The sequence below is a fragment of the Solanum stenotomum genome, chromosome 7, assembly GCF_019186545.1.
Source record: "Solanum stenotomum isolate F172 chromosome 7, ASM1918654v1, whole genome shotgun sequence".
Taxonomy (NCBI): domain Eukaryota; kingdom Viridiplantae; phylum Streptophyta; class Magnoliopsida; order Solanales; family Solanaceae; genus Solanum; species Solanum stenotomum.
In genome coordinates this window covers 40,855,130-40,927,218 of record NC_064288.1, presented here as the reverse complement: position 1 = coordinate 40,927,218, position 72,089 = coordinate 40,855,130, and the positions used below count along the sequence as shown (strand labels likewise).

Genomic DNA, 72,089 nt, shown 5'->3' with positions numbered 1-72,089 from the left:
CCAATACAACATAAATTCATCCATAATTATTCATATAACATCAATCAAAGTCAGTTTATGACACCAATTTCACTTTAGAAAGAAGACCCATGTTTTTGGATTGAAACCTAGAAATTGGAGATTTTGAAATTCATCTTGAAGGGGCCTCTTGGGGAAAGGAATCCCAAGATTCATAAGCAACCATACCTTATGGATGAATTAACCACGAAAATCCAAGTTGAAACCTTGGAGAGTTAGTCTTCTTCTTGAAGTTCCAATCCTCTTCAATGGAGTACTTGAGAAGAGAGAGAGTAGAGAGAAGGAGAAACTTTAGGTTTCAATCTTCTGGGTTTTGTGTTTAAGTGATAAAAGTGAGGTAAATTGACTCAATAATCATTATATGTACGTCCACTAGTATGCTTTTGAGGTTACTTGGGAATGGTGCTATTATGGTAAAGATGACTAAGAGTCTATTATGCTTATATGAGTATGACTATGTCTTATGGTGACTTATGTTTATATGATACTCATGTTGGAGACTATGTTATGACTAAGATGATTATGCTATGACTATGATGATTAGGCTATGACTATGTTAATTTTGTTATGACTATGTTATTATCTCGTATGCTTATGTCTTATGTTGACTAACCATTTTGAGATGCTCTTATGATTTTGTGCTAGCTTTTATACTTGGTACATTTTGTACTAACGCATATTGCCTACATTCTACTCAAATGTAGTGTTTCAGAGATTGAGTTGCTTTGAAGGCTAGGTTTCCAAGGATCTAGAAGAGTTGAAGAATTGGTGAGTCCTCATAGCTTCAAGGACAAACCCTTATTTCCTTTATGTCATTGCTTTATGTTTTAGACTTTGTATGGGCTTGATGAGTCCACAAATTGTACTCATTTTGGGCTTTATTTTGATAGAAATAGTGTCCTCAAATGTTTATTTTGTCTCAATATTTGATAAAAACTCTTAAGTTTCAGGTATTTGAAGTTTTAGTAGAAGCATGGACACTTAGGCGCAAAAAGGAACAAAAACACTGAAAAGAACGAAGAAGTTGAAGCCTGAGCATCGCCAAGCACACTTGGCGAATCACCTAAGGGACGCATTCCGCTCTTTGTTCCAGTACGCGAAACCCTAAAGGAGTAGGATCAAAAAGGCGATGAAAGGAGCAGTCGACACTTCACCGAATAGTTCCGCGAAGCAGTACTATGTCGCCCAATGACACAAAACACAACGATGTTGAAGGCTAGTGCAAGACGGCGACGAACTACACCAAAGGGCGAATCGCCGAGTAAATCGGCGATTCCGACTAACCTCACCGAATGATCCGCCAGCACTATTTTCTAAAGTCTATAAATACTAAACTTATTATTAATTTTTAAAGGAGTCGAACATTTATTTTAATTTCCATAATAAAATAGTACTTTTTGGTATTTTTCTCTCAAGTTTGGAGAGGGTTTTGGGAACTTGAAGAAAGGAGTTCATCTTCCCCAAGTTGGAAGTGGGTCTTCCTTATTCTTCTTCCTTTACTTAAATCAAGGTTTAATTTCTTATACCCATTTGATTTTACTATCATTCTAGGTGTATTTTGTTATTTCTTGATGTGTGGCTAAAAATGCCCATTCTTGGGGTGTGATTTAGCAAATATGTGTTGATATTGTTGTTGAGTCTTGCTTGCTGATCGGTTAGATGTATTATAATGGTGATTTCACCTAGTGGTTGTGGTTTAATTTAATGGGTTTGTAGTTGCAAATACAAAGCCACCCATGTGTTTTCGGCTTGCCCGAGAGGGAGGTCGTGAAACCAAGACCACTAGACTGATGGCCTAAGGAGTGGGTCGACATGAGGTTCAGCCCGAGAGGGTGAGCCCTAGTCTCATATCCTAACACTCAGCTCGAGAGAGTGAGTAGGGTAAGGCGTAGGCTGGCCTTCATGCGGTAAATGGGTGTCCGAGAGGAACGCATTTGAAATGAGGTAAGTTGCGCAAGAGGGAACTTATTTCCATCTAAAGCTTAGCCTAGTTACTATTATCTTGCAAATTTCCTATCGAAAGCATGTACCCAACTATTTATCTCAACTTGTACTGCGGTCACACCCTAAGAATTCTTCCCATACTTGATTTTCTTGTTATTTTTGTTGTTTTCACTACTTGTGACAAAACCCCCAAATTGATAGTTGACACTTTTGTGTCACCCTCTTTGATTTACAATGTTTTTAATTGTTAATGTCTTTAGCTACGACTAATTAGAACTAAATTTTATTTTTCTATAAATTCTCGAAACAACTCCATTGGGATACGACCCCAACCTTTAGTTGGGTTACTATATTATCGATGATTATAGACACTCATACAGTAGGTTAGTGTCGTTGGTCACGATAAGCATCAGGGTTGCGTCCCAAAGACTTTTATTCAAGATTTTATTAGATGGTTTGAGATAAAGAGTATAGAAAGACTTCCACTTGTTTTTATGAAATATGACTTAGATTGTAAAAGTTTTAAATTGTTCTGTATTTCTATTTCTATTACCTATATTATGATGATAAGGGCTTGTATGAGACCCCTTCGGGGTCAAGTACGCCGTGTTACATCTAGGGGGTACCCCTAGGTCGTGACAAACTTGGTATCAGAGCCCAAGGTTTAGAATGGTTCTAGAATTGTCTCAAACCACGTCTAGTAGAGTCTTGTTCATAAATGTGAAGCGCACCACATTTATGAACAGGAGGCTATTGCATGCTTAGGAAAAGTCTCACTTTTTCATTCTCTTAGTCGTGCCATAGAGTTTGGCTTTAGTGGGCCCTTCTTCTAATCTGTGCCTTTGGTTTTTTAGGGTATGGCTAATACAAGGGCGAATGCTAGGAGAGAAAATGAAGACAATGTGGAACAAGAGGTTCCCCTCCAAGTCCTTCCACAAGCTCCTCTTCAAGTTCTAAATGACCCTCCAATTAGGAATGCCACCCTTGCGAAGTTTAGGGCTTCTATGCAATTATAGGGTCAAGCCTTGATGGCGCAAGACAATAGAGAGGTGGTGACTCCGACAAACCCAATAAGGGGGATGGCTTCTTCTAGGGTGAGAGAGTTTTTGAGGGTGAACCCTCCGGAGTTCTATGGCTCCAAAGTGGAAGAAGATCCTCAAGGTTTTGTAGATGAGGTGTATAAGATGCTTGCCATCATGGGCTTGACTTCGGTAAAGAAAGCGGATCTAGCCGCTTACCAATTGAGAGATGTAGCACAAATTTTGCATGAGCAATGGAAAGATAGTAGACCAATAGGAGAGGGCCCAATAGAGTGGGAAGAGTTCAAAAGGGAATTCCTTGATAGGTTCTTTCCCCTAGAGTTGAGGGAATTAAAGATGCAAGAATTCATAAATCTTAAGCAAGGGGGTATGAGTGTGATGGAGTATTCCCTTAAGTTCACCCAACTATCCAAATATGCTTCAACCATAGTAGGGGACTCAAGGGCCAAGATGAATAAGTTTGTGATGGGAGTGTCTGAATTAATGGTCAATGAATGTCGTTCGACAATGCTTATCCCTAGTATGAATATTTCTCGTCTCATGGTGCATGCTAAACAAATTGAGGAGCAAAAACTTAAGAAAATGAATAGGGAGTGGAAAAGAGCTAGAACCGATGATGGGAACTTTTCTAATGCTAAGTCCGATGGACAAGGTAGGCCTAGGACTAAACCATGGTATTCCGATCAAGATTCTTCCAACACCCTAAGGTTTGACCAAGAGAAGGGTAGTGGGTCTCCATTTCCCAAGACTACTTGCTTCAAGTGTGGGAGGAGTCTATGGTAAGTGCTTAGCCGGCATGGATGGTTGCTATGGGTGTGGTAAGGAAGGGCAAAAGATGAGAGATTTCCCGGTTCTTAAGGCTAAGGGAAGAGAGGATAAGAAAGTTGCCTCTAGTAATTGGGATATGGAGCCTCAAAAGAAGAATAGGTTTTATGCTCTCCAATCTAGAGAAGATCAAGAGTGATCTCCTCATGTCCTTTCCGGTATGTGCTTTATGCTTTAGTAAATTTCTGAATTTCTTGTCTTTTGTGACTTGTTAGTTTGGACTTTAAAGTTGTTTTTAGTATGCATGATGGTTAGAAAAGTTTGTGGGGGATAATGTGTCTATCTAGTAGGGTTATTGTGTGCTTTATGTGTTGCCATGATTTCCTTATATGCATGTTCATGAAAATTCTTAAGTCTTGTTAGAAATGACGTATTTGCATTGTCTTTCTCATGTTTTAGTGCTTTGAGTAGATTGGCATATAGGCTTCATGAGTTGATTATGAACATGCCCTAGTTTGTGGAGTTGAAAGGTTCCTCCTTGAATAAATGCTTTGTGAGATGAACTTTGCATTTAGGCTCAATGTGTATGTGTTAAGCATGTTTTAGCTAGGAGATGTTAGTTCCTCCTTGTGAATGAGTAGATATAGAGTTTCATGCATTTTGGGCTGGTAGAAGTAGTTCCTACTCCCTTGTGTTGCATTGAATGAGTTTAGTTTTGAATTGCTTTATTGTGTGCATTTAGATGTAGTGCATGCATAATGGGCTGCTAAGTTAGATTTTGACTTTCAGAATTGTTAAAAGTGTCATTCGAGGACGAATGTTCCCAAGTGAGGGATAATGTAACACCCCGAAATTTAGTGAGTTGAACTAGTGGGTGCTAGAGCCTTTCGGAAGAGTTTTGGAGTGTCGTATGAGGATTAAAATCAAAATAAACTATTCCCGTACATAGAATAGTGGTTTTAGGGCTTAAACGTCTAGGTACGACCCGCCAAGGACCACCCAAGGGGTCCTTGAAGGGGACCCCAAAAACAGTCCCCAAATCTGCAAAATATAGTGACCTATGGTTGCAATCTACTGGGCGTAGGTTGACCCACGCCCCGTAGGTGGGGGTTCATGGGTCAAGGCCTGCACAGGCCTGCAACCTAGAGCCTCAGACCACACCCACGAAAGGTGCAGTACGGTCCGTCAACCCACCTATGGTCCGTAGGTGGGGAAGTCGTAGGTGCTGCCAGTTTTTAGAGTTTTAGTTTTAAGTGGGGCTTTGGGGATTAAGTTAGTAATTAAATAGGGGCTTAGAGAGGTCGGTTAGTTATTTAATTAGCCACCTATAAATACCTAATAGACCCCTAATACTAAGTCATGAACTCATTCATCTAAGACCCCAAATCACTCTCCAAATATTCTTTCTCTAGAAGTGAAGAATAAAGAGGAAAAGAGAAGGGAAGAAGGCAACAACTAGGTCAAAATTCTCCATTGAAGCAAGCTTTATTTAGGGATTTGAATCAAGGTATGTGAAGTTTAATCATCTATGGGTTCTTCCACCCATAGAGCCCCATAGTTTCCCCACTTGTGAAATCAAAAACCCAATTCTAGCTAGAGTTGTGCTTGCATTGTGGGTAGGGTTTGGGCATGATTCCAATCTAGTGGATATCACCCAATTATGATTGATTTAGCTTTTTTTAGTGATATTATGATAATTTCATGTGATTTCTATGGTAAACCCTAATCTAAATTGATGAATGTGATCTTTGTGGATTTATGCCATTAGAGGAAAAGTTGAAGGTTCATAGTTGATCTTCCTAACTCAATGTTATGTGTAGTAATTGATCAAAGTTAGGATCATATAATCATGAATTGAACTAGACTTTATTGTATATGATTAATCTTGACTTGTAAAGTTAGAATTGAACCTTTATGATCAACGAAGACTAGAATCACCTAGTAATGAAAGATGTGATCAAATTACCTTGAAATCTAGGTATAAAGAAGAGATTAAGAAAGAAACCTTGAGAGCAGGGTTTGTGATCATGATAGATAGGGATTTAGGGTGAAGCTAATGTGATTAACTATTGATGTAAAGGCTTTGAGAGTAAAGTCTAAAAGAGAATAGAAGTCTAATAGGTTGAATTGTGGTGAAAGGCCTATACTCCCCTAACCTACCTTATGAATGCTTGATAGATGAAAGTGATAGAATCACTTGACCATGGACGGATTGTCAAGGACACACCTCCATGAGTTATGAGTGTTAATCAAGGCTTAACAAGTAAATCTTGGGGTGTAGGCTTGGTTCCAAGTGGATATTGACAATAAGTTACATTGTCACACAAGAGAGGGTCCGGGCTCCAAGTAGAGAGGACAACTACACCTAGTTGATGTGAGGACTATCCAAGTTAAAGGGGGAACTCTTACGTAGTATAGTGTGGATTTTCCCAAAGTTAGGTCTCATAAGATGGGAGCCTTCACATAGTTGAGTTAACGTTCCTAGTAGCAATCTCCATACCATATGAACTAAGACATGATTGAGAAGCATCTCATAGTGTTCTAAAGCATAATTGAACTAAGACTTACTTAATGAAGTACCTCATAGTGTTCAAGAGTATAAGTGGACTTAGACATGTTTAAGGTAGTATCCCATAGGGTCCATATGAAGAAGGAACTTAGATATACAAGAGAGTATCTCATAGTGTTCAAAGTAGAAAGGGGTTTAAACATGCTTAATGAAGTATCTCATAGTATCCATGCTAATAGTGAACTTAGACATACTAAAGGAAATATCTCATAGGGTTCAACCTAATAATGCACTAAGATATGCTAAGAGAGTACCTCATAGTGTTCTAAAGTTATAAGATGAACTAGGTTCCAAACCAAGAATAGTTAATATGAGGACCTAAAAGGTAGTACTTAGCATGTATAGTATTATGGGGTGCTATGCATGCATTGCACAAGTATGACTTAGGGTCATTAAAGAAAAGTCTTGAGATGGGATTGTGTTATAGTTACCCTTCCTAGTTTTAGTTGACTAAAGGTGAGAGATTCCCTTAGTTATGAGAGTTAAACTAATAATGAGACCAAAGTAGGGGGAGTATGACTAAGATGACTTCAAGGCTATGCTTAGGGTAAAGGGTAGTATGGGATGTCATTCATGCATTGAACAAGTGTGTCTTGAGGTTACCTAGGAGTATGGTTCCCTCATTGTAAGAAGAGCTTATGAGTTGACCATGTATATAGGCTTTGATTAAGATGACCAAAAAGGAATATTTGGCTTGGGTAGTATTATGGGATGCTATTCTTGCTTTGCACTTGTATGCTTTTGAGGTTACTTGAGAATGGTGTTATTATGGTAAAGAGGACTAAGAGTCTATTATGCTTATATGAGTATAACTATGTCTTATGTTGACTTATGTTTATATGATGCTCATGTTGGAGACTATGTTATGACTAAGATGATTATGCTATGACTATGATGATTAGGCTATGACTATGATGATTATGTTAAGACTATGTTATTATCTCTTATGCTTATGTCTTATGTTGACTAACCATTTTGAGATGCTCTTATAGCTTCGAGGACAAACCCTTATTTCCTTTATGTCATTTCTTTATGTTTTAGACTTTGTATGGGTTGTGTCCCAAAGTCTTTTATTCAAGAGTTTATTAGATGGTTTGAGACAAAAAGTATAGAAACATTTCCTCTTGTTTTTATGAAATGTGACTTAGATTGTAAATGTTTTAAATTGTTCTGTATTTCTATTTCTATTACCTATGTTATGATGCTAAGGGCTTGTATGAGACCCTTTCGGGGTCAAGTACGTCATGTTACGTCTAGGGGGTACCCCTGTGATTCTTATCGTGACCAACGACACAAACCTACGGTACGAGTGTCTACGATCGTCGATAATATAGTAACCCAACTAAAGGTTGGGGCCGTGTCCCAAGGGAGTGGTTTTGAGAATTAATAGAAAAATAAAATTTAGTTTTAACTAGTCGGAGCTAAAGACATTAACGAGTAAAACCATAGTAAATTAAAGGGGGTGACACGGAAGTGTCAAATATCGATTTGGGGGTTTTGTCACAATTAGTAAAAATAACAAAAATAACAAGAAAATCAAGTATGGGTAAGAATTCTTGGGGTGTGACCGCAATACAAGTTGAGATAAGTAGTTGGGTACATGCTTTTGAAAGGAAATTTGTAAGATAATAGTGACTAGGCTAAGCTTTAAATGGATATAAGTTCCCTCTCGGGCAACTTACCCCATTTCAAATGCGTTCCTCTCGGACACCCATTTGCCGCATGAAGACCAGCCTACGTCTTACGACACTCACTCTTTCGAGCTGAGTGTTAGGATATGAGACTAGGCTTACCCTCTCGGGCTGAACCTCATGTTGACCCACTCCTTAGGCCATCAGTCTAGTGGTCTTGGTTTCGCGACCTCCCTCTCAGGCAAGCCGAAAACACATGGGTGGATTTGTATTTGCAACTACAAACCCTTTAGGTCAAACCACAATCACTAGGTGAAATCACCATTAAACTACATCTAACATATCAACAAGCAAGACCCAACAATAATATCAACACATATTTGCTAAATCATACCCCAAGAATAGGGGTTTTTAGCCACACATCAAGAAATAACAAAATACACCTAAAATGATAGTGAAATCAAATGGGTATAAAAAATTAAACCTTGATTTAAGCAAAGGAAGAAGAATGGAGAAGACCCATTTCCAACTTGGGGAAGATGAAATCCTTCTTTCTTCAAGTCTCCCAAAAATCCTCTCCAAACTTGAGAGAAAATATCCAAAAAGTACTATTCTATTCTGGAAATTAAAATAAATGTTCGACTCTCTTAAAAATTAATAACAAGTTTAGTGTTTATAGACTTCAGAAAATAGCGTTGGCGGATCTTTCGGCGAAGTTAGTCGATGTCACTGAATGACTCGGCGACTTGCCCGTCTTCTATTTCATCGCCGTTTCATGCTTGCCTTCAGCATCTTCAAGTTCTGGACCATTGGGTGGTATAGTACTGCTTCGTGGAAATATTCGGCGAAGCGCCGACTGCTCCTTTTATTGCATTTTTTATCTTTCTCCTTCAGGGCTTCGCGTACTGGAACAAATTCACTACAACAAATTTGATTAACAGGGACAAATAATTTTGTCATTTATAAATCATATTTCGTCACTAAAAAACTTGTGAGACGAAAAATGATTCGTCAATCAGTCGTCACTAAATGTGTGTCGCTAAAAGTATACAAAGACGATTTAGTGATTCGTCGCTAAAAGTATTATATTAACTACAAAAAGAAAAATTGTCCCCAAATGCTTAAACATTTGTGACAAATTTATTTGTCGTAAAAAGTATATTTTTTGGTAGTTAATAGCATGCTTTGTCACTAAAAAGGTTCTTACTACCGACAAAATTATATTGTCGCTAATTATTTTACTTCAATCAGTGACGACATCAATTGTCTCTAAAGTTATATGTATTTCGTAGTTGAACAAAATCTAATTTTGTCACTAATGACTATATTTTATATGCAAAAAAAATATTTTGTTCTTAAATATATTAATTAGGGACAAATTTATTATTATAAGAAAGGTTAATTTTCTATTATATCCCATCTACATTTTTTAACCCCTTCCCAAGAGCTCCCACATTATGCTTTCTTGGGGACTCGAACTCACAACCTTAAGGTTGGAAGTGAGGAGTGCTAACCATCTAATCAACTCTCTCTTGTCTCTCATTTTTATTTTATTTTTAACTTCATTCACTTCTTTCAAATTTAACTTCTGTAGAAATAATATACTATATGAATATTTATACACATACACAAAGGAATGAATTTACCACCCACAATTCATTTAAATGTAGATTATATTTTAATTAAACTATTTAAATATATTTAGTACGATTCTGTCATTTTAATTATTTATTTTTATAAATTTTAAAAACTATTCAGTACAATTATAAATTTATATAAAATTAAACTTTCAATTTTATTTTTATAAAAATGAATAATTGGTTCAATTCGGTCAGTTAATCAATTGTTTTGAAAAAAAATCGATATCCATAACTATAGTCTATAGTACTTCATCATAGTATATTTGAAATCCTAGTTGATTCATTTCTTTTATTTGTGCTTTCATTTTTTAGTTTATTTCAATTTTCACACTGATGGAAAAAGTTAATACAAATTCATGAAATATTTTGCACATTTGCAAAGTCTAAGTTTGCAAGTCGATGTTATCTCTGTATAGTTGTTCTACGTACGTATGTGAAATTACTATTAAATATGTACATATTTTTAGATAGAATCAAATAGATCGACTTAGCCTATGCAGTTTACCAGTCACAATTCAATAGACACGTACGAAAATTAGCACCAAGAATTGAGAAATTATTTTTTCTATCATCTTTATCGATGAAAGTGATCAAATAAAAAATAAAAGTGTTAAACCAACAAATATTAGCGATCTAGTGGTAGAACCGTACCCCACTCACAGTACTTATAACCTGGATTGTATTTTTCAAATGATGCATTTTATAATTGCCTAATTTAAGAAAATTGATGAATTAAACTTTTTCATTGTTACAAAATCAACTGAATTCATTGGTTTTAATATTTTCTCTCGCCAATTAATGAATGGACTCCATCTATTTCTTATGAAACACTTGTACTATTCTTTTTGTATGTTGTCACTTGTAATTATGAATAATTGTTGCCAAAAAAAAATTTGTATATAGCTATGAATTTTTTTCGTAGCAAATAGTTGAATTATTCACTACAAATTCTAAGTCATCGCTATTTCACACCTTACATATTTTGTGACAATTTTTTTGTTGTCACTAAATTACAGATTGATTAGAGACAATAAAATCATTGTCACCAATTATTTATATTATTAGTGACGAAAATAAATGTCATAATTAAATCTAAATTTTAATAGCTAAAACTTATAATATTTAACTACGAACTCTAATTTGTCGATATTGTAACAACATATTTTCTTAAATGAAATTTTTTTGTGTAAAAAATTAATAAATTTTAAGACAAAAAATAATTTGTCATGAATTAGATATATTATTAGTGACGAAATAATGTGTCACCGATAACTTTAAATCATGACTAACACTACTTAACAAATGTCGCCAATTAATTTTTTGGTGGGAAACTTTAGTGGACAAAACTTTGTCACGGCTTTTTATGTTTCGTCACTATAAGTATATGTCTCATATATTAAGCACAAAAAGTAAATTTGGTCACTAAAAGCGAACAATTAGTGACGAATTTATTGTCGTAGCTAATAATTTCGTAGCTATATATCATATTTGTTGTAGTTTAAAGGGCAGAGTGAATCCCTACAACGTATCGCCAAGTGTGCTTGGCGATGATCAGGCTTCAGCTTCTTCGTTCTTTTCAGCCTTTCTGTTCCTTTTTGTGCTTAAGTGTCCATGCTTTCACTAAAACTTCAAATACCTGAAACTTAAGAGTTTTCATCAGATATTTAGACAAAATAAGCATTCGAGGACATTATTCTTATCAAAATAAAGCCTTAAATGAGTCTAATTTGTGGACTCATCACCCTGGGTCGTGACAATTTATTATTTAATACATCCATCAAATTGGCATCTGTGGCAACGTATGTTTATTTTGTTGGAACAAATGATCAATTTTGTGTTGAAACTAACACAAATAAGTCATATGTTGCAACATATGAATAACCCTACATGTGGTTTTTTTTATATTAATTCAATTAAATTGTGACCTAATACAACATGTAATACTAATATATAGTGTTATAACATGTCTAATTACAAAATATGGTCTAATGTAACAACCTTCATCAAATTTATCAATTATTCAATACATATGGTATTATACCACAAGTTCATCATCCAATGACTAAGTAAATCCATAAGATAGTGATATAACACAATAGAGAATTGTTATACATATTGTTATAATATTTTATTGTTAAATTATGGTTTAACGTTAATAAAATATTGTCCAATTTAACATTTTAATAACTAAACTACTTAATTTATCGTTTAATACATCCATCAAATTGGCATTTGTGGCAACATATGCATATTTTGTTGAAACATGAGGTCAATTTTGTGGTGAAATTACCACAGATAGGTCATATATTGCAACATATGTATAAGCTTACATGTGATTTTTTTATAGTAATTCAATTAAATTGTGACTTAATACAACATGTAACACTAATATATAGTGTTATAGCATGTCTAAATACTAAATTATGGTATAATATAATAACTTTCATCAAATTTATCAATTATTCAATACATGTAGTATTATACCACAAGTTCATCATCCTATGACTAAGTAATTCCATGTGATAGTGATACAACACAATAGAGAATCGTTATACATGGTGTTATAGCATTTTTTTATTGCTAAATTATGGTCTAATGTAATAAAATATGGTCCAATTTAACATTTAATTACTTAATTTATCGTTTAATACATTCATCAACTTGGCATCTGTGACAACTTATGTATATTCTGTTGGAACTATGGTCAATTTTGTGTTGAAATTTCCACTTATAGGTCATATGTTGCAATATATGGATAACCTTACATGTGGTTTTTCATATTAATTCAATTAAATTGTGACCTAATACAACATGTAACACTAATATATAGTGTCATAGCATGTCTAATTACAAAAAAATGTAACAATTTTCATCAAATTTATCAATTATTCAATACATATAGTATTATACCACTATTTTATTATCCAATGACTAAGTAATTAATATAACACAATAGATCATCATTATATAGTGTTATAGCATTTTTTTTATTGCTAAATTATGGTATAATGTAATAGAATATGGTCCAATTTAACATTTTTAATTACTAAATTACTTAATTTATCAATTAATATATCCATCTAATTGGCATTTATGGCAACATAATTTTAAAAAGTTCCAACAGAATATGAATCAATTTCAACAAAATTTACAAAAATTGCAACAAAATATGAATCAACTGCAACAGAATACGAATAAGTTGCACCATAATAAAAACTATTCCATTTCATGAGCAGACCCCAACCCATAACTGACCCAACAACAGTTCTTTTTTTCCCTTCTTCTTCATCAACTTCTTTATTTTCTTGTATGTGTTCCTTATCAAATATTTCTTAACAAAAATAACAACACAACACACTATAACAGAAACAAGAAACAACAATACATCACCTCTCACAAAACCCCAAATACGATTCAATACCACACATTAACCAACCAACCAACCAACCAACCACAAAACCCTTCCTAAATTCTAACCAACTAACTACAAATTGAAGCCTTTTAAAATAAGATAATATTTCAAAAAAAAGAATAACAACCAACCATTAACCACTAAAAAGCTCCTGATTTAATATCATCAAATATTTGAAAATCCTAATTTAATTTTACCTGAGAAGATATCGGCAATAAAAGGAATGAGCGACAATAACGAGGCGGTTGAAACTATTGTAGAGACAAAGAAACTACAACAGATTACACTTTATGTTGTAGAAAATATCTCAACAACAAGTGGATTTGTGGAGAAATAATGGATAAACAAGAAATAGAGAGGAGAAACAAAATAGAAGAGAGAGAGTGGAGAAAGAGAAACGAAAAGTCGATTTTTTTTAATATGAAGCGTTGTTCGTCCCCAAGCGACTTTTATATAGATGATTGTGTTTTTCTTTTTTTTTTCTTTTTTTTTTTTGGCAATATTATGTTGCAACACACACTACAACAAAAATAACTTTTAGCGGCAATAAATAAACACATTAATAAAGAGTGCTAAAGTCTTTACCGACATTAGTTAAGTGCCATTAGATCCAATGTCGCTAAACGCTTTAGGGATATATACAAAGAGTGCTAATTGCTGCTAAAAATACATATTTAGCAGCAATTGAGCTATTGCCGTTAATTAATTGTCGCTAAAGATCATTTTTTATGTAGTGACATGTTAATTCAAAGTGACATATGTTGCCACAAATAACCTTTATGTTGGGGCACATGCAAATAATTGTGTGATTTTTTACAACAGAGGTTATACATGTTGCCACATATACCACATAGTTTCCTCGTTTCCTACATAAATAACATTTGTTCCAACAAAATAAATATAATATTAACCATTAATATATCAGCTAAAAGGAACACTTCACCAATTACTTTTTATAACTTATCAACAAAAAAGTAATTCAAAATGATATACATATCCATTAAAACTAAATCTAATCAATGAGGGTGACCATACACATTTTCATCTGGAGATATGGAGTTTGATTTTTTAGGTCTAGGCCTATGTGGGTCTTCATTGTTATTAACATTGCCACTCTGAGCCTTTAAAATCCCATAATTCCATAGGAGTGAAGCATATCTCATGCGAAGGGATTGAGAAATAATTTCAGAAGATGGTACTTGTAGTCCATCACTCAAAAAATCAGCGTATGCAGGAACAGAAACTCTACAGTCTCTACATGTGAAATATTCTTGATTGTATGACCATCAATATTATATGTCATTTCCTTAATAGTATTAGTGATTTCTTTAACACGAGTAAGAACATAATCATGTTGTTGCTGACAGAAGAACATTTGATGTTAGAAGAGGAAGCAACACCGACAAAAGATTGAGTTGTTGCCACATGTAAACCTTCCTGTGACAATTTGTCTACAAGGTAAACAAAAAGAGTTGAGAATTTACAACGGATTATAAAATAACAAAGGGTATCAATTTATACTTCTGTTGACACATATGAACATTCTGTTGCAACAAATGAATCTTCTGTTGCCATAGATGAATTTTCTGTTTCAACATATCACTACTATGTTGCAACATACGACACTTCTTTCAACAAATGAAATATATGTTGGATAACTGAATATACTATATTTCTATGATCATATGAACAAAATGGTCACAAAAAGAAAAACAAAAGCAACAAAAAATGACTTTTCACTGAACGACAGCAATACATATACATTTCTTAAAAATTAGGGTTTTTTTGGGTTTGATGATTTTCTTTCATAAAAAAATAAAATAATAGGTACTATTACATAATTATTCAATTTTGACATATATAGAACAATTTCTTGTTCATTAACCCAAGAAACGAACTTAGTATCAAGAGTGTGTTGTTTGAAAATTATAAAACCTTTCAAAAATATGACTTACCCGTTTTAAGTCGAACACGACCTTCAATTCAAAAAGAGAGAGTAATGGTCGGAGATGATGAGGAAGATAATGAGGAAAATGATAGTCAGATTTTCTAAGGAAGAAGAAGAAGAGAAGAACGTTAGAGAGAAGAAGAAGGAGAAAATTCTATTTTCGTTTATTTTTTTTTAATTTTTTTTTGGGATAGAATTAAAGTAGTTAAAAAATGTAGTGTTTTTTTTTGTATTTCATAAAATATTAGAAAATTTTAAAAATATTAATTTAATCCCAGATTAACTTAATTACATTTTAAAAATCGGTTTGACCCATTTATTTAATTTCCTCACATTATTACTACTAGTAGTGTGGATAATTGTAATCCGCAAACAAGGCAGGGACAAATGGGGAGAAAGGAAAAAAGGAGAGAAATTTGGCCCAAATAAATCGGTTGGCAGCGTCCTCATGTGGTGACGGCGGCGGCGACTGCGACTTTTTTAGATTTGATCGGAGACACATAGTTGTTATCTTCATCAATCTAAGTAGTAAGATAAAAATGCAAGGTAGTATCTATTCGAGGTGTTTTAGGGGTAGGGAGTTGTTGCTCCACAAAGCACAAAAAATGATTTTGAATTACATCCCTTCTCGCCTTTTACCTTCCCAACTACTAAAATCCCCCAGTTATCGAACTCATCTTTCAACCATTAAACGATACCCATGGGATTCTTCAAGAACCACTTCTACTGGTTTCAAACAAATCAAGGCATTCATTTCTGATTTCCCTGCTAAACATCCTGTATGTATGTCTTTTCATTTTTATTACTTTTTTTTTTAATTTTATTATTGTAAACCTCTCTTTGATTGACTAGTTTTGGTTTAAAGGATGGGAAATCAAATGGGTATGCCATGTTTTCAACATCTTCAACTGATGATGCTGGCACAAAAAAGCCTCTCCTCAACAAGGAACAAACTCAGCCTGCAACGGAAGCCGATCAAATATCTAATGCCAGAATTATAAGCACTCTCGCTAAATACTTGTGGATGAAGGATAATTTTGAGTTCCGCTTTCGCGTCATTGCTGCCTTGAGTTTACTAGTTGGTGCAAAGGTATGAGAGTTGTTCTCTTCTAGTTGCTTTATTTATCTATTTACTCTAGTATGGTAGTACTTGACTGCGGATAATTCATTGCTTCTCCCATCAGCATAGGGACGGATCCTTTAACTCTGCCGCCCACGCTTAGGAAGACACTGGGACCCTGACCTCCAGTGTCACCAAGGCTTAGGCAGGTTCTGGGATTCGGACCTTGGGAACTTGCTTTAGTTCTTCAGGAGTTAGTTGTGTTATTAGTTTTTCTAAAGGCATGGGCATTATGTGGAGATTGTTGCCAAACGGGGGATGAATATTGATTTTTCTGCTGATTAATTATTGCAAAGCAGTGACCTTTTGTGCATTTCATGCAACAGGTTGTGAATGTTCAAGTACCATTCTTATTTAAGCTTGCTGTTGATTGGTTGTCAACAGCAACTGGCAATGCTAGCGCGCTTGCAGAGTTTACTACTGCAAACTCTACTGTTTTGGCTCTTTTTGTAAGTCCTGCTGCGGTCTTGATTGGGTATGGTATTGCACGATCAGGGGCATCCGCTTTCAACGGTACTTCACACCTATGATGTAATTGCTTGTGCTTGTCTTGAGATTCAGAGTTACTAGTTTTTGTTCTTTCTATCATTAAAAGATATAATTTTCATGCGTCAATGGAAGATAGATATTTATTTCCTTTTCCTCATCAGCAAGTCCTTTACTGTTCTGTTCTCTTTTAATATTTCTAAATGCCTTCATCTTTCTTTTGTGTGTAGAATTGCGAACTGCAATTTTCTCAAAGGTCGCACTCCGCACTATTCGGTCAGTTTCACGGAAGGTACAGAGGAGTTTGGTTTGTTTGCCAGCCTATTTTCTTCTGTGTCTCCTTAGATTAGTTGTCACTGACAAGAACCACAACATTTCTAGATCTTCTTGGGTAAATTTCGTAATGATGACAGAATTCTGAGGGAATGGAGCATAAATTTGTGGGGGTATTGATCCGAGATCCAAACTTATTGTAGATGATGCGCTTATTGGGAGATAGAGTCTACATTCTTATCTTTGGACAGATGTGTGATATACTAAGATGCTTACACTTCGTTGTCTGTGTCTACAATGGGCTCTTGTCAATGAAAAACTATCACAATAGTATCTCATGGATTTGTCCAAAGTTAGGCTCTTTTGTTCTCAATTCAAAGGTGAATATTGGTCTATGTCAGTCTGTTAGAGACCATCTTGGATGGTTGTGTTAAATTATGCAAGATGAATTGAGATGGGAAATTTACCCCTGAGCCTTTTCCCGTGTCTACAGCTTGAAAAATGTGGGCAATTCAAAGTGGGAAAGTGGACTTCATAAGACTTAAATCTCTTCTACTTGCGTAATAGATAAAGAAAAAAGGAGGAAGATTTTCATCTTTTTCGTGTGTAGTACTCTCCTCATCCTCCAATAGAAATTTCCTTTCTTCTCCTACTATGTTTTGAAATATTCTGGTTAAACCTAGAACTGAGCAGGTCTAAGGTCTCAGTCCCTGTATAGTGTATATCCCTTAGTGTTGTTCAATTCTCTATTTCAAGTTGGTCGTCCTGGCTCGACTTGGGAAGATAATAAGGTGAATAACTTAACATACTTCAAATCACTGACCCACCATTGACCATGTTGTCATCCATTTTCATTGTTTGAACAGTGGGTCTCAGTTTAAATGTCTCCTGTTTTAATTTCTTGTGGAAATACTGGTGACAATTGCAAAGTTTTCAAAAGATGAATTCAAATTTGGGGATCAAATGTTATCCATTGAAGTGCTCAAAGTAAGAAATTGATCTCCTTAGTTTGTTGTTGCTTCTTATGTGAGAATAGCAGTTTAGTTAGCAGAAGATTATAAGATGCAGTTGATGTGTTGAAGTGATAAATTTGCTTGTATGCACATTTGCCACTCTTTCCATTTAGGGTGTAGCTTCGATAACAAAGTTGAATAGAACTCTTCAAGTCTCCATTGGTTGCTGGACACTACTGCTTTGAAAAAATATTCTGCATGTGTCCATTAGTCCTTGTGCGAACTCCAGAGTGAGTTTAACTACTATATTAAAAAAATGGTGTCCTTTGATGAGTGATCATCTAGTATGTTAGCTAAATATTATGCCCGTGTTCCATCTGACATCAGTTAATGTTGATAGTTTTGCATTTTCAATTGCATTTATGCTTTGCACGAGTCTTGATCGTGTCATATCTTTTTGCTTTACTTAAATCTTTTGTTTTAATGTGCTGATGTACATAACAGGCTCTAATGCATGTATGCAGGTCTTTTCGCACTTGCATGAACTCGACCTGCAATATCACCTTAGGTATTTCTTGACACACTTTCTTCTTAACCTGATGACTATGCATATTCTATTCTAAAGAATTGCAGCTAATTATGTGCTTTTATTATTGCATTGCCTCAGAAATAGCATTTGCCGCATCTTTCTTCTCTCTCTCCTTTTCCTTCCCCATTCTCTCATGTGTCTCGTCTTTAAATTGGAGGAACAACTGAATTGTTGGACCTCGAAAGTGATTAAAAGCTATCATACAATATCTCTCTTGTTTCTAGGAGAAAGATCCCCTCATTTTTGTCTTCCAGTGCTGCAAAAAGGTTAACACCAGCTTGGACTGTTTATGTACACACCAATGTTGTGAAAGGCAATCGCCTCGTTACCAATGGCGAGAGGCGAGGTGACCCTTCATCGCCTATTAGCTTTGTGGCGCTGCCATCTTCAAAAGGCGACAAAGGCGTCGCCTTTTGTATTTTCGTAAAAAAAGGTGACCAATTTAGGGTTTTAAAAGTTAAATGGTGATTTTAGGGTTTTCTTTCCAAATTTACAAAGTTGTATTCCTAGACTGTGACTGAAACCAGTCGACTAAGCTAGACTTCTCCAGCGACCAGCCATACTTTTCCGGTGACTCCAAAGTCCAACCAACACGTATTTCTTCTTTTCTTCTTCTAATTTCTTCTTCTTTTCAGATTTCTTCTTCCTTTGTTTCTTTTTCCTTATTTTTTGAGAAAAGGGTAACTTTATATTCACACCAAACAATTCATCATCCAAAAATGATGAATTGGAAACTTACATCACCCAAGAGGGTGTTTTTTTTTTGAGAAGGTAATGTTGTGTATATTCATTAAGCCAGTGCATGGGTTGCACTAAACCATATTTACAGCTTGTCAAAAAGTAAGAAAACCGAATCTGAATCCTAACAGGAACCTACGATATCTATAATGGATTCAGTGTCCTCTACACCCAAGAGGGTATTTTTACAAGTTTCCTATATAAAATCAACTAAATCTTCTAGCTCCCCTACCTGAAGAACCAAAGCAAGGCTCTAAAGCTGAAATGGTTGTGGAGATATGCTCATGAACCACACTCAATGTGGAGCAAGGTGATTAAACTGAAGTACGGAGAGATGGATTCATGGGTCACCAAGGAAGCAACCAATCCCTATGGTGTTACTGTTTGGAGATCAATTAGGAACTGGTGGCCTTTCCTAAAGAATCATACTACTATAACAGTACACAATGGTGTCAGGACACAATTCTGGAAAGATAGATGGCTTGGTAATCAAAATTTGTCAGAGATCTTCCCTGACATCTTTGACTTAGCACTACATAAAGACAGAACAGTGACTGAAATGTGGTCTCCCCAAGGTTGGGATCTATCTCAGAATGAATTTAAATGACTGGGAAGTTTGTAGATTAGTTGAATTCTTTAAAAGGTTGGAATCATTTCAAGGTTTGAAGGAAGGGGAGGACTGCCTATGGTGGACAGAGCACAACAAAGGAAGATACAAAGTGAGCTCAGGTTACAAGGTCATGTACAGGGCTCCTCTAACCCTCAATTTGCCTTGGAGACAATTCTGGAAAACCAAAATTCCACTCAAGGTGGCATGCTTCACTTGGCTGCTAGTAAAGGAGGCAGTACTAACACATGAGAATCTGAGGAAACGAAACAACATTCTGGTGACACATTGTTGTTTATGTGGGGAGGCAGCTGAGACAGTTAGGCATTTGTTCTTACATTGCAAAATCACTGATCAATTGTGGAAGATTTTCATCAATCTCAGAGGCATTCAATGGACAATGCCTAGCAAGATTGTTGACACTCTCTCAAGTTGGGAGGAAGCAGGAATTGAGGCAAAGAACATAAGTTATTGGAGGACAATTCCAGCATGCATTTGCTGGATCATTTGGAGAGAAAGGAATGCTAGAAGCTTTGAGGATAGAAGCAGATCCCTACAAAATAAGTTCCAATTATTAAACTCCACAAGTGTCAAGACAAAGATAAAAGTCATAATGCTCCCAGGCACTTTTTTCGAGGCTCCCTTAGGGGCTGACTAGGAAAGTGTTTCTCCGATAACGGCAGACCTTCGCCGGAAATCTTTCTTTCCTTCCCTTCTATACCCTTCTCTCCCCTCCCTTTCTTTCTTTCTTCTCTTCCCTCTCCTTCTCTCTTTCTTCTCTCTCTGATCCTTCTTTGTTTTCCATTCCTGTTATTGTTATGGAGAATAGACTATATTTCAGGTCAGGGGGGAAGTCTTATGATCCCCACTTAGTGGGATTTCACTGGGTATGTTGTTGTTGTTGTTGGGGAAGTCTTATGATATTACGGAATCAAAAACTATTTCAGACACTTGGTTCGATTGGGTAGAGGTTTTGAAAAAGTCGACCAGAAGAATGGTGGTATGCAGAGGTGCACTAATGTGGATATGCAAGAGATTAAAGGGGGCATCTAATTTTAAAGGTAAGATTTTCAAGTCTTGGAGATGCAGGGTGGTGTCGACCCATACTTATTGCTCCCAAAAGTTCAATAAATTTGGTAGATATATTTCTATCATCACTGTAAATGGACAGGTCAGAACAGTGATCATTATCCCGGAAAACACATTTAATGAGGGTTGGACGATTTTGGCCAGTAAAGTGGAGAACTTTATAAACAGGAAATCAAAAAATCAGAGAACATTTATTACAGCTGGGGATATGATACAAAATAACCTCAATGGTAGGGGAAGTTACAAAGAAGTTCTACAAGAAAGTAAATGGTCTAGGAAGAATATTGAGAAGCCACGGCTACGGTCTTCAACTTGGGAAGACAACGAGCTGCTGCGTAGGTGTCTTGTTGGCAGATTCATTGGAGGAGAAGAGGCTCCCACACGAAATGAAGTCAGGAGTTGGATGCAACAGATCTGGAAAGGTGCCCCTAACACCTTGGTATATGATTTGAATGGCTTCGAATTTCTCTTTGAATTCCAAACCAGGAAGGCTGCGGAGCATGTTATCATGGGGGATTGGAGACGGCAAGGAGCCAATCTGAAACTAGATTGGTGGTCTCCAACAAAAGGTGCTTTCCATGAAAGTACATGATTCGATTGGTTTTGGATTAGGGCTCTTGGTCTCCCTCTTCACCTCTGGAATAAAGATGTCATGAAGGAGATTGGAGATGCCTGTGGAGGATGGTTGGAAAACGAGGAAGAAACAGAGCTCAAAAACCATCTGAGATGGGCGAGAATTCGAGTTCGAGGACCCAAGGAGAACATCCCGACGAAGGTCGAGTTGTCGGATGGCAAGCTGATTTTCTCTTTACCGATCTGGTGTGAATCTCCAGCGACCTTCAAATCGGTGATGGAGTCGGAAATAGATTATCAAGGTGACAGCAACAAGTCAAAGGAGAAAGCAGAGGCCAGCAATGTCTCTGATGATGACAGGCCTAGTAGACATGGGAAAGAAAAAGGAAAAGTACAGGACAACTATGTCTCTGATGATAGCAGAGTAGACATGGGAAAGGAAAGGAGAAAGTACAGGAGATGTATGTTAAAACCAATGGTCACAAGAATGAGGCAAAGTCTTTTCAAACTTCCCATATGGAAAGAGAAGAGGGGTCCCACTTGGAGCTGTTGGATGAAAGGCCTATTTTAAGTGGGCCTCCTGACTGGATAAATGAAAAGGAGACTCCAAATCTTTTGGGCTTTAAAAAGCCCAAACATTTTACTGAGCTTTTTGTTGATTTTCAACCTTTTTTGGGTTCTTCTTTCAATTCCCTTGACCATTCCACCATAGCTGGTGACACTGAGGTCTGCATGCGCATGGGAGGAGAATTTTTACACCTGCCAGAGGACTCGATGCAGATCGCGAACTCCGCTAGGAATGACAAGATAGGGGGTAAGGAGATACACAACATGGAGGTGGAAAGTTTTGAAGGTGATGACTCGGTGGAAATGTCGGGAGAGCAGATTGAGTTTTTTCACGAACCCAGGCCCTTAGCAATTGATGACAGTAAATCTGAGGAGGGTTTTGAGTCCCAAGCAACACTCAGATTTCACATAAATTTAGTCAAATTAAGCCAAATATTTGGGGGGTGTAAAGAGGGATACGAAAGAGAATTCTTCTCATTAATAAGTAGAATGGGGCAAAAAACCACAGGGGAGGAACAAAGCAACAGAGACAATAATAGCAACACAACCAACCAATCAGTGCCTAAAGAGTTGAGGAATCTCATTTTCATTATGAAATTCAAAGAGGGGGAGCCTAGGAGCAGAGGGAGGAGATTATCAATTGTGAACAATGATAGTAAAAATAATTTCTTGGAATGTAAGGGGGTTAAATGACGAAGGGAAGAGGGATTTAGTCAGAAACCGGATTAATCAATGGGGGGCAGATGTCTATATCCTTTTGGAGACTAAACTAAAGGACAATATTAGTAGTTTAATTCACAGCATTTGGAACAACAGATGGTTGAGTGAACTTCATGTAGAGGCACAAGGGTCTAGTGGAGGTATTTTAATTATGTGGGATAAAAGAATATGGGAGGGGGTTCTGCTGGAAGCAGGATCACAATGCATTTCTTGTAAATTTTCAAACCAAAATCAAGAATTTTCCTGGTTTCTGACAGCAGTTTATGCTAAGTGCAAGAAAATAGAGAGGAGAGAACTGTGGGGTGAGTTGGGTGCTATGAGAAGTCTGTGTGAAGGTCCTTGGGTAGTAGGGGGGGACTTCAATGTTATTAGATACCCGGTAGAAAGATCCAATTGCTCTAGGATTAATGGTGCTATGACTGAATTTTCTGAATGCATTGAGGAATTGGAATTAGTAGACCCTCCTTTATTTGGAGGGTCTTACACTTGGAGAAGAGGAGAAGGGCACCAAACAGCTTCCAGAATTGATAGATTTCTCTATAGCTCACAATGGGAGGAGCAGTTCACTTTTATCAAGCAATCCACAATGCCAAAGTTGGGATCTGACCACAACCCAATTCTACTGACATGTGGGAATCTGAATTTCAAGAAGCCCTACTTCAAATTCGAAAATTGGTGGATGAGAGTGGAAGGATTCAAGGAAGAGGTGAAATTATGGTGGCAATCTTTTGTAATAACTGGAACCCCAGGTTTTGTTTTGGCAGAAAAGCTGAAACTTTTGAAAGGAAAGCTGAAGGAATGGAGTAAGAATAATAGAAAAAATTGTAAAGCACAAAAGGAGGAGATTATGGAGGAGCTAGCCAAATGGGAAGCTGTACAGGAACAAAGAGTGCTCACAGAGGAGGAGATCCAACAAAAAACAAATTTGGCTAGCACTTATGAGCAAGTAGCTAAGAATGAAGAAATAAGATGGAGGCAAAGATCAAGAATCCAGTGGCTAAAGCAGGGGGATAAAAATACTAAGTTTTTTCACAGAGTAGCGACTTCTCAAAAGAGGTATAATTCCATTGAGTCTCTACTGGTGGATGGATGTAATACTAATGATCCCTCTGTCATTAAAGAGACCATCAAAAGCTTCTACCAAAATTTGTACACAGAACCAGAGGAGTGGAGGCCTGAGCTACAATTACAAGGGATCACAACCATTAGTGTGGAGGAGCAGATAGAACTAGAGGGTCCTTTTGAGAAGGAAGAGATCTTAGGCTGCTTAAGGCTTTGTGCTATGGAGAAAGCACCTGGACCTGATGGTTTCCCCATGTCCTTTTACTTGTCGTTCTGGGAGATCCTAAAAGAGAATATTATAAATGCTATACAAGAATTCCAGGCTAGACAAATTACTGAGAAGAGCTTTAATGCTACTTTTGTAGCACTCATCCCCAAGAAAGCCGGTGCTGCTGAACTTAAATGCTTCAGACCAATAAGTCTGATTACTGGAGTTTACAAGGTGATAGCAAAACTACTGGCAGAAAGGCTGAAAAGAGTGATTGATAAGCTTGTCAACAAAAACCAAATGGCATTCATTAAAGAAAGACAAATAATGGATGCAGCTCTCATTGCAAGTGAGTGTGTGGACTCCAGATTGAAAGGAAACACTCCAGGGGTAATGTGCAAGCTGGACATTGAAAAAGCATACGATCATGTAAATTGGGGTTTCCTACTAAACACCTTGAGACAAATGGGTTTTGGAGAAAGATGGGTGGCATGGATTAAATTTTGCATCAGCACTGTGAGATTCTCCATTCTTGTAAATGGAGAACCGGTGGGTTTTTTCTCGTCAGGAAGGGGAATCAGACAAGGTGATCCTCTTTCACCCTTTTTATTTATCCTGGTAATGGAGGGATTTGATAGCTTGATAAGGATTGCTACTCAAAACAGGTGGATCAGAGGTTTCCAGATTAGTGGAAACAATGGTGATATTAAAGAGATTTGCCATCTACTTTATGCAGATGACACCGTGATTTTCTGTGAGCCACGGGAGGAGCAGTTTAGATTCATCAAACTAATTTTGTTTTTTTTTTAAGCTTGTACAGGTCTGAAAGTTAACTGGGGAAAGAGCAGTTTATATCCTATTAAGGATGTGACAAACTTCCAAAGTCTAGCTGACATTTTGGGGTGCGGAGTGGGGAAATTGCCCACAACTTATTTGGGTATGCCTTTAGGTAATACACACAAAGACTTGAAGATATGGGACAACATAGTCGAGAAGACTGAAAAGAGACTAGCTAGATGGAAGGTTCAATACATTTCTTTTGGTGGCAGACACATTCTTATCAACTCTGTTCTAGACTCTCTCCCAACATATGTTATGTCTCTTTTTACTATACCGGCAAAAGTGGTTAAGAAATTGGACAAACTTAGGAGAGATTTCCTTTGGCATGGTTGCAAAGAGAACAAAGGATACAATTTGGTCAAGTGGGCGACAATTTTGCATAGAAAAGATAAAGGTGGCTTGGGCATCAGAGATTTGAGGAAGCATAACAACAGTCTTTTGATGAAATGGTTGTGGAGCTACACTGAGGAGAGGCAAGCTTTGTGGAAAAATTTGATTAAATGTAAATATGGGGAGGATGGATTCTGGTGTAGTAACATAAGCACGGATGCTTATGGAACGGGGGTTTGGAGACCTATTAGAAACTTATGGCCCAAGTTAGAAGCAAATTTACATATCAAGGTGGGGGATGGAAGGAGAACTAGATTTTGGTGGGATGTATGGATCAAACAAGCCCCCCTAAAAAACCTGTTTCCTGATCTATTTATTTTGTGCACCAATTCTGAGGCAATGATAGTGATTGCTGGACTTACAAGGTTGGAATCTCTATTTCAGAAGACTTCTAAATGATTGGGAAATAGAGAGAGTAGCCAAATTGTTGGAGGAAGTGGGGGATTTTGCAGGCACCAATACTGACAATGATGTTGTTAGATGGTCACACAGTAAGGATGGGATCTTCAGTAAGGATGGGATCTTCACAGCTGGCAGGGCATATAAAAAGGAGTGCAACTCGCAAAGTAGTAGATACCAGAGTTCATGGAAAAATATCTGGAGGACTGCAGCACCAACAAAAGTTAAATGCTTTACTTGGCTGGTCATTAGAAAGGCATGCTTGACACATGAAATCTTGAGGAAGAAAAGAAAGATCATACTTCCGTGGTGCTCTTTATGTGGAAAGACGGGGGAAACTAACAGTCACCTATTCTTACATTGTACTTTCACAGCAGAAATATGGTCCATGTTTCTCAACTATTTAGAAGTGAAATGGACTATGCCCGAACATACAGTTGATTTACTTAGTTGTTGGATCAGGAGAGGAGGTAGCAAGAGACAGAAGACCTGGTGGAATTTGATTCCACATTGCATTTGGTGGACAGTGTGGAAGGAGAGGAATAGTAGGAATTTTGAAGATATATCCAATTCCATTCACAAGGTTAAATGGAATTGCATTGTATCTCTATATTTTTGGTGTAAAGAGATAGGATTAGAGGATTCAGATCAACTTTTAGAACTCTTAGGATCCTTGCAAGTATTATGCTTTTTGTTCTTTTCTGAATTTTTTAAAGGTCCCCAACATATCCTTAATGCTGAAGAATACAATGTTTACCAATTCTCAAAAAAAAAGATCCCTACTAATGATCAAAACAGATTGTATTCTGTTATTATGTTTTTGGTGTACAAAGAGTTTCCCTGTAGATGCAGAAGCAATCCTAGAAGTATTAGAATCATGCTAGGCTTGCTGTTTTTGTTCCTAGATTTTCATACGTTTTTGTAAAGGAGCTTTCAGTACTAAATAAGTACTGGTTTATAATACAAATCGTTACCTTCTCAAAAATAAAATAAAATACAGAAGGCTTATACAATTCGTTCTAATCTTCTGTAAGCAACTGTTGTGACCATCAAAACACCTTGAATTTCTTTCTTTCCATAAGGTCCACCATATACTTGCTGGGATAGTTCTCCACCAGCGCTCCTTTCTTCCTCTGTTCCCAATACCTTCCCATCTGCTTAGGAGCTCCAATGTTGTCTTAAGCATCACCCAATTAACTCCTAGCAGACACAAAAACATGTTCCATTAACTCATAGCTGCCTTAGAATGCATGAATAAATGAGCATTGGCCTCTGCATCCTGCTCACACAATGCACATCTTGAGCAGATCTGCCAGCCCCTTTTCTGGAGTGCCTCATGGGTTAGGCAAGCCCTTTTGCATACCAACCAAGTAAAACAAGCTACCTTTGGAGGACATTTTGATACCAACCCACCTCTGAAGATGTACTTTAGATGAAAATATCGACAAAAGAATAAAAAGTTGAATTCTTGACTAACAACTGCTACAACAGTTGTCTAGCAGTTATTATTCCTAGTTTGTAGTTTATAGTGTCAGTCTTATCCTTTTATGTTCTCTATATATATGTAATCATGATTAGTTATTGGTATTATGTAATTAAGAATCAAAACTACTATTTTCTGGAGTCTTGTCCTCTCCATACAGGCAACTTTATCTGTATAATTGTGTTTAAGATACTTGCACAAACTATTTTCAGTAAATCTACTTGCTTTGTTCTATTTTGTCGGTTCTCTACTTCTGGTTACTATCACATTTGGTCTTCCACACTAGCTTCCAAGGCCATATGTCTAGCATTGTCTGTAGTGTGTTGAGTTCCCAGTAGCAAGATTTCTCTGTAAACACTCCTTTAATGTGTAGTTTCCATCTAGGTTTGTCAGACCTCATGGATAAAGTATGGTGTGAGTTAAGTACTTCCAGCAGACTGGCCACTTCCTCAATTTCCCAATCATTCAGTGCTCTTCTAAATACTAGGTCCCATCCTTGTTGGCTCCAAACGTGGGATACTCTGGCATTCTTCTGTGAACTTAAAGTGTAAAGGTGTGGGAAGGAGTTTCTAAGACTGTTTTCTCCAATCCACACCTCATTCCAGAAATCAGTTCTTAAGTCATTTCCGATGGTGATAGAGACATTATTGCTGAAATGGGACCATAATCTTCTTATGGTTTTCCAGTCACTACACCCAAAGGTACCCACGACGTCCTCAGTTGTCCATTGAGTGAGTAAACCATACTTCCATTCTATAAATCTTCTGCAGAGAGCCCCTTCTTCTGCGCAAAATTTCCAGAGCCATTTTTGCAGTAGTGAAGTATTCTGTTTGTTGAGGTTCTTCAGACTGAGACCCCCCTGCTGATTACTGAGGGTTAGCACATCCCACTTCACTAGATTATAACCTCTCTTTTCCTTATTTCCTTGCTATAAAAAGGATCTCCTTGCCCTGTTGAGTTTCTTTACAATCCTTTTGGGTATAGGAAAGACTCATCATGTAAGTTGGAAGACCATCAAGTACTGACTTGATAAGGGTCCGTCTGTGGCCTAGTGAAAGGTATTGACTTTTCCCCCTAAACAATTTCTTGTTGCACCTTTCTATCACCCCACTCCACACCTCTAATGCCTTATTTTTTTCCCCTTCTTCTTCAGAGTTACATCTACCACTGTTTTTTCCTCACTGTTTTGACTTTTGTTTTGTTTTTTCTCATTCAAGTTCTAGATTTTAAGGGGTCGTTTGGTTTGAATACAAGTTATGCTGGGATATATTATGTTGGGATAAGTTATGCCGGGATTAGTTATGATGGGATTAGTTTTTATTGCTTGTTTGGTTTGTCATATTCAAACTTATATTCATTGCATAATTTCTAAGAATAAGTTGTTTGTTTACGATAATACCCTCCACCTTATTTATTTATTTATTTATTACAATTACTTTGCAAGCTTTAATTAGTTATTCTTTTTAAAAAAAAATAACATTTCCATCTTATTTAGCTTATATATTTTGTGTGTGCATTTCCATGATTGTATTGTGTGTTTTTAAAATTACTTTTTCATCTTATTTAACTTAAAAATAAAACTTCCATCTTATTTAGATCAAAAATAAAATTTTCATCTTATTTAGCTTTAAAATAAAACTTTCATCGTATTTAGTTTAAAACCAAACATTCATCTTATTTAGCGTAAAACTAAAACTTTCAATTTAAATTTATTAAAGTAATAGAAATTTTATCATTAAAGTTATCTACATTATAATTGATATATAAAATATAATTTTTAAGTGACTAGTAAACTATTTAATTAAAAATATGCAATTTAGTAATGGAGTGAACATTTTAAGAGAAATCAAAATCAAAATAAACATAAGAATTAGGCAAATAAATTCAACTTGTAATATATTCATATATAAAAATTGTATTTATAAAATATAATTTTTTAATGGAAAAATATATTATCATAAGAACAACTAATAATTAAGGTTGTGAATGTTATTATAAATGTTGTGAAAAATTATGTTAATATACATGAATGTAAAGTGGTGTAAAAAAGAGAGTTTAAGGGGGGCTATTTTTGTTATTTTACCTACTTTATCCCAAGATAAGTTATCTTGGGATTACTATTCCACCCCATGTAAGGATAACTTATCCCAGGACTAATTGTTAATCCTGGGATAAGTTATCTCAACTTTTGCAACCAAACAACGGATTAAAGGCCGCTTAAAAGTTATCCAGGATTAAGTTCTTTTATCCATCACACCAAACGATCCCTAAGTATTTACGATCTATTTTCAGTTTTTGAATTGAAATATTTGCTAATAGGTTATTGCTATTGAGATTTTGATTATTTATATATGCAATTAAATATTTTATTTTTTGGTATTAATTGATGCCACACTGAAAAAAGGCGAGTGCCTCGCCGCTCGCGTGGCCTTGTGGCGAGGTAGACCCTTGTCATCTTTTATCGCCTTTCGCGTCCAAAACATTGGTATACACTTCGACTCTATCTTTTAGAAGTAGGAATAATCGTGTAGTTCTTTTTTTATGTGAGGTATGTTGCGGCTGCAGAAACCTAGTTACCTAGAATATTATACCAAAGCAAATGCATCTACACTTCATACAAGATTTTAACTTCCCATTGTAGAAACATGGTGCCAATGATTGAATAGAAGGCCTAAAACTGTGCCTGTTGCCATATCACATTCTAGCTTCAAAGAGAACAAAGTGTTCAAAAAAAGAAGCAAAGATATCATGACATAAATGTAATTTGCTGCTCTACCAGCATTGAAAACAATATATTCTGAAGGCTATGCTTTAAAAGAATCCACTCTTATAATGACTTACACTAAGTACCTACTTCCTTGAAAATTCACACTTTGTTCAATATTGAAGTCTGAGTGGATAACTAATGCAATCAGCCTCATCAGTCGAATAGTCTGTTTCCTTCAAAGACCTAGTTAAATAAGGCATACCAGTAGGGTTATTATCCTGTGAACTTGGTTCTGTTTAGTTCTATGTTAAGTTTCATATATTTGTGGCTTTGTTGTATATTGACTTAGTCTTTCCTGACGCCAAGGTCCTTGGTGAATGGGTACCATGTCACCATAATAAGATGCTTAGGACAGTTACTGTCTATATCTTATATCTTCTTAAAAATATCCGAGTGTTTAAATTTTATTCCATCTGTTTTGCTCTTGTGAAGGTGATTTGTTGAATGTGATAGATTTGTTTTTTTATTCTTCTTGCATTTTGCAGTCGAGAAACAGGTGGTCTCAATCGGGTCATTGACCGTGGTAGCCGAGCTATCAATTTTATTCTTTCGTCAATGGTTTTCAATGTTTTCCCGACGATATTGGAGGTATATAAATTCATTTATTCCATCATTCAAAAGGAAGCATTTTTGATTAAAAATTCCTAAATTTCTCATGTTACTTTAAGTATTACTCCAATTGTATTAACATGAACCTTTTCAGATATCAATGGTATCAGGTATACTTGCATACAAGTTTGGAGCTTCCTTTGCATGGATCACATCACTGTCAGTGGCTGCATATATTGCTTTCACCTTAAGTATTACCCAGGTTATCTACGAACTAAACCCATCAAGTATTTGGAAAGGTCTTCTATTTTTGGATTTCATGCCCCTTTCCATCTTTTAGTTATTCATTGGTCATACTAGTGGCAGCTAGGTGATAGCTGATATATCAGTAACTTTTAGTGAGTCTGGCTTCTAGTATCTTTTGTCCAAAACTTCCTGTTCATTTTGTATCTTACAGTGGCGAACTAAGTTTAGGAAGGAGATGAATAAAGCTGATAATGATGCAAGCACACGAGCAATAGATTCTCTTATCAACTATGAGGTAAGCTTGTGTTTCTATGTACCATGATTAGCTTATTTTATCCATTTTCTGATGTGCAATACACTTGATTGTGTTGGCAATTTTCATTTTCTTCAGACTGTGAAGTACTTCAACAATGAGGTGTATGAAACCGAGAAGTACGATCACTTTTTAAAGAGTAAGTTGTATTGCCTTATGGCTTTTCCCTATCATATATTAAGCTCTTCTGCACTCTTAAGTTATTTTATTATGTTTTGTATATGTTGGGTGAATCAGATTGCATCAACTGTGCTAACATTTATGATTTAACACAGTTTTTGGCAATTAGTTTAAGTCCAAATTTCAGGTAAAGTACAGGAGAAGTTCAACCTTATAATGATTTAAGTTACTTGATAAAGAAAAAATAAATCATTGAAATTTATTCAGTTTCACAGAATGGTGATACCATGTCTACATGGCTTCCCTTCAACAAAACATGGGTTGGCTTCACCTTATCAGAAAAATAGAAACATGGGTTTGCTTCACTGTAAGTGTACACTTTGCTATGGAATCTAGCGATGAGTCAAAACAGAAGAATATCTTCTTTCTCCCTTGTGGTTTTAAAACTATTATATACTAGTGTACTAAAGGAACTCATCATATATTTTCTGAGCAATATGAGCATTATTGGATGGTCAGTTAAGTTGAGCGATAGAGGCTACTTGTGGAGATGTTTGCTTACTTGCGCGATTTGGAATGAACTCATTATATTCCTTTAGAGCAATAGGAACATGACTAGGTGGTGGAACATGCAAAATATATAACTTATGTCACGAGTGTATCCAAGCTTATGACAATAACTACACTTGGGTCTAGGTTTCCCAAAACTACCTCCTCGCCGATTCTCCGTAGATTGATATGTTAGTTTTTCTATGATTTGAGATGTGAGAACAAAGGAGACAATGGTCGGTGATAAAACTACTTTGTGACTGGGCAGTGCCGCACGACGAAGTAGACGAGAGAATAATTCATTAATTGTAGGAACGGTAGGACTAGCTAAAATCTAAACGCACTGAATGATGGTAAGTAGGAAGTCCAACAAGTGTAAGAACTAGAAATAGTGTCTGCCAGTGCTCTTTCTGCTTTTCCACGTTCGCAGTACAACGTTTCAAATTCGCTCCTGGCTGTGTCTACCTGTCCCAAGTAAGTAGACATATTGAATTCTTGTTTCTTTAAGTTGATCATCCAAGATATCATATCATAGAAGGGAGGTCGGAAGAGTAGCAGATTTACTCCAGGCCTTGAACCTGTTCCTTGGCATCAATGCAGAGTCCAACAAACCAGTTTGGAAATTGCATAGTAGGGGAGTTTTTACAGTAAAGTCTTGTTACTGGGAAAGAAACACCAACCACTCTTTGACAACATTTTGGCCCTGGAAATTAATATGGAAGATTAAGATCCCTTTAAAAGTTGCTTGCTTCACTTGGTTGGTAATTAGAAGAGCTTGTCTAACCCACGAAGTGCTACAAAGAAGAGGTATACAGATCTGCTCAAGATGCTATATGTGTGAACAAGAGGCTGAAGAAAATGGCCATTTATTTTTGCACTGTAGGATGGCTACAGATCTGTGGAACATGTTCATTTGTATACTCGGAGTTAGTTGGACAATGCCTAGAACCACTTTTGAGGTACTAACACGCTGGCAAAGAATTGGGAAGAGAGGATCAAAGGGAGATTGGTGGAAAAATGTACTTGCTTGCATTTGGTGGACACTATGGAAAGAAAGGAATGGTAGGTGCTTTGAAGGGAGGACTAGCAGTTCCCAGACGATCAAGATGAGATGCCTTAGTCTTTTGATTTTTTGGTGTAAGCAAGATATTGTGGGGGAAGTAGATAGTTTAGTGGAGTTTATAGGACAATTGTAAATTTTTGAAAATTTGGTTTTTTGTTTTTTGATTTGAAAATGATGGCACCCCTAGGGGGTTTGTAAATCCCTCCTCATCAATTTCTTGATGAGGTCTTTTGTGTGAATACAAAGTTACCTATTTCAAAAAAAAAGATATCATATCATAGAATCGAGATATGTCATTAGTGAATAAAGCATGGGCCTTTTCCCAAACTGAATAACATGTTTGGAATGGGTGAAAAAAGGGCATCAACTTGGAATCAATAGATTGCCACAAGAGACTACATAATTAAGCATCAACCTTCTCCCATTATGCTTTGGCTTTTGCATTTTCTTCATTAGCCTTTGCCTTCATCTACTACACAAACCTGTTCTTTACTTGTTTCTTTAAGTTGGTCATCCAATATATCATATCATAAAATCGAGATATGTCATTAGTGAATAAAGCATGAGCTTTTTCCTAAACTAAGTAACATGTTTGGAATGGGCGAAAAAAGGGCATCAACTTGGAATCAATAGATTGCCATAAGAGACTACATAATTAAGCATCAACCATCTCCCATTATACTTTGGCTTTTGCATCTTCCTCATTAGTCTTTGCCGTCATCTACTACACAAACATGTTCTTTAAGTGGTCTAGGACATTTTGACCCTTGCACCACAACACTGAGGAGGGTCAAGCTAAATAGTTTGAGTTTCCCATTAATGGTTCTGGAGTGATCATAGGACTTGAACTTTCAATTCCTGTATATCAATCCCGAAAGACATCTTGTGAAATCAGAAAGCCAAAAATTTGGAAATATGTTGCCAATTTTTTACCAGAATCTTATAAAAAAGGTAGTGGTTGCCAAAAAATTAAATCTGATCGCCAAAAATTAGTTGGAATCAGAAAATAATTATATGGGCAACCTTGGAATGAAGAGGCGATCCTATTGGAATATAACACTTTCGGATGATGGCTGGAACAGAGCTCACGTGCCAGCGCGTGGTTAGATCTTGCCGGAAAAGTCACACGTTAGGTTTTTGTTGCCGGAGAGTGGGGGGCCCATGGTGGTGTTGGTTTTCTCACAGCATTGATAAAAACAGATGATGATGCAAATCAGCCCCAACAGTCGCCAGAAATTGATGCACGGTGACTTGTTTGACTGAGTTTTCTTCCCCGTGTTTCTCACCAATGCTCTGATACCATGTGAAAAATATTGGAGAAAAATATTATTGAATTGTGTATTTACATTATTATACAAAGACTCTATTTATAGACACTATTATACAATCCTTTATAAAAAAATAATACAATTATTTATCAAGTAGGATTCTATATACTATTCCTATTCTAAGTAGGATCGTATATACTATTCTTCTTCCTATCTTATTCTAACACTACCAAAACACCATCAAACATCAAATCTATCTCTGGAAAATCAGCCATGAACCCCCGTCATCTTCACAGTCCATCCAATTCTATGACAACTGGAAACAAACCTAGTTCCGTCGGAACCATTTCTCTGACCAATTCATCTTTTTCTATGATACCCTGAGATTACACTCCCTCCAGCCTATTTAAAAACCATAGCCTCCCTCGAAAATTAGTTTATCCGGTTGAAATTGTGTTTGATTCACCTGTTGAAACTCCAGTTTAAGGTGACGGTGAGGTTCCAAGCAGCACCGCAGTCAAATTTTCCAGAATTTTCTCACTGTATTCTTATTGAAAGGGCCAATTTTCTTATTCTAGCTTGTGATGGGGTATGTATCCCGCTTGCAGTCTTCGAAGCGGCGAGATTTTAGTGCGAAAGGTTTGTATAGAATTTAGGAAGACACGCCTTCTGTGATATTTATTATAGTGTATATTTAATAATTAAATTATTGTGTGAAAGTTCTCAAGAACCTGGAAAAAATAGATACCTGATCATTGAAGCATGCCGCATCACCGGGTTGAGGATCCTCAATTACATAGATATATATAATTAAATTATTGTGTGAAAGTTTCCAAGAACCTGGAAAAAATAGATAACTGATCATTGAAGCATGCCACATCACTGGGTTGAGGATCCTCAATTATATAGATATATAGATATAGATTCATTGGCTTATGATATACAAAACTTTGACTGTTACGTTGTTCCTCATTTTCTTTTATTGGAATAAGCAATCATGATATTATGTTGTTGTCTCCAGGATATGAAGATGCTGCCTTGAAGACACAACGTAGTCTTGCAATCTTAAACTTTGGGCAAAGTGCAATATTCAGTATAGCTCTCTCAGCTGCTATGGTTTTATGTTCTAATGGGATTATGAATGGTGTCATGACTGTTGGTGACTTGGTAGAACTTTTTCTCTAATTACCTTAGCCGAGTGATTATTTTTTCTGCAGTGCTAGCACTCTAATAAGAAATATTACTATTTTTGATAGGTCATGGTAAACGGGCTGCTGTTCCAGCTATCGCTTCCGCTGAATTTCCTTGGTAGCGTATATCGTGAGACTATCCAAAGTCTAGTGGACATGAAATCAATGTTTCAGTTACTAGAGGTATCAGCCAGTTCCTTGATAGCATTGTTGTTTTGTTTTATTTGCTAAATACATTTGTGCTATCTAAATAATTATAGAGGGAACAGTTAGGCACATGACATCGAATTTTGGAGCAGAAACATAATATGCAGACGTAAGATTTCTGGTATCAGATGATGCCTCTCGTATCTTGCTTCCTGAGTTCATAATAAGATATTGTACCTCCTATTGTGTCTCTAGGTGACTGTCTGCTTTATTTCTGCAGCTTAAAAGAATTGGATATACAAGCATTATTACATTTTTTACCCAGTCAGGATAGGATATAAGTGATGATAAAGTTGGCTCTTTAATGGAATAGACACCTCTTTCATTCTCGTCTGCTGTGGTACGAAGCACTATCTTCTCTTTATTTGGTCCACTCTTGCTGTTATACATTTCATTGCCCATCTCGTAGATGCTCAGACCGTGAGACTGTTTCCAAATGTTACTGGACCACCTTCTGATCTCTGCAAGAGTAAGGGGTACATTTACTCTGTTCTTGAATTTCCCCACCAAACTTCTTTCCAATACTTCATTGTGCAAGAATGAGTCATCATTAATGCATATTCTACCCCCCTCTTTCGTAAACGTACTGGCCACATCTACATCATTTATTCCACCCCTGGAATTCTTCAACATAGAATCTGTATTTATGAAACTTTTATCCCTGCTGGACCATTTACTGCTCCTAAGAGCTTCAGAATAAGGAATATTTTTGTCAGTCAACCTATGCTCCATTGTGGGTAGCTCATTCTTTTGGGATTTAATGAACCTATCCACCTTTTCTGCTACAAAGGTCCATCCTGAGTTGAGTGTTAGCTCTGGGATAATCAACACCGATCTCCTCTTGCCTTTCAAATTGATAATGCTGATGTATCTGCCATACTTGTTGAGATTTCTTGCGCAAAAGGTTTCAGAGAAATCTTCTCTCATTTTCCATCTTCTCACTGAGTTTCCTTTAAGACAAGGAGGCTTCCTTCAGTCTTTGGAGTATCCACATCATAGTTTTCTTGGTAAAATGAGTCCTGGTTCTGCTTCTCTCAGTCCAGTCATACCAATCCCCAGCAGTCCCTGAGAGTCTTGCAAGATCATAAGACTTGAAGTCCACAGCAACATGAATGGTGTTTTCCATCAGAAAATATAGGAAATGGTGTCTATAGAAAGGGGAATGAGTGGGAGGAAGAGAGAAGAAAGAGGGGTTGATTCCGGTGATCGGAAGGATCACCGGAGGGGGAAGGAAGTTTCAGATAAAGACCTAGGTCATTACCTCAATGACTGTGCCTCGGAGAAACAAGTTTTACTTTCCCTCTCTTACTTTGGCCAGGTTGTTGACTGGACCGGAATTACCGGGATGGAAACTTGGTTCCGTCCCGTCCCACTAAATTACGGGGACAGAACCAGGACTGACCAGAATGGAACGGGATGGGATAAATGGGACGGCACATATAGCTATTTCAAAAAATAATAATTTGTTTTTGAGTTATTTTGAATTACGAAAATATGAATGTTATTTTTTTATTTTTCTAAGTTTAATAGTTATAAAGTATTTAAGTTTTGAAATTTATAATGTTTGTTTGTAATTTTACTTAAGTTTATTTTAAAGATATATTTTTTTTAATTTTTACTTATAAGTTTGTAAGTTAAGTTTAATAAAGTTAATTTTTTTTTAAAGTTTTTGAGTTTATGTTATAAGTTTTCAAGATTTGAATCTTTTGAAGTTTATAAGTTATATGTTATAAGTTATAACTTATAACTTGTAATTTAAGTAACTTAAATTTGTAATTTGTTAAATTTATAAATTTTAAAGTTTTTAGGTTTATATTATTTGAAGTTGATGAATTAAGTTTGTAATTTTAAAAAATTAAATAAACAAAAAAGAAATGCTAATAAAAGTATAAAACAATGACAAAAATTAAAAAAACCAATCCAATTTATTCAAATTTGTATTACAATTTTCTTAAAAAAGATTTCACGGACCGGAATCGGGATGAACCGGTACCGGTATACCGGTATACCGGTACCAAATCATGATACCGTCCCGTTCCGAGTACCGGTTGAATGTATCCCATTCCGTCCTGAATACTACCGGACCGGAACGGTACCGGTATAACCTGTTCCGGTGCCCAGTCTTAGTCCGTACATGGCCTCCGTGGGTACAACTGAAATTTCTTAAAATATCTCTAAGTCTAAGACTCACCTACGAGACCTATCTACGACTCGTACATTGGATGACGGACCGTCGTGGTGAACCGTATAAAAGTACTGGGACTTGACACTTTCTGAAAAGTTAATCTTGCCAACCATGGTTCCACCTACGGTCCGTGGTCCAACCTATGAAGCGTCGGTGGTTCGTCCGTGCTCGCACCAGATTTGGAAACCTGAAATTTTTCCTCCTTTTCGAATTCGAGATGTTACGCTAATCTAATTTCCTTACATCTTCTGTTATCCTAAATAAAGTTATCTTCCCCAAACTGAATTAGGTTGCATACAACTGATTGAAGTGATAAAAATGAGGTCATATTCTGAGGGGATTACTATGTTGTAGATCATGTGATGTGCCACTTGCGATATATTAGAATTATTTTCAGTTCTTTTTTAGGAAGCAATGTGTGGTCACTGGTCAAAGGTAAATGGTTAACTAATGCCCTTCTTTTGTATTGTGCATTATCCTGTTCAGTATTCTTTTTAACAAATCAAGAGAAATTTCATTCATGTGCACCAATATGATGCCACAGGCTCCACATTACAAATATTAAACGTTTAGTTTCCAAACATCAAGCCGTGTAACTCTTTATCCGTTACAGCCTTTATATCACTCTGGTAGTAGACCTTCATGATACAGAAATGGTGATTTGGCTACAAACATATTTTCTCAACTTGCCATGGCATGTCCTTGCAAAATTGAACTGTCATTATTCATGTCACAAACAATAAAATGTATGATCACCAGAAATACATCTGACACTTATTGAGGAACCATTTTTTGTGATATAGAATTAATTCATGTATATGATAGTGATACATTACGTGCATGCTTTGGACCATTTGGTTGGAAAGGAATAAGAGATGTTTTGAGAATGATAGAGTAATATAGCTTTTCTATAGAGTAGATGTATTCAAATTTGTACTTCTGTTGTAAGGGAAACATATTTCAAAACTTAGATCAGATTGTGGATTTCATAGGTTTTTTGGTTCTGTAATTGTCACAGCTTTGCTGTAACCTGTGTTTCTTCGAGTACCTCCTTGGTGCTACTTTAATGAAGTCTATTTACCTTATCAAAAATAAATACATCACGTGCATGTTCTTTATGTCTTGTGCATATATATAAAATGTTTTGAGCAGATCTCTGACTAACATACACAGGAAAAAGCTCAAATCAGAGATGCTGCTGATGCAAAATCTCTTAATTTAAGTGGGGGTAGCATTCAATTTGAGAATGTTCACTTCAGGTGCATTTCTAATTCTTTGTTCTTTTTATATTTTTTGGATGAATTATGATGTATTAGAATAGTATAGTTTTCCTTAAAGTGCGTGTTTTCACTCAGTCATCAATTTGTACAAATTCTATGTAAGATAGGTAGACATGCATTAGGAAACATTCTGGTTGGTGATCTATGATGTACTCTGACAAGGTATAATCCCTGAAGAAAATTGAATGTTCAATCCCAGTCTGGGTTAGACTGGTGACTTAGTTGAACTATGAGTCGTTTCATCAATTTGGCCTACAATGATACTATCACATGTTGTTTTGAGAATTCTTGCTTGTTGATAACTGCAATTTGTAATTGAGGTTACTTGTGATTGGATTTATTCTTAATCATCATATTTACAGTAGAGAATCTACACAAAAAAACAAGTTCTCTATAAAGACAACCCATTCATATATACTAACTGGCATCTTGTGGGTTCTCCAAAAGTGTAAAAGAAACAAAAAATTACCATAATTTGTACAAAGATATTTCTCTGCTCCCTCAAAAGTTCTCATGTTCCTCTCTCGGAAGAGTCCATATGAGTGTGAGTGGCACTACATTTCATGGCCACCATCTTTTTGTCCTACTTCTGAATACCCGACCTAACATGACATCGTTAACCATACTTACATCAACCACGACTTCGAGGCTTAACTGATTCTCTACTTTGTGCACTAATATGTGATTTGTATCCTTGGCCGTCAGCTTGTACATGTAACACCAATAGAGAATTTCTAATCTTTTAACATAACGTTGATGTAAAATGGTTGTGGATATTCACCCATGAGGAAAATGTTATATTGTAAGGTAATAATTGCTAAATGTAGCACAGTCGATAATGGTTGGTTCTCAAGTGGAACAATGGGTGCGCATAGGGTAAGTGTATGAAAGGGAATTATTGAATGTAGAAATATGTTGGTGGAACATATTGGGTTTGTGGTTGTAATAGCACAAGAGTTCACTTTCTGAAGGAAATTATTGATGGTAGAAATATGTCGGTGGAACATAATGGGTTTGTGGTTGTAATAGCGCAAGAGTTCGCTTTGGAAGGAGTTATGGTGTGGGAATACTAGCCTAGAGTAAACTTACCTTGCTGATGGATTGTTTCAAAAAGGAGGATGAGGGAGTTGAATGAGATATCATGGAGTGATAGAGGGAGGACAGGCTGTAATTGGAGGGAAAGGGGATTAGGAATTTTTGCCTGTAAAATCATGCTACAGGGAGTTCATAGAGGAAGGGGAGAAGAAAGGCATTGGAAACAGTGTGGGCAGTAAAGCTCCAGATTCCAGAAAGAAGAAATCTTTTCACATGGTGTATTGTAAGGGATGGCTTCATTGACAGTGGATGAAAGGTATTTTGAAGACACTAGATGCTCCATAGAAAGATTGAAGTCAGTGTATTTTGTCTCTGTATTTTCAATGTGAAGAAAGCTTTGTAGAGGATGATGAATCCTTGGTAGATCTCACAGGTTCCCTGTGAAGATATGTTACTAATTATTGTAAGATGAACAAGATTTTTGTCTCTGTTGGTGGATGAAAGGTGTTTTGAAGACAACAGTTGTTCCATAGAAGGATTGAAGTCAGTGTATTTTAACTCTGTAGTTTTGGTGTGAAGAAAGCTTGGTAGAGGATGATGAATCCTTGGTAGATTTTACAGGTTCCCTGTAAAGATCTGTAACTAATTCTTGTAAGATGAATAGATTTTTTGTCTCTGTTTAGAACTTGTAAATAGAGTGGCCAGCATTCCCTAAATGCTGATGAATACACTGTTACCATTAAGTAAAAGAAAGTTTCTATCTCATAGTCATTGATCATGCCTTTTCTTCTCATATAAGTGCTCTATGATGTCAGGGCTTTGAGATACTTAATTTCTTTTGTCACATTTTCATCCTAAAGCAAATTACATGTTATGGGCTCGTTTACAAGTCTTTCTAGCTAGCAATGCTATTCTGACATACTTAATGCTTTCCCAGTACTTTGGAAGTAGGGAGCTTTCCAAATCACATTAGGTTCTGCAGCTTTTGTTGTTAGGTTGATGGAACAGCTGCTGCTCTTTGTTGAATATTGAAACTCATCATGATGTATAGTTGTTTAAGTAGATAGGCTTGGTTGCTTTTTCTACTGTGGCACCAAATGTACTAGTAAATATGCTTGCTGATGCTTGTTCTTTCCATTTTTCATAGTTATTTGACAGAAAGGAAGATTCTAGATGGGATCTCTTTCATTGTTCCTGCTGGAAAAAGTGTAGCTATTGTAGGAACAAGTGGCAGTGGTATGGTTCCTTATTCTGTTTCAACTTTTCAGAGTTAATTTGTCTATTAACTTTGAATTTAATCCATTTAGGCCAGGATTTGCTGCATATTAAGCAAAAACAAATCATTTAGTTATCTAATCTAACAGGCGCGAGTGAAAAATGCTTATCCGAGTAGTAAAGATCTTCAGATGGCAGCAGTTAAAGGAACCAATCTGTGGCATAGGTTACTTTTGTTTCTGAAGCTTCTAGGATGCATAAAATGAGGGATACATTTTGAAGTTCGATAGCTAGAGATGCTCGTTTTAAGATTTTTATGATAATGCCCCTCTCCTGATCGAATTGTATGTGTGTATACTTTTTGAAGTTTGACTAGTATGATAATAATGGTGTAGGACTTCTGCTGCAAACAACTGAAAAGGTTGTTCTTGTTTTTCCTTCTCTTCGTCAGTTTTCTGGAAACATCATTCTTTCAATTTTAATATAGGCCTGCCCCAGATCTGACCAATATATGAGATGCTTCTTAGCTGACTGTAGAAACCTTTTTATGTGTCACTATAAATATTCAAGTGTGGGATCTCATTGCCGATTGGATGTTTGTGTGGAACCTAGGGATTACATACAGTTATGCGTATTGGTTATGCTACATTACACTAGTCCTGAATCCTGATCCTCATATTGCTTTCTGTTACAGGCAAATCAACTATTCTTAGATTGCTCTTCAGATTCTTTGACACCCATTCTGGAAATGTAAGATTAAAAAGCTTTCCTCATTGTGGAATCATTTTTTTCTTTTTTGGATTAATATTGTGGAAGCCAAGGGTCTATCGCAAACAACCTTTCTACCTTACCTTCCAAGGGTAAGGGTAAGGGTAAGGTCTGCATACACTCTGTCATCCCTAGACTCCACTTGTGGGATTGCAGTGGTTATGTTGTTGTTGTTGATAAATACTGTGGAATCTTATCTATACTAGTCCTGGAAAGCCCGTGCTGAGCTCGGGCCCAAGATCAAGAGAATAAAGTACTTCATAATTGTTTAGTTGGATTTAAATAGTTTGTGTTACGTTGTTTAGGCACATTAAGAAATATGATCACTTCTTAATCATGTATTATTCATTATTTAAGTTTTCTCATTAGATCACTAGGTAATTTACTAAAATCATAATTTGTAAGAAAGCAAGTTTGCTAGGGAATAAGCAGATATCAAAGAGGCAAAGATAACTTGATGTTGTAACATAATTTAAAGTATACAAAATGATTTCAACCTGACTATTATCATAAATTGAAGAGGATATTTTTATATTTTATGGATTTGTGGCCATATAATTTCTAGTTAGAGTTGGAAATAGATTGTTTTGGTGTTTTTTGGTTAACTACTCATAATTTCATGTAACAATGGTTCATGCTTGAAAAGAAATGGTGATTAAAGTCTAGATTGAGATGAAACTCAGAAAAACTTGAATCCATTAAAACAAAGTTCAAAAATTAATTTAGTTTGTCATCAAATCATTGATCCTTTATTCTTAAAAGAAATTTTTCTTACCCAACCAATTAGGATTAAATGATTTCTGACAAATGAATTTTCTTGCAAGAAAAAAAAAGTTCAACAGTATGTGACCATCAACAGTATTTAATAAATGTGGGATTGAACTGAGATCAGGTTTCATATTGCTTGGGCCTGTTTTTCATGACAACGTTTGAGAGCCTTGTGGTGTCTCTTATTATATTAAACTTGGATTGTTTGCCTTCGCAATTTAAGGGCCTGTTGGTTTGCACAACTTTCACCTTATAGAATAAGAAAATTATAGCAGTTTTCTTGCTAGTCTTTTCTTGAAAATTATTTATTTTTCAATTATTTAATGATCACTTTTGAAAACTGACTAAAAAGCCTTAAATGGTATGCATGACGAGGACACTGATATTTTAGCATTTATCTCAAGAGGGAAGACCGACTGACTATTACTACAACTCGTATGTTGACAAATCATTGGCTGAATTCTATTTGCACTGCTTGTCAAACTGCTGATTAGGGACTTTTATTGCAAGAAATACTCATGGCATATAATTTAAAGTATGTTTGTGAGAAGGAATCTGACCAATGTCTTGATCAATCTTTGTTCATGTGCTTGATAAGCCCTACTTTTGTAAAGTTGCACTCAGTGTTTTGGACGGCGAGAGGCAACAAAACGCGACAAGGGCCTGCCTCGCCACGCGGCGAGGCGCTCGCCTTTTTGAATTGAGGCGCCAATTAATACAAAAAATGTAAAATATTTAATTGCATATATAAATATCCAAAATCTCAACAACAATAACATTCATTAGCAATGTCCCTCTTTTTGTTAGCATCTCACGTCATTGAATTCACTATTTATGAACAAATAAATACTATATTAATTAGTATAAAACTAAATTAAGTAGGGAAGAAATAATTATAGAAGGATCAAATTATTATTTTTTTAAATATAGGCAAATTCCAGCCCAGTGAGCAGAGCACTACAGTCTACCACAGAAGTACAAAACCAAGCATAGTCTCAAACTCTAAATACAGAGTAGTTCCACCCAAAATAAAATAAAATAGAGTAGTTCCAAAAAAAAAAACAGAGTAGAGACTAGAGAGTAGAGAAGAAAAGAAGAGAAGAACTAGAAGAGAAGAAGATAAGAACTAGAAGAGAAGAACTAGAGATAAGATTTTGTACCTCAGAAGGAGCAGTAGTCGCGATTGCGATTCGCGAAGAAGAAGTCTCCACGAAGGAGCAACAATCGCGAAATAGGAGGAGAAGAGGAGCGTCTTGCGAAGGTCAAGTTTGCAAAAATACCCAAAAAAACCCTAATTTTGGCTTTTATTTATTAAGTCAGACCTTAAAAAAAATAAAAAAATTAAAAGGCGACGCCTATTGCATCGCCACACCACGTCATCTTACGCCTTTCCGTCGCCATGGCATGCCTTTTTGAAGTCGCCTCACCGGAAAAAGGCGATGACCCCTCGCCTCGCCTCGCCTTGTCGCCAAAGGCGAAAGGCGAGCGCCTTTCATAACACTGGTTGCACTTTCATCAACTGTTCATCAACCGATTTGCAAATTCATGTGCAGTGAAAGTTCATCCTCTTATGTTCACAATATCAGGGAATGAGTTTTGTCATATTCCACATATAATCATACTGATCCTGTTTCACTGGATGTTTATATGATTAAAAAAGTAAAACACAAAATGGAGGTGAATAGGACTGTTAGTTTGGTTAAACATGGAAGCAAACTTGAAAACCTGTATGTAATGGTAAATGTTCTCATGTTGATGATTGTACATGGGAGAAGTGAATTTACATTTCAGGCGAAAGTTCTCTTCTTTTTGTTGGATCTTTAGGGTTTTTTTTGGCATTTTTTTGTTGGCAGATAAAAATAGATGGTCAAGATATTCGGAAGGTTACTCTTAAGAGTCTTCGGAAATCTATTGGCGTGGTTCCACAGGATACTGTAAGCTGTCATAAGTTATCAAGCTTATTCAGCATGGTCCCTGCAAAATGTGTGGGTTAAACACAACCATTTCTTTGTTTTTCCAGGTTCTTTTCAATGATACTATATTTCACAATATCCGCTATGGGCGGCTCTCTGCCTCCGAGGAGGAGGTCTGTTAATAATTTGTACTTGCTTTTCTTTCAACTTTGGTAATTCTTACATCATCTAACTCTCCCCCTGTATCAAAATGAAATGGTTCAATAAGGTGTACAACGCTGCTCGGCAAGCTGCAATCCATGATACTATTATAAAATTCCCACAGAAGTATGCTACAGTGGTGGGAGAACGTGGACTAAAGGTGAGTTTTTTCAGTCCCTCATTTTGCTCTATTTATATGCAGGAGCATGTGTTGGTGCCTTTAGGCCTATTCTTTGCCCTGCCTCCAAGGTTATCCATCTATGTAGGAATGGAAGAGTAATCATGTCATGGGCACGCAAAATCATATGCATCACTTACTAAGATAACCCATGTTGATAGTAGGTTGAAAATTGACCTTCTTATAGTTGTAGCTAAAGATTTTATCAGTACAAGTCATCAACATTTTTCTTTTGGATTTGAAGTTACAGTTTCTGGTTATCTAGAGTTGCGAGCATACGTTTCGGATTAAAATCAGACATTCTATACTTTTGTCGTGATCATTTTCCTAAACCAATTATGCATGAACTGTTACTAATGTGAGTATAATGGTAGGAGATACAATTGGATGTTTAACAATTATGGGTTTTACCATTTTACAACAGGGATTTGCATTAAGCTCGTACTTATCTATCCTAGTTAAACAATATACATGATAGGGTCATGGTGTTTGATACTTGCAGATAATTGACACGACTAGCAAGGGTGTCAACCAAAAGCTTAAATTATGGGAGTCACTTGAGAATAAGGGTTACAAGATAAGTAGAACTGTAGGAGTAATATTGAATATATGTACTACACGTTCAACCAGAGTGAAATAAGATGAATTTAGTGGGGATTGTGGTGACTAAATGCAAAAATCTCAGATATCTAGCTTTGATATTTAAGGAGAATGATATGATGGGTTAAGATGAAGCATATTAAATTAAAATAGGATAGTTAGAGTAGAGAAGTACTACAGGTTATACGATAGGAGGATACAATTGTGTTGGTTTGGTCTAAATTTGGGCAATGTCAAAATGAGCTGATTTAATTTATTGGGTGTCATTAACCCGCCCAAGTGTTACTTGTGCTGAGATGGGTTGGGTCAAGATGGGCAAGCAATGGGCCATTGTAACCTGCCCAACTGTTACCAATTTTTGATTTTTTTCTTATGTTTTTAGTTACCAAGCAAAACTAACAATTTACAAAAGAAGATATTTTGAGGTTTCTTATGGGACAATTTGGGCATAACATATTTAAAAGCCTAAATCAGCCCTACTTTAAGGGCTAATTTAGGCTAGTCAAAATGGATTAAATTACTAAATGAGTTGGTCATTAACTCGCCCAAACTTGGCGGGTTGGGCGAGTCATGTTTTCACGGCTAATTTTGCCATCCCTAAGGATACTTACCATAGTGGAAGGCAAGTTTGATAGAATGGTTGAAAGACCAACAACGTTTACGGAGTTAATGTTTGGCTTCTAAGGTTCAACATGTGTTGTAGACATGCAAATGTTTAGATGAATGTGCGGTCATACAAGATCAGCCAAGATTATAAATGATGACATATGTCAAGATGCAAATAGCACATAGAGGATCAAATGAAATAGGTTCACTTGAGATGGTTTGTCATGTTCTATGTCCATAGGTATGGAACCATGGTACTTGAGGGTTTCAAAAGAGGACGAGGTAGACATAAAATTACATGGAAGGAATTACTTCAAAGACCTACAATCTCTTGGAATGCAAACAAAACTCAACAATAAAATGATGCACAATAGGAGAAAAGATTCCTATAGGGGATACAAATTAGAAGGGATAAAGAGTTGGGCCTCATTTGTTTTCATTAAGATTAAAATGTCTAAATCTGAAAATTAAGACGTGCATTAAGATTTAGAGGTCTAAATCTAAATATTAAGATTTGAATAATAAATAGTTAAGACTGTTTTTTTCTCAACATATGAATGTATAAAATTTGTCCTTTAAAAAATAATAAATATAAAATTCAAATAAAATACTAAATTGATCTAAAATTATATCAATAAAATATTTTAAAATTATTATATGGCAATTGGTGTGGGGACAATGGTGATTGTGTGTCAATTTGGGAAGGTGTTAAATGATGATGGTGGTTGTGGGTATCTTATGATAGTGGTTGGCAATAGTTATTCACCGTGGTTGTTGGTGGCTGATAATTAGTAGTGGAATGATTGATACAGATAACTAATGGTGGTGGTGAATGATATGGCCGTTAGCATATATAATGTTCACCAATGATGGTAATTATTAATAGTGATTAATGAATGTAATAATGGTTGGTGGATGATTGCAAATGATGGCTAATGGTGATGCCGGTTGATTTTGGTGATTGACGGTAGTGGTGGTTGTGGTTGGGCTCAGGATGGGGGTTGTGGATGTTAGGTGGTGGTAGTTGTGACTGAAATGGTGGTTGTGGGTGGTGGGTGAAAGTAGATGGAGTAGCGGTGCTTTATAGAAATTCTTAAATAGACATTTTAATGGTTTTAAAACTTTATTAGAGATCTTAATTGTTCACACTTATTCATACCCATTAAGTGGTTGTAAAAAAAGAAAAACAAACACACTTAATGATTAAGATTTAGACCTTGAAAACAAACAGATTTAATGAGTGAGATCCGAATGATTAAGATGAAGACTTCCATTAAGTGCAAAAACAAAAATGAAGCCTTAGTCATATGGGCAGGCTTACTTTAATTTGGGTCCAGTATTTGCTAGGAGTCTTTTGATCTTGTTAGAAATGTAAATGCAGTAGAAGATGTCGAGAACTGCTAGTGTCAGAGAACTAAATTGTTGAATATTGGATTGCGAGAGCTCTAAATGCAGCACCATGAATAGTGAATATCAATATAGCCAATCCAACTAGCTTGGGATTGAGGTATTATTGTTGTTATGGTGAGGCAGAAAAATAAATGGGAAATCATTTTGGGATTACATAACACTCATCCAAATACTCATTCTTTTTTATCAACAGGACTTGCTTTCCAGTTCTTCTATGTTTTTCAGAAAGTCATATATACCTGTGACTCATTCTGTGACATCTATCTTTCTTTTCCATTCTCCTGCAGTTAAGTGGTGGTGAGAAGCAAAGAGTTGCACTAGCGCGTGCATTCCTTAAAGCGCCTGCGATATTGTAAGTTCATCTGTCAACCTACTAGTATAATGAACTTGTGTTGGCTCAGGGATCTCCCTTTACTTCATTTTCTGTATGCTCATATATTAGTCCTTAGTTTCCAAGTAAAAGAACAACAGTTTGCAGATCTGTAAAGAATTATAACATTTGTTTAGTACTTTAGTTCAGAGTCAATTTTAATTATGAGGATTAGGCACTTGAGACAAATAAGAACTTTCTGAAAAGTGTCATTCTTCTGCTGTTCACTGTCAGAAACAGTTTCCACAACATTTGGGGTCAAAGGTTTTTTCCTGGAAAGACAAATTAAATTAGCAAATATGTTGATTTTATTACTTTTGGACTAGTTGTTTCAAGTACAATTTAGCAGATGCTCCTATGATTCATGTTCCCTAAATCCTCTCTTCTTGGTGTCTATACAACTTCATCTCTTATCAATTGCTTGCCGGGAGTGTCTTTCTTACCTTCACAACATACACTTAACTGTCTTGTCTCCTGTGTATAAATTCACCTGCCCCTGGTACTGGCTTATAGACCTGTATTGTTCTCAGACGGCTCATTTAAGGCATGTTGCGGGAGACCTTTTGCTCAGACAGCTTACCACAGAGGCACAGATATCCTCTTTTCAGAATGTAACAATGTTAAGACCATTGGTCTACTAGCATGTCTTTATGACAACAAGTTTAGATGTCACTGTTGGTTCTTCCTATCTTCTCAGAAGTGCTTTTTTCTCCATTCATTGAAGTACTTTCTTCTTCATCCACATATAAATACCCTGTTACAGAGAGCATATATTTGCATCATTTGTCATGAAACTTGCTGCCTCTATTTTTAGTTGCTCAGTAAAATCTCTATTTGGAAACAGCCTCCGGTAGAAATGCAAGGTAAGGCTCCGTACAATAGGCCCTTGTGGTTGGCCCTTCCCCGAACCCTGCGCATAGCGGGAGCTTTAGTGCACCAGGCTGCCCAGTAAATCTCTATTGTCAGAATCTTGAGTTGATAGAATTTTAATGTTGTGTTTAGGCCCTTAACCTGGGTATAATCTTGAGCTGATTATCATGTTAACTGCAGTTTAATTCTTTCAAATCAGGCAGCTAGGCTTTTACTGACCATCTATTAATTGAGAGAGGATTGTTGTTGATTTCCTTTCTGTATTACCCTTTTTTCCTTCTCTGTTAGGCTTTGTGATGAAGCCACGAGTGCACTTGACAGCACGACAGAATCAGAAATACTAAGTGCTTTAAAGTCTCTAGCAAATAACCGGACTGCAGTTTTTATTGCCCATAGGCTCACTACAGCTATGCAATGTGATGAGGTATGTGTTCTAGTAAATTCCATATGGAATACTCTTTCTCCAATATATATTCTTTTTTTTGGGGGGCAAATTATACCGAGTTTTGTTTATGTTTGGCATAATTTTGGTGCTCTCTTGAAATGTCTTTTGATATATTCAGAGGTGAAGTTATTGTAATCCACATCAAATTTAATATTAGTTAGAGTTCAAGATATGGTAATGAGTATTCCATGCATCTTTATGTTTGATAGATATCCCCACTATCCAATTACCCTACTTCCTATTCTTGGGTTGTCCCAAAATTATTTTCTCTCTCGTAAAAGTGAGTTTTTCTCCACACTAATACTTTATATTACTCTATTATTAAAGTAACTCTAGGATCCTGTCTTATTGCAAACACTATCTTATTTCTTAAAAGAGTTGACCCTTTTACGTTTCACTTGGATACAACAAAATTCAAACTAATACCTTAGTAATCGTGCCCAGTGTTTTGGACGGTGAAAGGCGACAAGGGTTTGCCTTGCCACGAGGCGCTCGCTTTTTGAAGTGATGCACCAATTGATTTAAAAAAATTAAAATATTTCATTGCATATATAAATAACCAAAATCTCAATAGTACATATTAGCGAATATTTCAAATAAAAAACTAAGAGTAGATAGCAGATGGTAGATACTTAGGGATGGCAATGGGGCGGGGCGGGTGTGGAGCGGAGCGGGCTTAGGCCTATGCAGGGTAGGGGATATGATTGCGGGTGCGGGTGTGGGTGCGGGATGGATACAGGGCGGGTTGAAATAGATTTTTTCCAATTCTTAGCGGGGCGGGGCAGGGCAGGTGCGGGTTTACAGTGCAAGTGTTGATGTTCTAGCCTAATCACTTTAGCCTCTACTTTACTGTGTAACTGTTGATTTTTTTTATTTATTTTTTTATTTTTTTAATCTTTTTGTTAAATTGCAGCTTATGTTAAATTTTTTTAATTGTGTTTCATAATTAGAATTTATAAATTGAATATTAAAAAAAAATTATAGTTGAATGTTAAAGCTAAATAACAAAGTGAACAAAAATAATAAGAGAACTTATGCAGGGTGGGTTTATGCGGGGCGGGTTGAAAAGGTAAATTAGTTATGTGGGGCGGTGCGGGGAGGATTAAAGCCTCCGCAGATTTATGCGGGTTTGCCCCCGCAACCGCCCCGCCCCGCTCCATTGCCATCCCTATAGATACTAAAGTCTAGAATTGGAATGACTCGCCTGGCTGCGTCACCACTCGCCTTTGCGAGATCGTCTCGCTAGTAATAGGCGACAAGGCATCGCCTTGCCTCTTGCCGAAGGCGAGCGCTTTTCACAACTCTCGTGCCTTAATCGAATTGAAACCAACTTTGGGACGTAGGGATTATAAGCTAAATTTGTATCTTAAGATGTAAATAAGACGAACCATTGGCATAAAGTGAACGATTCAAGATGGTAGGAGTGCATTGCCTTGTTTTTTTTTTTAATGGCTGGTATATAATATGTTCTGCAGATTTTCATCAGTATTGTGTAGTTATAAATTCTTCTCTTCTTCTAACTTATTTCATCAGATGTGATTACAAAATTCCTTTTCTTCTTGGACCTTACAAAACCAGAAATATATTGTGTATTGGCTGAGAATATAATCATTTTTGTTTAATGTAAAAAACATTATAATTAATGGACAACGATTGGTTATAAGCTGTTCAACTATATCACTAGTGCAAAGAGTTGAAATCTGATATGCTGTCCTTGGGTCGACATTTCCCATTATTATGGTTAAAATGTGTTGTATCCTGCGACTGGTGAAGTTGGACTTAGTCGAGTACATTGATGATATTTGTATTGGACATGTGGTTTTTGATTATCAGGTCATAGTCTTGGAGAATGGGAAAGTGGTGGAACAAGGGCCACATGAATTTCTTCTATCAAGGCCTGGGAGATATGCACAACTTTGGTCACAGCAGAACACAGTGGATGGACTTGATGCGGCGATCAAGTTAAACACATGAATATGCCCCTTGCTGTTCATTCAGGAAAGAAACAAATTATCACTTGACCAGCGAGTTTGCCCAATCATCTCACTTCTTTCTTCAATTCCAACAGAGGATATCAATTTCCGATAAAAACAGTTTCACCCTCACTTGCCATGTTTAATCCGTTGATGTAATGGGGCAGGATTTGCTTCCTCAGATTTAATCCATTGATGGAACAGGTCAAACTAATCTTCTCAATGATTATAGGTATTTAGTTTTGTTAGTAGTGGTGATATTTGCATTGCAATTAATTAGAAGCAGCTATGTATTAATCAGTGCAGTGTTCACTTGTTATTTTTGGAGAGCCAAGGATTGTGATTTATGAAGTTTAGAATCCCTATTCCCTAGCTTACTGTTAAGATCCAGTCTTTGGTGTTCGTAGTGGGATAGACATATTGTACACCTCCACATAACACATTAAATTGTGTTCAGTATCTTAAATGTCACTTGCTCTCTTATGGGGTAACTATGTTAGTGTATGTAGGCTTCTCGTGTTGTTGTATTCGATATGTTTCAAATGTTAAATCTTGTACTTCTAAAGCATCTTGCTGTTTGCAACTGAAGATGTGATTTAGAGAATTATTTTTTTTATTTAAACTAGATTTGTTTCTTGATTTTACGTTGAACTGTATTTTTTTTTATTGAATATAACAAAGTAACTTGTTTGAACAAAACTTGATATTATGCTGCTTTATGTTCCTTCATTTGTGTACAAAAATTGGCGAACAATCTCTTTAATTATGCGCTAAAAGACTAAATAATTCAAATGTAAATGTCCAAATTTGAAAATGCTTTGAAGAAATCTGAATAATTGTACTGTGAGGAATTGAATCATACAAAATGTAATTTGGTGTGATATTGATATAAACATTTTTAAGAATAAAAAAGATATCCAACTAAATGAGTAATAGTATCAAAACGATTGATGAACACCTTTACCCTCACGCTCACCGGAGCCACCATCTTCAGCTCGCCGTTGCCCAAAGAAATTGAGTCTTCACTTACTCCCCAGAAACAAGTCAAGTGCTGTACCACTCCACCTCTGCAACCCTAAACCCGGCGCTTATCCATCTGCAAAATATAAATAAAAAAGTAGTGTATTTTATTTCACCCCAAAAATACGGGTACTTTAGAACCATACCTTCCCTCGACCATCCCCATCCACCCCACTCAAAAAGTTCAAATTCACACACACACATATATATGATGTGACACGTATCAAATCATGTAGTATGTTTTTTAAACAAAATAATGTCAATATTATTAAACCAATCATTCATGTAAAAAATTATAAAAGAAATAATAAACTATAAGTTCCTATGAATAATGGAGGTAAACATTATGATTACTAATTGTGTGCGTAACGAAAGTTGTGGAATCAATATTTGAAAACATCTATATCTATTTATAATATAAATAGAAAATGTGATGTTGCACTCCATGGATTCCAATTAAATTTTTTCTCCCTTTTTTCTCATTCTAAAATTTAAAATTAATTGTTATATGTAAAATAAAAAAAAAGTCACTCTTAAAATCTCTTAACTACACTTCTTATATATACTTTCTCCTCCCTCTCCTATAATTTATTGCTTTGTTATTGTTGTATTGTTAGACTTCTGATGAGTGGTGGATTTACACTTGAGGCTTGCTTAGCTCAATAACTAGTGTCTTCAATGCCTAATTTTGTCCCGTTCTGATGATATTTTGTTGATTTGCAACTATGAAGGCAAATGGACAAGGCAAGGATGTATATTTGAAAAAATGGCCAAAAGTGTGAAAAGATGTGCAAAATTTACATCGATGATCGCCAAGCAAGAAAGGCGAATCGCCTAGTGAACATGACCTCGCCCAAAGTGACAGTGCACAACACTTGTGTCTATCGAGACATATCGGCAAACTCCAAATGAAAAGGTGACTCGCCAAGGAGGTTAGGTGAATTGTCGAATAAGCCCTAACTTGGCGTTTTGAGTGAATATGTGACCTTGGGAGCTGTCCCATTCGACGGGCTTATCTTAGTTCGTCTAACCCACTAGGCGAATCGCCGAGTGAGAGTGGACATCACCCTTGAGGCCTGTTTCTTTTCATTTTGCACTATCAGTTTCGACGGACTTGTTTAGCAAGTTGAAACCAACTCAGTGAATCGCCAAGTTGGAATTGACTCCGCCCTTTGTGTCTGTTCCCTTTGATGATTGCTATTGTCTGATTCGGTGAGCTCACCGGAGCTCGCCTATCTTGTTAGGCGATCCACTTTCCCGTTAGGTAGCCTCAGGGTAATTTTTGAGCTATGATTCCAAATGAGTTTGATTTCAACTAACCTTAACCGCTTCTATGTTTGAATGTATGCTTTGTAGGACATGGCTAGAGAAAAAGGTGAACAAGTGGTGTAATCAGACATAGAGTCAGACATAGACTCGCCTCCTCCTCCTTCTCTGAAAAAGCATAGAGACATATCTATTAATGAGCATTCAGAGGTTCCTCATTCCCAACAAGCCACTCTGCACACTCCTACTAGTAGGGGTAAGAAACCTTGGAAACATATTGCCACAAAGCAGATGAATGTTTGCTCCAAGCTAGTATCACCTCCTCCTGATCCTATACATGCTTCTTGTGTTCTCCTAATCATAGCTCCAAGGGCCTTAAATAGGCTCAAGGCAGAATAAGAAAGAAAAATTCTTGAGGAGTGAAGGCTCTCAACTGATGGGGTGATGAGCGATTACCTAGCCATATGTGAGACAATCAAGTCCCATAAATTAGAGTAGTTCACAAAGCTCAGGCAACCCTATGTGCCAAAGTGGGTCAGGGATTTTTATGACGCTTATGCCAACGCTCTGCCTAAAAAGAGAAAGGGCACTGTCTTAAAACCCCTAGATGAGGTAGAAGTGCTGGGAAAAATGATTCAGTGTTATGCGGATGAGATCAACACAGTACTATGCACCCCGTCCACTCATGTTAATACATATCATATCCGGATGCACATGGAGCTTGATGCCTTGAAAGGGTGATGTCCCCATTGATATCTTATGACTCTTCTCCGCCATGGATGGATGACGGTGCAAAGATTGAGAAGAAAAAAATTAAACATTGTAGTCAGGTATTGGTTTAGGTTTATCAGCAGCAACATCATACCATCTCAGAATGAATCGATCCTCAACATCCTAAAGCAGTGCTAATGGGCACTATTATTGACAAGGAGCATATCAATATCGGTAGGATCATTGTTGAGGAGATGTTGTTATGGGCCAAGAAGGAGTAGACCTCTCTCCCGTTCCCAATTCTTATTACTCAGTTGTACGAGAGAGCCGAATTTCCCTTTCGGGGGAAATATGATGTGTGGATCACACCACCCTCTTCCAGTGACATTAGGAGAATTGAGGCTGAGTATTTACGAGACAATGCAGCTCGGAGGAAGTCGCCACCACCAGATACTACGCTCGTAGTTGATCCAAAGACTCTAGAATCTGAGGCCAGCACACCTGCTCCTTCTCTAGAGCAGACGGGTATACCTTCCTCTTATGTTCTACCTTTAGCTGTTGCAGATGTGCTGATCCCCACTCCTACTATCCGTCCCTCCTTGAACCAGGAATTGATACATCAGATGGGTAGTTTTTGCCCGATCAATTTATGTTAGATCCGCGAGGGTTGAGAAAGACATGTCCGGGATTATTGACAGGGCTATTGAGCAGGCCTTGGCTCCTTTGAGGTACAGGGTGACAAGGTGTGAGGGGCTGATTAAGGCTCATGGTGTGAGGTAGGACAACCTCCCTACGAGATTAGAGGCCCAGGAAAAGGCCGAGGGTAGTTTCGGTGCACTAGACACCATGAAGGGTGAGCTTGCTACTTTACAAGTTGATGTGACTCAACTGTAGTCTACAGAACTCTCTATGCTATTGGGCAATGTTCCCCTACCAGATTCACCGACCTATGTGCCATCACCGATGCCTAGCAGTGATCCTACTTCCAGTGTGCAACCTAAGTTAGCTGCGGGAGTTGATGATGTGGATGTTAAGAGGGCCAATGATGAGTTGATCGAAGAGACATATGAGGAAGAGCTGAGGAGTGATGTGGATGAGCATGGGATTGCATAGACTCTCACTGAAATTCATGAGACCGATGAGGTGACTATTCAGTCAACCTTAGAGAGATCCCTTTGGGAGACTTCAACAGTTGACACCAGTGGAGTCTCTTCAGACTTCACCATTCCTCCAGTGATTTTATTTCCAGGCACTGATGCCTAGGGTGATGCTTCCCTTCCTGAGACTCTAGATAAGAGTGCTCCACATGCTTAGCCTATTAGGGAGACCTTTTTACTCGGCCTCCCGTACTTTATTTTCTTTGCATTGAGGACACTACTTATTTCTTATTGGTGGGGTGAGGGCCTTTGATCCAATATTCCATTTTTTTCTATGTATGTTGTTACTTTCTAGTTTTGGATGATTGTAGTAGTTTACTTTTGTTTATATTATAGTGTTTCATTTTTTTAGTAAATCTCTTTTACCTTTTTCGTTTTCTCTCAATTTATCAACCCCTCATGAGTTTGAAAAATTGTAAAATGCTTGAGTTATCATTGATAATGATTCGAGGATCGATTGTATTCAATATCGATGTCTTGAATAGTACTCATGATGTATAGTGTTGGTGTTGTAAGAATGAAATCAATGTGGTTGCACTTTTGAGCAATCTCTTTGAATCTTTTGTTGGCTAGTTGTGTTTTGATGTAAGTCTTGCAATGAACATCACACCTACAATTTTGATTTTCTTGGGATTTTCTAAATGAGTGTATTTCGAAGTGCCATGTGTGGTAAGTTCTTACTTGAAAGCATGTGTATGGAGTCCTAGAATTTGTCTTGTTAGTCTAATTGTTTAAATCTTGGTAAATGTGAGGCGTGATCTTGGGATATAATTCAATGAGGGAACCCAAATATCCATAATCTTTTTTGACTACCTCATGAGGGTGTGCATCCATTTTTGGCACCATTTGAGTCTAACCCATTTGTTGGCAAAACCAAACGAAAGGCTCTTGAACCGAATTGTCCCTACCTTCTCACCTAAAATCCTTTTTGAAGCATTTCTATGTTTGAATAGCCAACATGGGATAAAAGCCTAAGTTAGGGGTGTGGAAAGGAAGGAGGAACGAAAGCCAAGTGAACGACAAAGAAAGATGAAATGAGACTCAACTTTGAAGTTTGTTACAAAAAGAAGGAACCCTTCCTTATAAAAAAAAAGAGTCATTGTGGTGAAAATGCTTTGAAAAATGGAAATGAAAAAGAGAAGTGATGAAATAAAGGAGATTCCAAATAAAATGAGTGAAAAGTCAAAGTTTGAGTTCTCAAGTGCAAAATAATGAAAAGAACTTGAGAAGAGGTGAAGATGATTGAAACAATGCTTTGAAAAGATGACGTCACCGAGACAAATTGACCATACCTTAACCCTCATCCCCATTACAAGCGTAAAAGATCCTTGAGATCTTGCATGAACTAGGTTGTGTGATGATAGGAAAATATGGGCAAACCTATGAGACAAAGATTGCATGTGTTTCTCTTTTGAGACAGGGAGAGTTGCATTGATTCCTTATTTCTTTATTAATTTTATTTGTGAGAGCATGGAATCATTCTTGATTTGCGGGCACTTGAATGCATTTATTGAAACATTGTCTTACATTAGAGAAGAAGCTAAAGTGAGCTTGAGTGGAAATCGGCTAGTCATCATTTGAAGCTTTTTTATCATGATTGAGTGTAGCATGTTGTTGAGAGTGGTCTTGTAATGACAATTGCATGTTATCTCTCATTGAATAATGTTGTAGACACCCTTATTGAGCTAATTGTATTTTTGATTTACTTGAGGACAAACAAAAGTATAAGTTGTGCGTGGATTCCCAAAAGAGGGCAACCAAACAAGGCTCTTATCTTAGTGAGGGAAAAATTGTCAGAAATGTGTCTTCTTTATTTCCTTAGTATAAATAGTAGTTTTAACATTTTTCAAGGCTTAGATTATGAAGATTATGATGAATTGAATAGTTGAGAGGTTTGAACTTGTAGTTTCTAGGTGTAGCCTAGCATTAGTGTAGTTCATAGTTTGTAATTGTAGTTGAGTGATTAGGGCAGATTCCCAATATTGCTTGTGTTAACTTCTTATAGCTTAATCAATCATAGAGTTACCCTCTTTGTGAATTCAATTTGGTTTTCTCATTTTTGATTGAGTTCGGGTTATTATTATTTGATCGAATTCAATTGAGAGATGAAGGTATAAAGTTTTTTGTTTCTCATAATTCGATTGGATTTCGATAATCCATATATATTTTCTTATTTCTTTCAATTGCCTCTTTGATCCTTATCAATTGAATAACCAAAACTTAAAATAAACTTCTATAGAATGTTGGTTAGGCTGACTATGTTATATAGAGAAGAGTGTTGGCCAGTTAAGAACTCGCATTCCAAAGATGAGAGTAGCATAAATGAGAATGTTGATGTGTATTTCTTGTCATACTAGGAGAGATAAGTTTAAGAATTAAGATATCTAGGACAATTTGGGAGTGATCCTCGTGGGGGACAAGATGAGGGAAGCGAGACTGAGATGGTCTTGACATGTGAAGAGGAGGTGCACAGAGCTCCCAAGGAAAAGGTGTGCAAGGTTCTCCACGGTGGGTTTTAGGAGAGGTAAGAGGTAGGCCAAAGAAGTATTAGGTAGAGATGATTATATAAGACATGACACAGCTCCAACTTTCCAAGGGCTTACCTAATAGGAAATTATAGAGATCGTGGATTAAGGTAGAAGGTTAGTAGGTAGTTGAGTGTTGTCTCATTTTCTAGCGGATACAAGTGTGCAATGTATCTATTTCCTAATTAACATTTTTTCCCCTAGTAGTAGTATTGTGTTTCTCATAGTTGGCCTATCTTACGACCTTTTTCATTCCTCGTTATTTATTATGCTACAGTTATAACATTAGTTGAATTGGTGTTAGTTTACAGAGAAGGAATAACATAAAAAAAATGGTTTCTCTTGTTATTAAACAAGTGGAAACATTAGTTTGATAGACCAACAAATAAATATTAATTAAAACAAAACTATTTGAAGAATTTACTTCTAAAACAAGCAAGTCCTTCAATATTTTTGCCTTTTGCATTTTAAGCAACCCTTCATAGTGATAGTGTCTGAGACTCTTGTGCCTTACTTCTGAAACACTTTTTTTGGCTAAAAAAACAACATGCTCCTCCTCAAATGGATCTAATGAGAAACTTTTGCCTCTCATTATTACTTTAAACATTTGTTGATCTGAAGCATCCTTGATCTGTCTTTGAAATTTAATTTGTAGCCTTTTCCATTAATTTACCAACAATAAGCAAGTTTTGATATATGTCAGGTACATAAAACACATCAGAAATTGTTTTAGTACCTGAATGACTTGGAATAGCAATGATTTCTTTTCCTCTTACAGGAAGATGGTCTCCATTACCTAATCTGAATTTAGTAATGGACGTGGACTTCAATTTCTTGAAGAGAGACATGTCATTTGTCATGTGATTAGTGCATCCACTGTCAATCAACCAACACTCACTTGATAATTTGAAAAACATGTAGCAACAAAGAATTGATCTTCCTCCTCACCATCAACAATTTGTGTATCTACTTCTTGTTGCTGACCATTATTCTTGCAAATGGCAGTTGCATGCCCAAGTTGATTGGAGTTACTGCATCTAACATAAGGCCTTCTCTAACATTTGTATGATGGATGAACTTTCTTGTTACAATGCTTACAAGGAGGATAACTTTTTACCATTAAAAACATGCGGTGTCATTACTCAAAAACTTGATTATGCTTCCATGATTGATAAACTTGTCTTCTTGATTTAAATTATAACTTCGATGGAACGCCCATAGATTCCTCAATAAATAAACGCTCTGATACCAATGGCCATCCCGCTAGTGATATTGTCCGATCTAGGCCTAGGCCCGCACGACTTTTAAACATGTCACTAGTTGGTAAGGTATGTTTTAATTGGTATCAAAGGTTTATTTCTTGAGGGATCTGTGGGTGTTTCATAAAAGTTAGGATTGAAATCAAGAAGACAAGATTATCAATCATGGAAGCATAATCAAGTTTTTCATTATGACACCACCTGTTTTTTTAATGGTAATAACTATCAAGTTAAGGTTGTTGCCCTGTTTGATATACTATGTTATGTTTTTCTTATTATCTTCTACGTCTTTTTATTTCTATATTTTTTATTACCAGGTCTGTAGTTCATTACTCGATAGGAGGATCTTTTAAAAATAACACTTCTATCTCATCGAAGTAGTAGTAAGGTATGTGTACACTGCTCTGTCCATACCCTGAATTTTGGGATTGTACTGGTTTTGTTGTTGTTAATGATGATGATGATGATATATGAAAGTGAGACTGTGATCTCTATTTGTTATTTGCTTTGTCAACTATCTGTTTTTTTGCATTTTTGTGTTTTCTTTCTTGTAGTATTAATAGTTCATGTTATATTGTGTTGCTATGCTAATGATTAGATGATGATAAACTCTCCTCCTCCCTTATTCTGATGCAAAGATATATTATTAATTTTGCTCTATGTTTGCCTCTATATGCTCATCTTCTTCTATATCCTTCATATGATGAATATCCTCCTATGACATGTCATCTATAGAAGGGTCCTCCTTAGGTGGACTATAAATAACAATCACCTAAAGTAGGTTAGGTTCTTCTTCTTCTACACCATCAGCATGATCAGTAGGTTCAACTTGATTCTGATTATCCTGCTCTACCCTTACTTTTTCTGCATGATTCCTTTGAGGGGTAGAGGTTTCTCTTGGTCTTCCAACTACTTATCAAAGGAATTTTCAATTCATTGCTTTTTTGAATCCCCTACTACATCCTTTGGTACTTCATTACTAACTTTATGAGTATTCTGACCATCTCCGAGGGCACCAAATTTGTTAAGAGTAGCCACCCCTTGATCCTTCTTCTGAATAGGTCTTGGGGTTTTGTTCCATTCTTTCTCTATTATATTGTCTCCCTCTTATGTAGTCATTCTTTTGTCTCTTCTCTCTGAAATTATTATTATCTACTTGTTTGCCCTTTTCTCCTTGATTTGCATTATTTTGCCCTTTCTACATTGTTTTGTTAGACTTGGTTGACTGTTGTGACCCCTTAGCAGCTTTCGTTGCATTCTTTTGTGTATCTATTTAGTCATCCTCCTCCTCTTCCTTTGGATACAATCAATTCAAGATGAATGATTAAAATATGCCTTTTCATTATGGCGTGGTAACTTGCAGTTTTTACAATACTTGGAAATGTAATCATAATTAATTATGATCCACTTCTTCATGTTTTCTCTAGTTTTCTGCCTCTCCCAATATTAATACATTTTGAGAATTCACCGAGTAAATTAACTTCAACCTTGACCCTTGCACAACTACATATAGTCTTGTCACGAGTAGCCATATCTAATGTAGGTGTTTACCTACAGTTGATGCCAAAGAGAATATTGCCTCTATGCCGAAAGATGAAGGAGATCCAAGCTATGGCAATAGTGGTTTCTTCCTCCGAATCAAATATATGATTCCATTTAAGGGTACACATAGGGTAAGACCAATTCATGTGTGTTTTATTGAATAAGGTTTCAACGGTAGGTTAACACAGTCCTTGAAAATAGATGAACGGATCAAATATATTGATTGTTTAGAAACCCTATGTTTACTTCTCCCTTCAGTTCACGTTGTTTTGGGATCAAATTGCAAAGATTCTCTATATCAGGTCACGCATATTTCTAAATTGCAACCAATAAAAAAGTTAATCTTTGAAAGTTCACACCAATAATTCCACAAAACATACTCCCTCCGTTTCAATGGGTTTGTTTGATTTTTATTTGACACGACACTTAAGAAAATAAAAAACTTTTGAATTAAAGAAACATTATATTAATTCTTCATTTTAACATACATTCGTAGAAGACCTCCACATTGTTGCAGTGAGAACCGGCTAGCTTACAGCATAACTAAACAAGCCACAATTCACGTTGTTCTCTCCAACCCCAGTGCATTTGCCTTCCCTACCAAGAAAATAAACCAAAAAAAGATAAAAGAAAGTTCAATACATATTAAGTTTCAGGATGACCAGGCTCAACCAAAAGAAATCACACTGAACACCCATTCACACTTTCGGCTGGAGAAGATCAAAGCAATACATCCAGCAACTGGAAATCAGTGTCTTCCTAAATCACCTTCAGCAGGAATTTGGATGAAAGAGCTCAGAGAGGTGATATCACACGAAACATCCTTAGTCTCTAAGGATGACACAGGATGAGATGAGTTATCCTTGGTCACTTGTGGACTTACAACCTGGGGTCACAGGAGCTAGTTAGCTTGAAAAAGATCAAACAATCTGCTGAGATAATAGCATATCAAGTCTGTACCTTTATGGGGTACACTTCAGTCACCTCTTCACTATTTTCATCGAGGTAGACAACATCCTGCATAGTGAGCTGGTGGTATTCAACAATCTCCCTCAAGAAACGGTTCTCCCGTGTTAGGACTGAGTTCTCTTGACCCAACCTAGCCTTTTCTGCCAAAAGTGTCTCGAGCTGGAGCCTTATCTGATAGGTGCATATCACAACTACAATTATTTCCATGAACACAAACTTCTACAAAATAAACAGAAATCTGAAACAAGTGCAACAAAAAGCAGGCACAAATGCCTTATCACTGCATGCCATGAGTTATGGCGACAAGCAAGAAGGCCCATCCCCCAATAAACTCCATAAAAGTAGGTCCAGGATATCCCGTGCCAGTGGACAGAAATATGAACATACTGAAACTTTTGCTGCTGAAGAATGCAGCTGAGGAAACATAAAAGTGCAAAACTCAACTGTCTTACCCTCTAAGGGGCCGTTTTGTAGGAAGTATTAGGAGAAATAGTCCATATATCATGGATGATATTATTGAGTACTATGTTTGGTAGGAACTTTGGGTCTATGTATGGTATTATAGGATATGTATGGTATTATAGCCTGTATAACTAATACCTCCCATTTGGTGGTATCAGTAATACATAAGATTTAATACCATGAGATTATCTATGTAAAGACAAAAATACCCCTCAAATCCTTTTAATCATTTAATTTATTGTCTTAATTTTATGTTCTATATTTTTACTACTAAATTTATTTAAATAAATTAGCTTACAAATTTTATTATTTAGAGAGAGTTGTTTGTTGCTAAATAAATCCAATACAAATCAATGCAATATTTGAAATGTGAGGTATTTAACATTTAATAATTGAAAAGGCAAATATATCACCACATAACGTTTGTGATCTTAATTGGGTGTATTTTTTGTTGATATGTATGTGATTTTCTAATTATTTTTATTTTGAACAATTTATAAAATTGCATACATATTAAAACTGCAACTTGCAATTTTTATGTGTAAATGGTCGTTTGGTGTGATGGATAAGGGGAGTTAATCCCAAGATAAATTTTAAGTAACCTTAATTTTCTTGTTTGGTTGCAAAGCTTGGGATATCTTATCTCAATTATGAATTAGTACCGGGATAAGTTATCCCTCACATTGGGTGGTATAGTAATCCCGGAATAAAATAGGTAAATGACAAATATATTCCTTTAAATACTTTTTATACATCATTTCACATTTATGTCTATTTACATTATTTTTAATATCATGTATAAGAATATTCACTACTCCTTATTTTTATGATAATTATTCATATTTTTCTATTAAAAAAATTACACTATATAAATATAAGTTTTATTTATGAATTTATTTGACTAATTCTTATGTTTATTTTATTTTGATTTTTCATAAATTTTCTTCTCTTTAACAAACTTAAGAGGGAAGTTCTATTTTTAAGCTAAATAAGAAAAAAGTTATATTTTTAAATACATATGGTACTTATCATGGGAATACATAAACAAAAATATTTAAGCTAAATAAAATAAAAGTTCTATTTTTAAAAATGAATAACTAATGCTTGCAAAGAAAATATAAAAAAATTAAATAAAGTGAAGGGTAATTTTGTAAACAAACAACTTGTTCTTAAAATTTACCAATATATATTATTTTGGATACAACAAACCAAACACTCAATAAGAAATAATCCCACCACAATCTATCTCATCATAACTAATCCCAACATAACTTATCCCAACATAATTTACCCCATCATAACTCATATTCAAACCAAACGACCCCTAAATGTGAATGGTTTATTCGATTTACTATTGTTTACCGTCTTTTCAGTTCTATGTGTAGATGTTCTATCCTTTTTAATTTGAGAATTGAGTTTTGTGAGTGATCAATGTATTAAGATGAAAATTATTTACCCTCAAATAATTCAACTGAAAAAATTGCAAACATAACAACAAAATAGTTCTTTTCCTAGCTCGTTAGAAGGCCATTAAAAAATTATATTGTCTGACAATTATCTACTTTGACCCAATTAAAAATAGAAAATTCCATAATAATTCAAGGGTATAATTGGTAAGAAGTTTTTTTATAGAGTTTAAATCCAAACATAAGATGAGGTGGTAAGCAATGAACCAAACACTTGACTAAAAATTATCTCTGTTACTAATCCCTGCGTTACTAATTTTTGTACCAAACGATCCCTAAATGAATTGAAGAAAGATTTTGAATTGGATTATTTCATACTTCCTGTTATTATTTTGAGGTTTTGCTAAGTTTAATCCTTTTGAGTTAAGCAAGGGAGTAGAAATACCAAATCATCATCTTCAGGACTTCCGCCCTTTTCACTACTCTCTCGAAGAATTCTGTTTTCTTCTTCCAGCTGTGCACAACGTTCCTTAGCAAAAGCCAGGTCAGCTTTCACAGTCTTCAGCTCCCGAAGAAGAAGCTTTGCTTTTGCAGCCATTGCCATTGCAACCTGTAAACCGAAAACAGACATATCATGCATCTCACATAAATACATGTAATGTCCAAGACATGAAACCAGCAAACATTCAGGAAAGCTGTCAGCAACTTCCCTCTCTAGGATATTCACTGATCACAAGGCCACAACAGTGAGATAGGTTAATGTCATCCAATTCTATGTTGCTTGGACTCTCCAATAATGTTGGCGCACCCGTGTAAGATCCTTCAAAAATGTTCTGACTTTAAAGGATCCGACATACACCTGGCGACATTTTTCAAGAGTCCGAGCAACATAGATCCAAATCAAAAAATTCAGTAGAATTCCTTGATCAACAATGTATTGTGTAGTTAAATACGATGTGATAAGTTATTGCTAAACCAGTGTTACACAGTTGCCACCTTACGTCGCGAGATGCCTTGAGTTGAGTTTCCAAATCAGCCTGTGTCTGGGGTTGCATGTGGGCCCGCAACAGAGGTTGCTGATGTGCACCACTCATTGAAGCATTATTCTGTGGAATAGAGCTGCTATCTTTTTTCCTTATATGCAGCTTTTTGGTTTCCTGAATGATATCTGCAGTACGATTCTCTACAACTGCAAGACCCTCCTGCGATAGTAAATCCAGATACTCTATCTTAATAAGAGAATCAGCACTGCCTGAACAGATATCCAGAAAAAGGAGGCAGGAGGTGGTGCTGAAACCAATATTGATGGTTATAAGGTGAAAATACAGGTGCACTTAAATAACAATAATAATAATCATAATATCAACATTAACACGAACAAGAAAAGGCCACAGTTCTGTTTAAAAAAGATAGGAGAATGTTCTATTTGTTGCTGTTGTTCATTTTTCTTAACAATTTAAATAATGGAAAAAATCTGATGGAATAAATGTAATAACAGTTTAGCAGTGAAATATGCTACTGGATAACAGTTAAGATAAAAATATTCGGGTTATTTTCCTGTTTTCCTATGTTTGGTTAGTCGAAATATTTGGAAAATATTTCTCTAGGAAAACAAGTTCCTTAAAAATTAGGAAAATGACTTCCCTATGGAACCATGGAAAACAAGTTGCATAAGTGACATTCCAAGTTTGTTGTCTCCTCCCACCCACCCAATCCTCCCAACCTCCACCCTTTGACCATCCCACCCTTGCCTCCACCGAACACCCACTCTGCATCCCATCCAGTCTCCATATTGTTTTGCTAGATAACATATAAATGTTCTTGGGATAGGATTTTCTTGCTTACCTACCAAACACTAGCAAAATAAGTAAGAAACGCACTTGTTTTCCAAGGAAACATTTTCTAGGAAATTATTTTCCTCAGAGAACATTTTCCTACATGCCAAATGCAGACCTCATTTGTTTTCATTAAGATTAAGACATCTAATTTGAATGCACGTCTGAATGATTAAGATGTTATCTCTAGATTAGACCATTGAATGATTAAGATTGTTTTACAACATATGGATGTGCATATTTTATTTATTTGTAAATATAATAAATATAGAATTCAAATAAAACAGTAATCTAATATTGGAAAGATGTAAACTTAATAAAGTAAAATTATTTGATTTAAAAAAAAATTATATTTGCTAGCGATGGTGGATATGGTTTGTAAGGATAGTGGTGGTAATGGTTGGTGGTACTAGCTAGTAATGGTGGTGATGATAGTTGTGAAGTGGAGGTGGTTGTGATGGTGAAGCTGGATAATGTTAGTAGTTGACGATGTTGATAGTGGTGGTTGAAGAATGCGTGGTAGTTGACGATGTGTTGCTGGTAGTTAGTGGCAGTGCTAGTTGTGATGGTGAAGGTGGTTGGGTGTAGGGATTGACTATAGCGGTGTAGTGGCTGATAGTGGTTGTGGTGGTAGTGAAGGTGAAGGCGACAGTGGTGGCGGTGGATATAATTATAATGATGGAGATAATAGGTCATGTGGTTGCGATTGACACTAGTGGTTGGCAACAATGATGGTTATGGGTGGTGATTCTAAACATTGAATGATTAATAATGCTTGTTTTCTTAACATATAAAAATGTTGAATTAAAAATTTATTAAGTATAAAATTTAAACAATACAACAACATAACCAATATAGTCCCACGAGATAAAATTAAAACAATATACTCCTTTCGTTTCAATTTGTTTGTCTTGTTTTCCTTTCTAGAATGTTTCAAAAAGAATATATTTCCCTCTTTCTGGCAACTCTTTAATTCTAACTTTCCACATGGTATGTTTAAGACTGTAAGATTAAAGGAAATGTCGATACATCTTACCTAACTTTGTTTAACAAGAGCAAAAAACTTTACTTTCTTAAACTCTTTGTCAAATTAAAAAAAAAGACAAACAAATTGAAATGGAGAGAGTAATTAAATAGTACTAACCTAATAATATATAAAATATATAGTTGATAATATTCAATGTATCTAAACTACATACTAAACACAATATGTATATTCAAGCAATATGAGATGCTGCATCAAATGAGTTTAGAGAGAGTGTGTTTGTGAAAGTAAGTACAGCTTGTTGTTTAAGCATTTAATGTAGTTCGATAACCAAAGAGCACATAATGGTCTTAAGACTTCATCTTCGATTGGACCAAATCAGAGCTCTTAAGACCCACTAAGTGGTAAAAAAAAATTTAAGTAAAATATACGCACTTAATGGGTTGTAGTCTGAATGATTCAAACTCATACCTCCATTAAGTGCAAACAAATGAGGTCTTAGTAGTCCATCCTTAGTAAAGAAAATTTTTGAAGTATTAAGTGCTTTTTTTATAGCCGTGGTGTTTGGGCCAACTTAATCACACCTCAACTAATTCCATACGATACCTGTCACCGCCCACCAACAACAAGTACCAAGTAACTCTATCCAGCAAGGGTAGAACAAATGGGAAGAAATCACCTGGTATTTTGAGCTTCTCTCCTTGTAACATGACAAGTGAAGATGCTCAAAGCATTGACTGTGCCTCCTGCCAACATTCTATACATATACAACAATCCAGCAAATGCAACAAGATACATCCAAATGATTTCTTTCCAAGCACAAAAATTTAGGCAGTTAACTACGAAGTTTAGTAGATATATCTCTTAGTACTCATGAATCTAAGGCAGTTAACTACTAAGTTTTCCACTGTCACATAATAAAAAATTCAGGCTTTTAAGTTGGCTTGTCAAATTTACGAATAAAAGAACTAATGCCTTGTATTGCAGCATAATGTATTCAACTATATGATTATCTTTCAAACAAAACGGAGCTACTTAACTTCTCATTATTTTGAAAGTAGAAGTTATTCTATGATACCTAAAACCTATCAGATCAATACAAACATAGATAAAACCCATACACATAATTTATAAAGACTACAACAACGACAACATACCCAGTTTAATCTCACAAGTGGAGTCTAGGGAGAGTGGTGTGTACGCACCCTTACCCTACCTTGTGAAGTTAGAGAAGCCGTTTTCGATAGACCATCGGCTCAAGTATCAAAAATTATTTATAAAGACTAAAAACCAAAAACAATAGAAGCAAGGGATTCATGTAGGTGATACCAATTAGATAAATTAGGATAAAGTTGTCGTTGTTACACTTATCAAAGTTCAAACATTTGCCAAGAGTCGTTATATAGTGGACAGAGACTTGTATGTACATACAAGGATAAGTGTGAAATTTAACCTCTAGCCTTATAAGCATTAATAGGCGAGTAATGGAACAATCCACACAAACCACCGAATAAATTTGGATTGAGGCGTAGTGAAGTGATCAAGGTTTTTAAATATTTTCCAAATCCACACACTTAGTACATTCAAAAAGTTTAAATGTGGCATTTCTTGATGGAAGTTAATTTTTTTTGAAACTGGTACTTTATTCTTGATGGAAAAATTTGGAAGAAACTTCGTACAAAAGCATACCTCAAAAGCATTTCCGATGGTCCCGCCAATATAATTAAGGGAAGATGCAAGAGCATCTAATCCCTTCTGTAGTTTATGGCCCTCAGCTTTTCTACCGCTTTCAGGCAACTGTTTTCTGTCATATTGCTGCAATCCATAAAATAAAGGTGCAAAATTCAGAATCTGTAACCCCAAAGCCTAACTCATAGACCATCACCACATAGCCGAATAAAAGGTTTCGCAAACATGCAACCATAAAAAAATTAATTTCAACATAAATTTCTTACCTGACCAATGGTTGCACTATCAGGCATATGTTGCATTCTTGTTCTTACTTCGCTTAGATGTGGTTGGTCTGTATTATTATCATCAATAATAGATTTCGCTTTCCTAGCCAATACTCCCCAAATACCTTGTTTGGATTCACTCAAGTTTTTCATTGATGTATACTCATAGCTGGACGAATCCTGCATTTAAAAAGAGTATTCTTATGGCAAGGAGACCTCCATTTATCAGCTGTAAAAGAGACAATGCTAAAGTCAAACAACTGATAACAAGGTCAGTAACTCTATGAATCGTCCTTCTGCCCAATCCCTTATCACCAACTGGTGGAAAGATTCCCATTCCCTATCCATCTAAACTTCTTTCTTTCTCTAAACTTGGCAGCCGATCCTTATCCTGTTTCCCTATCATCTAAGGATACGACTTGAAGCATCTAAGGGTGTGACCTAGCGGTCAATGAAGTGGATTGAGAACCATGAGTTCTCAAATTCAACTTCCAGTGGAGACAAAAATACTACTCCTTCCGTTTTAAAAAGAATGACCTAGTTTGACTTGGAACAAGTTTACAAAAATAAAAAAGACTTTTCAATTTTGTGGTCCTAAATTAAAGTTATGACAAATGTACCAAAATGTTCTCTAATCTTGTGGTCTTAAACATGCCATGTGGAAAACTGAAATTAAAGTGTTACCAAAAAACGAAATGGGGCATTTTTTTTAAACAAACTAAAAAGGAAAGCAGGTCATTCTTTTAGAAACGGAGGGAGTATGTAATTTCTTCGTATTTTTCCAAGCCTTAGTAGACAGAGTTACCCAGTACCTACTTTGGTGAGAGATATCGGGTATCCAGTGACAAGCTGGTACAAACACCACGGTTATTAGAAAAATAGATACACGTTGAAACTGCAGATGCAAATATGCATCACTGATCTTATGACTCCCCCATCCCCGGTTGGTGGCAAGATCCTTTCCTATTCCCCATCCCTCCACATTTTCCTCCCCAAAGCTTGGAAGCCCATCCTTATCCTTTTCCATATCATCCAAGTAAACGAAAGAAGAACACTACACTCTGTAACAGACATATAGACTGTACTTTTATATGTAGCTAAAGAAAAATTGGATGTTGACTTTAATTTACAAATCAGAAAAGATAATATAACATCTAGTTATAGACACATAACAGCCGAAAGAAACCAGAGGATCAAATTTTACATTTTACGAAGGGAAATTGTAAGAGTCCTCCTTTCTCTATTTTCCTACAAAACCACTCCTAGACATTCAAAGAATAAGTTTATATAAATGTGACAACTATATACCTGCATATGCACAAGGAAAAACAAGATGAAAAACAGCACATATCACTATTACTTGTAACATCAGTGTAAAAGTACAACTCAACAACAGAAAAAGTGGGTTCTTTGGCCCACAAAAAACAAAAGAATAGACACAATCAACCCATAACAACACGCTTAAGTTCACCCTAACATGTAGTTCTATTCTCAAAGCAAAATCAACATATAGCCGCCTAAAATTCTTCGAGATACTTAAAGTCTGAAAGGAAGCAAAATTACCAACAGCAGTAGTGGAAATGAGAAAAATGCTAAACAAAAACTGTAATGTATTATGCGCAGTACACTAAAGGCAAGCAAGAGCTAACCTTAGCTGTTGAAACCGGAGCAGAAGATCGTAAGGGATTTGAGTGGCCAGGAGATGAAAGAACTGATTGACCATAGATGGGGGAGAGAGAAGAATCTTTGTATGGTAATGATGCTGTTGAAACCGGAGCAGAAGATCGTAACGGATAGGAGTCGCGAGGAGATGAAAGAGCTGACTGACCATATGCGGAGGAAAGAGAAGAATCTTTGTATGCGGAGGATGCTCGTATGGCCTTAGCAGCCAGAGAAGAAGCAGTTGATGAAGAAGAACTCTCATCGGGAAGTGGTGGCGGAGTTCCAGTAGAAACCTTAGGCACCTGCTGTTTTCTCCTGTAAGCCATATGTTAGCAAGCTCAATTCGAGTCCCTTTGCCGCTACCACACACGGCCACCGACACCAAAACTGATAGGAAAAAATTGGGTTTTACATGTCAATGAATTGCATATCTGGGACTGAATGGAAGAGAGAAGAAGGAAATTTGGTTATACCGGAGAGAGTTGAATTACAAATTCTGCCGGTGTAATTTCTCAGGCAATCTCCGTCACCGGCAGCGACAAGAGCATATAAGATGATAAAAATATGTCAACGCGTCCTTCTGCTAAGGTGGCATTTGAAGTAGGCCAACAATGAGATCTGATTCTGCTCTTCCATTGAACACTTTCGGGCCTAGCGGGCCGAAATGAAAACTTATGCGAAAAATCCAAAAAAACTATTGCAAAATTTATCTAAATATATAACTTATTTCACTATATTTTTTAAAAATTCTTAACCATTTGATTTTTTTTTTACAAAAATCTCGATGTATCAGTCGGATACATCACTTTACGCGATATATCGGTCGGATACATCACTTTACGATGTATCGAGACATATAAGGTGCATTGGGATGTTATTGTCGGATACATCACATTATGCGATATATCGGGACATACGCGATGTATCAGGACGTTGAGGGATATATCCAAAATTGAGACGCGATGTATCAAGACGTTTTGGGATGTATCTGTAACACCCCGGAAATTCTATGACTTAAGTTAGAGCCTCACCCTATAAATAATGACTTAAAAATAGTTAAAATGATGTTTATAAACCTAAACTAATGTAATTGACTTGGTTTGGAAGAGTAAAAGTCAAAACGTCAAGAAACGACCTCGACGTCCGGAAACTAGAGAAGAATGTGTTCTAGCGTGTCCTTAGGTTTTGGGCAGGTTTGAGAGTGTCGTATAATGGTATAATCTGGAGAAAAGGTTTAAAATAAGTAAATATATGTTCCTAGGGTCAAAACATTCGAATACGACTCCCCGGGGCCACCCTAAGGGGCCCCGAGGAGGACCCCAACCTTTGCCAAGCAAGCTGCCAAGGCAGCTTGCAAATTGCACTTAGAGGGAATAGGGGCGCGTCGCGCACTTGCTCCCCCAAGGAGCAAAAAGTCAGTTCGCGACGCGGTCGTGTCACAGACTCTACTTCTCGAAATTTAATTCCAAATATCTTCAGGGAACAGCTCCGCGTTGTGGACTTGTTCCGCAACGAAAATGCAGAAATTCAGAAATCTATTTTTACTTCATTAAAGAGTCCATTTAAGTGAGGGGTATTTAGGGTACTTTAGGGGACATGTATATAATGATTTTTAAGTCAATTTACCTCACTTTTATCACTCAAACACAAAACCCCAAAGATCTAAACCTAAAGTTCCTCCTTCTCTCTACTCTCTCTCTCTTCTCAAGAACTCCATTGAAGAAGATTGGAACTTCAAGAAGAAGACCAACTCTCCAAGGTTTCAACTCGAATTTTCGTGGTTAATTCATCTATAAGGTATGGTTGCTTATCACTCTTGGGATTTCTTTCCCCAAGAGGCCCCTTCAAGATGAATTTCAAAATCTCCAATTTATAGGTTTCAATCCAAAAACGTGGGTCTTCTTTCTAAAGTGAAATTGATGTTATAAACCGACTTTGCTTGATGTTGTATGAACAATTATGGATGAATTTATGTTGTATTGGTGGTTTCTTGAAGAATTCCCCATGAGACCCATGTTTCTCCTTCTTTTCCTAATTCTAACCTAGTTTGTGTTGGCTAATGATTGAAGGCTATGAATTGAATGTGATTTTATGTAATTCATGTTTGTATGATGATTCTACCCTAGGTTATGTATAATTTCTATGAAATTAGGGTTGAGTCTTTGAATGAAGCCTTGAAGGC

At 36.2% G+C, this 72,089-nt stretch overlaps 2 protein-coding genes across 3 annotated transcripts; one reads left to right on the top strand and one right to left on the bottom strand.

The window, feature by feature from the left end:
• Window positions 1–15,341: 15,341 nt before the first annotated feature.
• Window positions 15,342–51,726, top strand: LOC125870438 (ABC transporter B family member 25, mitochondrial). Its single transcript, XM_049550875.1, has 20 exons — window positions 15,342–15,746; window positions 15,833–16,057; window positions 16,414–16,600; window positions 16,804–16,865; window positions 18,324–18,367; window positions 30,317–30,419; window positions 30,535–30,642; window positions 30,838–30,921; window positions 31,018–31,078; window positions 34,961–35,106; window positions 35,196–35,312; window positions 38,695–38,780; window positions 40,984–41,072; window positions 41,746–41,801; window positions 44,441–44,521; window positions 44,608–44,673; window positions 44,769–44,861; window positions 47,783–47,847; window positions 49,024–49,159; window positions 51,014–51,726. The coding sequence occupies exons 1-20, from the start codon at window positions 15,507–15,509 to the stop codon at window positions 51,152–51,154; spliced, it is 2,190 nt and encodes a 729-aa protein (XP_049406832.1). The 5' UTR covers window positions 15,342–15,506; the 3' UTR covers window positions 51,155–51,726.
• A 9,322-nt stretch (window positions 51,727–61,048) lies between these two features.
• LOC125870444 (uncharacterized) lies at window positions 61,049–70,480 on the bottom strand. Of its 2 annotated transcripts, none has more exons than XM_049550880.1 (7): window positions 69,895–70,480; window positions 68,246–68,425; window positions 67,980–68,105; window positions 64,424–64,672; window positions 63,916–64,080; window positions 61,594–61,773; window positions 61,049–61,519 (listed from the first exon to the last, which is right to left on the bottom strand). In XM_049550880.1, the coding sequence occupies exons 1-7, from the start codon at window positions 70,231–70,233 to the stop codon at window positions 61,382–61,384; spliced, it is 1,377 nt and encodes a 458-aa protein (XP_049406837.1). In that variant the 5' UTR covers window positions 70,234–70,480; the 3' UTR covers window positions 61,049–61,381. The 2 variants fall into 2 exon arrangements, with proteins under 2 accessions (XP_049406837.1, XP_049406838.1); XM_049550881.1 differs by having other exon boundaries at window positions 61,058–61,519; window positions 64,472–64,672; window positions 69,895–70,474.
• Window positions 70,481–72,089: the final 1,609 nt, after the last annotated feature.

Coding starts and splice junctions, on each gene's coding strand:
- LOC125870444 (XM_049550880.1), bottom strand. CDS start 70,233: ATGGCTTACAGGAGAAAACAGCAGGTGCCTAAGGTTTCTACTGGAACT. Junction 68,106..68,245: donor ATAGTGCAACCATTGGTCAG/GTAAGAAATTTA, acceptor TATGGATTGCAG/CAATATGACAGAAAACAGTT. Junction 61,774..63,915: donor GTCCTGAAGATGATGATTTG/GTATTTCTACTC, acceptor TGCACCTATCAG/ATAAGGCTCCAGCTCGAGAC.
- LOC125870438 (XM_049550875.1), top strand. CDS start 15,507: ATGCAAGGTAGTATCTATTCGAGGTGTTTTAGGGGTAGGGAGTTGTTG. Junction 30,922..31,017: donor ATTCTCTTATCAACTATGAG/GTAAGCTTGTGT, acceptor CATTTTCTTCAG/ACTGTGAAGTACTTCAACAA. Junction 35,313..38,694: donor CAATGTTTCAGTTACTAGAG/GTATCAGCCAGT, acceptor TAACATACACAG/GAAAAAGCTCAAATCAGAGA.